Below are 72,089 nucleotides of genomic sequence, written 5' to 3' on the forward strand. Positions count from 1 at the left end.
TTTCGATACTTAGTTTGTCGTTCATCAACATGGAAAATAAAACCCACCTCTTACAACTTTATGGCCAGTATCACCGCGAGAAAAGCTCTTTGGAAACTGTAAAGCGTTGTATCTATAACCTCTGCAACAGGTATTAACACGCGAGCCCCTCGCTTTCCAGTCCTCGGGAGTCCCTCCAGTCTGCACAGCTCCGGGTAGGAAGTAGGATTAACCCCTGCGCGCCTGTCTGGGCGTTTCTCCAAGAGGACGGGGTGGAGTTCCGCCCCTCCGCCCCCGCCCCCGCCCCGCTGCCTCCTTTCCCCTGCGCCTGGACTCGCGCTTCGCAAGTCTCTCTCCCGCCCAGGCCCCAGCTGCGCTTCCCGGCCCGGCAGGCAAGGCACAGCAAGGCGGGCGGGCAGCCAGGATGCAGGCCCCGAATAAGGAGCACCTGTACAAGCTGCTGGTAATCGGCGACCTGGGCGTGGGCAAGACCAGCATCATTAAGCGCTACGTGCACCAGAATTTCTCCTCGCACTACCGGGCCACCATCGGCGTGGATTTCGCCCTCAAGGTGCTCCACTGGGACCCGGAGACAGTGGTGCGCCTGCAGCTCTGGGACATTGCAGGTGAGCATTGGGGGGGGGGGGTGGTCAAGGGCAGGAGCGCTTTGCGGCTGGTTTCGGGTCCCGCGGCAGCGTGCTGCGGCTAAGAGGAAAAGCCAGGTCTCCTGGGCGCTGCGCCGAATGAGACTTTTCCTGGTGGGTTGGAAACTTGGTTTCAAAGAAAACAAAAAAAGTTTCTCGCCCTCGCTGAAACTTCCAGCGCATACTCTGGCGCGTGGAGCTGTTGCTTTAACTCCCTCCCGCACCCTCCGGTGGGATCTTTCTGCTCAGCGCGGGCCTTCCCCAGGGACGCAGAGGGGGACATATCTAGAGTTGCATTCAGTTCTCATTTTCCGGGCGCGGGCAACCCTACTGGTGACGCGACCCTGAGTGTCAAGCCCGCCTTTCCGTGCCTGGGCCGACCTAGGGGAAGCCCTTAGACGGGCTCACCGCGGGAACTGGGAGAGTTCCAGACAAGAGGAATTTACCAATTCCTGTCTTCAACCGTCCACTTTATTCCAACTTTCTCCACTCCCAGTTCTACCCTCAGTTAAGCGAATTTGAGGTTCTGTTTTGAGGAAGCCCAAGACGTTTCTGCGTATATATGGGGGTCAAAGTATTCTTTCTCTTTCTCTCTCTGGCTCTCTATTAGAAGGAATTTGTGTATTTATTTTAGGTCCAGTTTTGTCTAAGGATCTACGACATTAACTGTGAAATTTCTTCATTTGGTTTTAAAATTTTCATTAAGAGGCCTGGAAAATGAGAAGCTTCTCCACAATGTTTGACATCAGAATTTGATTCTGAGAGTTTGTACCTGGAGTTAGGCACAGTCAAATGAGAGGATGCAAAGCATCCTCTCCGAGACTGAGTCCCTGGATTGAGGCTATTTGCAACCTGGGTACACCCGACCCCTCATTATAGATCCTGGCTCTGCCAATCGGTTTTGCTCACTGGCTTCAGACAAGTGCCTTCTGCTCAGTGCATCCCAGCTAAGTGGAGAGAGGTTCCACAATGACTACTCAGGAATCTTCCTGCTCAGAAGTTTTCAGGCTCTTTGGGATTCTGGGATGAACCACTTCAAACATTCTCACTTCACCTCTGTTTCATAGGCTGTGGCTTCAAGAACATTCTTAAGTGCTGGACCCAAACTAGCTGATTCTCTTTCAAAAAATAGGTACATTTTAGCCAGTGCAGTTGACCGAAAACATTTTATCATGGCTTGAAGCAAGAACAAATGTGGAAAATTTTTGAAAGGGCATTTCTGGTTCTAGGGACTCCAGTGCCTCTTTAATCATCAGCTGCCAGGTCTTATGATAAAACTCTTGGCATATGGACAGATTCATGCATTCAGAGGCATCTTCAGCAGTGCTGGTAGCACAGGGGTTATCAGAGGCCAGGAGATGTATGTCATCAGCCACTATCTGATTGGACTTTTCATTAAAAAAAAAAAAAAAGAAAAAAGAAAAACCACCATGAGTCTGAGCACTTTGTTGCTGGATTTTAGTGTCTGAAAACTCTTTTGGATGAGTTAGAAGTTTCCAGGACTCAGATTTAGAAGGAACTTACTGTTTGGAAGGGGTACAGCTATAATTTAGACTTTTGTGTCAGATGCAAGTAAGGATGTGACCTCAGGCATGTTATATAATGTCTATGGGTCTCAGTGCCTAAGATCCTAAATTCCAGAGTCAAACTGCCTCTCTGTCTGAGTCCCTGTTTTAGTCCATATGCCCTGGGTGATTTGGGGCAAGTTCTCTAACTTCTTGGTCTCAGTTATTTTATCTGTAAATAAGTGGAATGCTTTCTCCCAACCAATGAGAGATGAGTAACCAACAAGTGCCATCGAAAGGTGACATTTAGGAGAGCAGCCAGGATTATTGTTACACTAGCTACTATTTATTTTTTTGAACATGTAAAAATGCTAGGCAAGGAGGATATGATATAAATGTGTTGATTAAATCCTAATAAATGATGATTTCTATGTTACACATATAATCTGTTCTAAAACCACACCGTTTTTTAGCTATACTCATATTACAACACACTGTCATGAGCAATTTAACTCCTAAGCTTAGAAATGCCTCCTGAGCCATGGTTCTGGACTAAGGTTGACATAAAGGCTACAGTCACAGAAGCCTGTGTAGACAAGAAGTCTGAGCCTTGGAAAGTCAATTCTACAGATATGGCCATGTGCAGCATCTTAGTAGGGGAGCTTCTTTGTCTGAGAGCTCTGATGTTCTGTGGGAACCTCTCTCTGGCAGCCTCTAGCCTAAAGGCCCTGGAGGCTGAGTTAGAAGTTGGGTAGCAGGCAAAGCTGGTTGGGAGAAGCTGGGCCACTGTGGGATGTCTGGAGCATAGTACTAACATGTTTCAGGCTTCATAGGTACCCCATAAGGGTACCTATGAAATCCAGTCTCAGCTGTCCACCCATACTCCAGTCAGCTAAGTTTACTTTATTGTACCTTCAAATTGCAACTTGTCTCTTCAAACATAAGAATGCTTCTCTATTTCCTTTGTGTTCACCTATGGTGTATATCTGAAAGCAACAGTTAGTGAAGGCTATTGGGCCACACTTTGAGAGGGTTGGAAGTATAGATAAGATAGAGATCTGCGTATCCTGATGGAATATCAGGTCCGTTTTCTATAGAGGAAATCTTAGCTCAGTCTCGATATTCATTTGGTTTAATGCCAAGTAGGGCCCATTTGTCCAACAAATTCCTATGATATATATCATGTAGCCACTTAGACTCACCAGTCTGATCCTGAAAGACACCAGAAAGCATCTTTCAGGGCTTGTGACCTTGACCATAAACCCAGTGTGATGAATCCCACAAATCATATAGGAGACAGCCATCTCCCTGAGTTCCAATGATTCCACCCTAAAGGAGAAGCTCGAGCAGCTCTGGATTTAGAAGCTCTTGATAGAATGAGAAAAACTGAGTCTCTTTGCCCAAGGCCACACAGCGAATAAGTGGTAGAGCCAGAGCTGACCTAGTTCTGTCTGGCTTGGAATCAAGCTATGTTCTTTATGGCTGCAGTCTTGTGAGTGCCTGATGCACAGGCGACCTACAAGGGTTATGCCTTCTTACCCTTTAAAGGAGTTACTTTTTCAGTGGAAGGGCTATCTTCGCCTTCTTCCTATGGCTAATCAGTTTTTAGATAATATTCAGTACCACTGTGCAGACAGTGGAAGGAGTTGGAATGTAAATGCATTCCTGAAAATTTGATTCTTGGTTATAGGTTAATTCTTTTTATAGATTTATCAGAAAAAAGTAAACAAAAGTGCACACTTGAGACTTCTTTTCCTACTCCTCTCTGATCTCTGATACTATATACTTCATTAGTACTTTCAAAGAGAACAACTTTCTCTAGAATTCTTGATGTGCTTTGGCACCTAGCTGAAGGAATGGGAACAAAGTAATAGTAGCTAACATTTCTTAACCATTTATTACAATTGTCCACACATATTTAGTTTTGAATATCCCAGTACAATAGCTATTTAAGTGGTAGTACCGGAATTTAAAACTTGGCCATTGAATTCAGCACCCAGGTTCCTAACAGCTTTACTCTATTTCCCACAATTTAAAAATAGAATACTTTAGACATATTCTAAATTATAGATATTGTAAATATATAATACATGACATTGGGCAAGGCATAAAACCTGCTGGACCTCAGTTGTCCCATATATAAAATGGCAATTATTTGATTTTTCTTTGATATTATATGTTTATATTATTTATCTCTTGCCATCTCTATCAGTTTTAGTATATTCTCATTGTGCCCAGGTAGTATGTGGCAGTTTATTTCAACTTCTTATTCCAAGCAACTTGAACACATTATTTAACTTCCCTGTCATGGTTTCCTGTCTGTAAACGAGGGGCAATAGCAGAATCTGCATCTTAGAATTGTTAAAAGAATGAAACGAATTAATTTATGTCAAGCTGTTCCTCATATGTCATAAATGCTGAACATATGTAAGCTATTACTCTTGTTGTTTTAATTATTACTACAAACTACTTTTACATACATTTTCCTGCTTAATTTTCTCAGCATAACCAAGGGTATAGATAGAGCAGGTTGTGTTAACCCCATTTTATATTAGAGAAGATCAAGAGTCAGAGAAGTAAAAGACTTGCCCAAGATCACAAGATGTAGCAAGTGGCAGAGTTGAATAGGAGCAGCAGGTCTGCTTAATGCCAAAATTATATATATTCTGGCATGCATACATATGGGCGTAGAGTCAGGAGCGCTGGACACTGACTCCTCGCACCAGTGGCAGTGAGATTCATCTGGGTCACAGTTTTACAGGTTGGAAAATACTTCTACATTGTGAAATTCAACTGAGGGAAGAGTTTGGACTTGATCATCTCGTCAGTATCTATTTCAAAATACTGTACTTGTCCAAGGAGTTTTGGAAGAAGGGTCTTAAATATCAATGTAATAGATCTAGACATGCAGAAAGAGCTAAATTTGGTGACTACTATGTCAGGCAAAAGAAAGAACAGCAACCAAATAGTGGCCACTGTCTGTTGGGCAATGGGCAGTTTATTGCCTTGTTTCTTGCCTGGATAATTATAGATTTTCTAAATACCACATGGACTAACATGCTATGTGCTTATGGGTAAATAATGTATACACTGAGCAAAATAGTGAATTTTCAAAGTGGGGAGGTATGGGGAAACTCCTCAGGGCTTCTTGCAGGACAATCATTAGCATCTCTGTTTATCACAGATGCATGTGCCTTAGGCATGTGGGACATGTCCCCTCATCTAGGTTTAGAGGACTAGTTATGACAGGAGAGCACATAGTAGCCTGACCGAGGAAAGCTAAGTCATTTGAGAGAAGGAAGGCATTGGGAAAAAGCAGCACTTATGAGCTTCAAGGCTACAGTTCCGCCTTTGTGCGGGCATCTTCTTTACGATATCTCACTTATCTTGCAAAATCAATATGTCATAGCAGAGTTGCATAAAAAACAGGATTGTTGGGTTTTTTAATTAATAAAGTAATATATGCTCAATGTAGCAAAATTGGAAAGTACAAAAGAAAACAATGACAACAAAGGAATACAAATAGAGAATATCCACAGTCAACCTTCTTAATGAGTTAAGTAGTAAAGGATGCTATTTGTAAGTCTAAACTGGACATCTTTCCACACACACCGGACTTTATAGTTTGTGTTAACTGTACTACCTTTGCCTTAGTCACTTAGACTTGAAACCTCTGTCATCTTTTCTCTTTCTCCTTTGATTCTCCCACACCATCAATCTCCAAGTCAGATTGTGATTATGTCTCTCTTGCCACTCACTGCCCTTGACCAGGGACTATTATTATTTAACTGTTCTGCTGTCATAGCCAGCTGGCTGGTTCTGGTCTCCCCTTCCTCTAGTTCTTATGTGTACCAAGGTCAAGTTTATCTTCCCAGGACATTGTTTTGGTAGCTTCCAATTACCTATAGATTATATATATTATGATGAGAAGAATTGAAGTGGTGGGGTGAGGTAATAGGAGAGCTGATGATTAGGAGGAGGACAGATTCTAAGTTATGGAGCTATTGAGGGAAGAGTTTGTGGGCTCTGAGCTAGTAAAAAGTGACTGGAGTCCTTGAGGCTTGGCTGTGTCAAAAGGAAACCCAGGATCTGTCTCATTGTGGCCTTGTCGGAACACAGTTACTCTCATTGAGGGTCAGAGGGTCTCATTAAATAATGTTTTTGTTTTACTGCATTGTATTCAAATAGTTTCAAAACTTGATGATTTAAGAGGTATAAGATCTTACCTGGGAAACTATTTATTCACTCGATAAGCAGAGGGATTTAGGGGAAACGAAATGGAATAATTTTTGCTTTTGTGGAATCTGATAGTCTAGTGGGGTGTAAAGGTTTTTTAAAGAGATAATCATGGAGATAATTACTTAATACTGTTTTGAAAGCACTCTGAATGGGAAGTGTCAGGCATGAAAAGAAAGTAGAAAAAGAGGGCTTACCTCAACCATGGCATGAAGGTGAGAAGACACCGTGAGGACTGTGGGTGATCTGGCATAGCTAGAAATCACAGTGTGTGAGGAGAGAGCTGGTGAGATGAAGCAGCAAGTTAAGATAGAACATGTATGCTAAGCCAAAGAGTAAGAGTGATGATTCCTTCCATTTATCAGTTTGTCATGGCAATCTTTGAAGTTTAAACACTATAGTAATTCTGGGAACTAGGTCTTGCTATTTCTAGTTTTATAGATGAGGAAACTGAGCCAAGTGTAAGTAGATCATAGTGCCTGTTACATACTGGTTGCTCAATAAAAGTGGTTTGGTGTTCAACAGTCACTGAGGTTGACATTAGAATTATTGCACACCTGAAAAAGTTTTGAGAATAGCTGTCTCCTGCTAGGCTTAGAATTCTTTCTTTCCCCCTTCTCATGATTAACTTTGGGGAATCCTGCAAAGCCTTCAAACCACTGAGAGAACTCTTTTTATTTCTTTCACTCTCTTTGATTCTGAGATGAAAATTCCTAGAAGGATATGGTGGCCCTGCCACTTCTGGGGTAGAAATCAGTTTCATTCCATCAAGGGAAGATCCTCATCTTCTAGGTTGGTGTCTAGAGTAGTCTTCCTCTACTAGACAAGGTCATATCTGTAACTGTTGTTTGGGGTTCCAAATTATTGAGTTCCACTAATTTTTTTCAGCTGTTTGAGAATTTGGTTAAGAAATTATATGATCTTAAATTACCCTTTGAAAATAACTCAGGTTTTAACTTCCACTATTCCCCACTCCCTTGGGTGTTAATCAAATCCTATCTTGAAAAATAACTTCATTCCTCCTTTTAGTAGCCATGACTTCACCACTCACTTGAACTACTTTAGCAACTTCCTACTACCCATCCCTTCCTCAAGCTTTCTCACCCATCAGTTCGTAATCCACAGGGGTGAGACATCTCAGCATAGCGTCATTCTCCAATTAAGCATTTTCTAGTTTGGCATCCTTCAGTAGATCCCCATCACTTTCAGAATCTCACCTCCTTCAAGAAGTCTCCATTGAGCCCCCATGACTGAGGAAGACAATGTTTCTCTGTTCCCAAACATCCCATGCTTACCTCAGATTAGACGTTCTTCTACTGTATTGGAATGTCTTTTCCCTCCACAGTGTAACCTAGATCCTAGCATAGGTGCTAGTTGGTGCTCAATGAGTATTTGTTCAATAAAGTTTTTCAGTCAACTAGTTCATTATTGCTTTAATTCTAAGATATATTATTGTAAATTTTCTACAGTAAAACAAAATTTATAAGCTTTGTTCATGCATGAAAGATTTCATAATTTTATGAACATTGTCATATAAAAATGCATACATTTTAGAATCAGTAAATATGATTATCACTTAATGTGGCATTCTATTTTTTTTCACTAGAAAGTGACCTTAAAGACCATTCTTAAAAACTGTCCATGTTCATTTAATGAAGTTTTCAAAATTTGGAGTGAAATATCATTTGTTTGGAGGTCAAATGACCAAACTGTATCTTTAAGATTTTTGGATACAGTATATGAAGTAATTTCTTCTTGAAAGGTCATTTTCACAGAGTTAAAACTTAGAGGGCTCATCAAACCAAATCCTTTATTTTATAGATGAGGAGCTATGCTTTGAAAAGAGGCTTCACATTAGTTTCTCAGGCCCATCATCCTAGTTAATGGTAGAACTGAGATTATAATGCAGGATTTTTTGGTTTATTAATGATGAGATTTGAATAATAAACAACTGGGCACAAAAGTAATTGAATTTGGTACGCACGTAGCCCTATGGGCACCCAGATTCATCCAGAGTCTGGCTTCAAATAGCATTCCTAATATAATTGCTCCTCACCCTCCATTATGAGGCTTAAAATCTGGCCATTTGAACTCCTTGCTATTCCTACTCATGCCCCATGTTTATTGCCTCTGCCTTTGCTCCTGCTCTTCTTGCTGGTTCGCATGTCCTTCCCTTTACTTCCACACATCCAAATCCTACCTCATGTTTAAGACCATCTGAAAGGGCAACTCCTCTACATAGATTTCCCTAATTCTCTCATTCCAGTGGTAACTTCCTCCCTTGAATTTCATGCAAGTTTTCTCTATTCCTTTCTAGCACTCCTGCCTTTAGCAATACATTAATTATTTTGTACTTCTCCAAATATCCTTCGTGATTTTTAGCAGAACTTGCCACAAGTTATTCCTTTGTGATTTTTAGCGGAACTTGCCACGAGTTATTCCTTCATGATTTTTAGCAGAACTTGCCACAAGTTATTTGTTACATAATTTAATGAAATGACTGTGGAGTCAGCAAAGAAAAGGAAAAACACCATGTAGGAGGAGAACCAACCAAGGGCAGGTTTTGAAAGTAAAGGGGAAAAAGTTTAAAAGGAGGATAGTCAATCGTTTCAAATGTCTGAGGGAAACCAGAATTATTACTTTTTGCTCTGAGTCTACTTTGTGAAGTCTGTGTTATCCCGATTCATTATTTAACTTTTCTTTCTCATCAGCCTTGCATAAATCTGCTCTCTCAAGATGACCGATGAAAAACTTAGCTTCTTGTTTAATGTAGAAACTCATTTTCAGCTTCTAAAACTGACTGCATCTAGCTTTACCTTCTTGTTGAATATAGGTAAGATTTGCCTCTGAAAGATGGCTAGTGGTAAGATGAAATGAGAGCCATTGTTTATGGGGAACTAAAGAAATTGCACAAAGAGCTTGGGGGGTTCTGAATTGGGAACAGATTTTTTCAGAGTAAATCTTGAGAACGAGCAGAAGTTTAGTAGGCATAAAAAGTAAATGAGTTGAAATAGAGATCTTGCTTTATTCATTCCTCTCCTCTCCCTTCTGGGGTTCCCTCTCACAAATAATAAGTAAATATTAATTGTTACTTCATTATGTAAAGAGTACTTGTATTACCTATTACCAGTTCCATTCTATTTTGCAAGCTCCTTGTGAGCATAGACTAAGAACCTCTCAGAGTGTATGTACTGTGGAGATATAAGGGGACAGTAATTGAGTAATTCCATGTGGGTTTAAAAAGTCGCTGGTATAATTAGGGACACAGGCTGCAGAGGTTTGCAGCATATAAAAAACAGTACAAGGCAGGGCAAGCAAGCATTACAGTGTCAGTGCTCTGTGAGTACAGAGGGAGAAAGAGTTGAATGTGGAACCGAGTAGTCAGAAAAGGCTCCAAGAAGGTAAAGTTTGGTACAACCTTGAAGAGTAGGTAGAATTTAGGTAGAGAATAAGGGGGAGGGTATGTCCCAGTGAAGTTGCCATGTAGCGAGTGTGAATGAGAGTAAGAAACAGAATTTAGCAGAGCCTTGCAAGGCATAGTTTTGGGCAGGACTCTGATCTCTATCTAAGGGTTAGTCTTTAACCTGTAGATCACGGTATGCAACCTTGAAAATCCCATAGGAGTCCAGGGATAAAATAAATGAGCTTTGCCTGGCAAACACTTGTTCATCTTTCAAAAGCTTCTGAAAAATCTGTTCCCAGTACTGGACCACCCAAGCTACTGCTCCTGTTTCCCTAGGAAATGGAACCAAAGCTTTTCCATAATCCTGGTTCCTATTTTGTTTCTCGACACAACTTCACATATAGCTAGATGGATGCAGTACAACAAGGCCAAGTGCGTTTAAGAGTATTTTAATGCAGAGAAACAAACATGGGATTCTAGATAACCATTCATAAGAGCTTTACAATAAAAAGAACGGATCAATAGCAAGAAATTCTTTTAAAATAAAATTACAGAAATTTCACCAAATTCCAAATATTTCGTTAGACTTATTTTCATAAAACTAATATAAAAACACAAATTTAAGGCAGTGTTTTTGTGATATAAAACAATGCAAAAGGAATAGCATCTCAGCACTTTTTTTTCTTTATATTGTGTGTTTGCTACTGGTCAGGTCAAATGAACTAACCCCTAAACATTATTCATATAATGTGGACCCTGTATTTCTGAATGTTATGAGTTTTAAAGACATTCCAATATCTGTTTTATTAGAGATCTTCCAATTTATAACTGTTGGGAAGTAGGTCAAGTTACTTTAAATCTGGTATGGGTGGCATAACATGTTACCAGCATCTTCAGTTTTGTGTACCTGCTGTTGGTAGTAGTGGGTTCCTGAAAGTGTTTAATTATGAAAATGATAGGGTGAAAACAGATCTTTGAAAGGTGAAACTGGCAAAGGTGTACAGAATTTCAAGTAAAGTTAAATCTCAGCCATGACCACCCCCAGAACTTCAGTCTCATATATTCAACTATTTACCCAACATACCTGTCTAACGGACATCTCAAACTTGTCATAATCTGATCTACTTCCATGAAACCTTCACCTCGAAAAGTCTTCTCAATCTCAGCTAAGATCAACTTCATACTTTCAATAATTCAGGCCAAAAGTTTGGGAGTCATGCTTGAGTCATATCATAATCTATAACCCATCTATCATCTCATCTTCAAATATATCCAGAAAACAATCAATATTTACCACCTTCATCACTGTCACTTTGATTCAAATCATTATCTCTTGCCTGGATTATCATCTCCCCACTTCCAACCTTGACCCCTGTAAGTCATTTCTCAGTGCAGTAGCCGTAGTTAACTATTTACTCCTGTCATTTCATGCTTTTCATCTGCTCCCCATCTTTCGGTGCTTTCTTCTCTCCTGAAGAATAAAACGCATCTGCATAACAGCTCCAAACTGTCTACTGTCTGGACCCTGTGATCTGCCTGCCTCAGCATGCACTCCTCGTCCCCTGGCTCAGTCCTCTCCTTTGTGTTCTCCAAACACTTGCCAGGCACATTTGTGCCTCAGCATCTTTGTACTTGCAGTTCCCTCTGTCTAAAACCCTCTTCTCCTAAGTATCCATATGGCTTGCTCCTTTATCTCTTTTTTGACTCAAATGATACCCACATACCCTTTTCTCCTTTTCTGATTTATTTTTCTCCATGGCACTTTTCACCAGATAATGTATTATATGTACCCTTACTTACTTTTTTGGTTACTGTTTATCTCTTTTCACTAGAATATAAGCTTCCTGAGGGCAAGGATTTTCAATTGCTTTTTTTTTCTAGTTGCTAGAACAGTGCTTAGGAAATAATAAGTATTAAGATTTTTTGGTTGTTGTTGAATGAATGGATGAGATGAGACAGACCTAACTAAAGTGATTTCGGTGGGAGCGGAAAGAAAATGATGAATGCAAGAAACATGACAGAGAATGACTCTCAGAGGCTTGTTAAGTCTGCAGGTATCCACTGGGAGGGGATAAAGAATTACAGGTTATTCCTTCACTCAATAAGGAGACTTATTGACCCTTATTGTGTACAGAGTGCAGTGTTTGTCATGGAGCTGCAGAGACTTGGTTCAGGCTAGGGGGAGGTGAGTAATTTTATAGGGTAAGATTACACAAGGTAAATTTCAGGATATAAGCCTTAAGTGAGGGGTCCCCAACCCCTAGGCCATGCATCAGAGGCCTGTCAGGAACAGAGGAACACAGGAACACAGCAGGAGGTGAACAGTGGGCAAGCAAGCGAAGCTTCATCTGTATTTGCAGCTGCTCCCCAGCGCTAGCATCACCACCTCATTTCTACCTCAGATTATCAGGCATTAGATTCTCATAGGAGCACTGGTCCCTGGTGTCAAAAAGGTTGGGGACTGCTGCCTTAGGTGACTTGGCAGAATGATGATTGATTGACACTTTTCTGTCAGTGGTTTGATAGAGCAAAGAAGACAAGAAAGAAGGTGAAGGTGTTTCAAAACCATCGCAAAGGGTCAGATGGGCTCTTAAAAACTGGAGTGAATCTTGCTCACCAGGATGTCAGCCTGACTCTGATCCTAGAATATCAGTTTCCCTGAACCTTCAAAAACATTTTAAGCCATTATAAGTTCAGTGGCTATTTAATCATCTTGTCAATTGGATAATTTGTTTGTTTGTTTTTTCTTCAGGCCCTTGTACAAGGTCCATATTTATTTTTGGCTTTATCTTTCTGCTTTTCATACTATTACTCCTTAAAAGTAAAGAGCATATCTTGCTGGCACATTTAGCTCTACTGATTGTGCCATGACTCCCAATATATATATATATATATTTTGGAATAGAGTAATTTGGTTACAAGGGATTATTTCTTAAGATGATGAGAATGATTATGAAAAAACAAAAACAAAAACAAAAACGATATTCCAGTCTAAAACTTCTTGCAACAGATAGACACATAACTCTGTTAGAATATTAATTTATATCATTGAACACCTATTGATTATTTACTGGAAATGAAAGTAGAATGTAGGATAAGTGTATTCATATGCAGCACTAGTTCATGAAGACATGACGATGTTGTATGTTAGAAGAAATCTTAGTTTGGTTTTATTTCTACCACAGTATATTGAGCTCTTACTAGATCCAAAAGATGAGAAATAGGCCTCAGATTTACAACATTAAAACATGATCACTCTGTTCCCTAGGTTTTTACAATGCCATGTTGGAGTTAGAAGTATGAATACACAGCATGTAAGTGTGAATGGTGTAGGATAAAGAACATGCTTGGAATCATAAAAGGGAGTCACTGATTCCAGCTGGCAGGACAAGGGAGGTTACACAAATGGGTGACATTTCAGGGCACAATGAGAGGTGCCTAGGATTTCATTGAACAGGGTGAGAAGAGAGACGGGGAGGAAATTCAGGCTTTGAGAACAGAGATGCAAAAACAAACAAACAAACAAACAAACAAACAACAAAAAACTCCTAGAAATTCCAGGGAGTAATACAGGTTGTGTTTTCCAAAGAACAAGTTATCCAGTGTGGTTTGTCCATGAAGCACTTTGAAGGAAATGATAGGAGAAGAGTTTGGAAAGGTGTTTGGAGCCAAAGGATTCTTCATGTGTAGTGTTAATAAATATGTGTTTTTAAGCAGAGACATCGAAGGGCTAAAGCAACAAATCATAATGATAATATTTACATTTCAAAATTGGATTCTGATAGAAATAGAGTTTTAAGACTACCTAGGGAGTGCTTAAAATAAAAACAGATTCCTGGGCCCCCTACAAAGCCAACACAATAAGAATCTCTGAGGAGTGTAGCCCCAGAATGGGTATTTGATAAATACCTCAGATATTTTTTCCCAGGTTTATTGAGATATAAATGACATATAACCTTGTGTAAATTTAAGGTGTACAGTGTGATAGTTTGATACCTGTTGCAAAATAGTTAATGCCTTTATCACCGCATGTGATTACCTCTGTGTGTGTGTGTGGTGAGAACAATTAAAATCTATTCTCAACAACTTTCAAGAACATAATACGGTATTGTTAACTGTAGTCACTATGCTATATGTTAGGTTCCTAGAACTTATTATCTGTAACCAGAAGTCTGTGCGCTTTGACCAACATCTCCCCATTTACCCCATCTCCAGCCTCTGGCAACCAACATTGTACTTTCTGATTCTATGAGTTTGGCTTTTTTAGAGCCCACATATAAGAAATCATACAGTATTTTTCTTTCTTTGTCTGACTTATTTTCCTAACGTAGTGCTCTCATAACACTTGTCCACATCATCACAAAAGGCAAGATTGCCAGTGTGTGTATCACATTTTCTTTATTTATTCTTCTGTCTATGGACACTTAGGTTGCTTCCTTATCTTGACTATTGTCAATAATGTCCCAGTGAACATGTATGTGCAGATATCTCTTTAAGGGAGCAATTTCATTTTCTTTGGATATATACTCATCAGGTGATTTCTTGCGCTGCCCAAATGGCAAATGTCTGAAGACCTGAGTTTATATTTATTTTAAGGGAGAGTGGGAGTGATGAGAACTGAGATGCCGAGAGCCGCCATTAGGGAGCTGTCAGGGATCCAGGTGAGAAGCAATAAGGGCCTGAACTAGAGCAGTGGCAATGCTGTTGGAGTGCAGGGGACAGATCAAGAGCCACTTCTGAAATAGAAGTGTTGGTAGGATGTTGGAGACCCTTTGGGCACGGTATTGGGAAGGAATTGGAAGAAGACTTGAAGGTACCATTCTGGGTGGCAGTGTAGACAGCAATGCCACGAACCAGAGTAGGGAACATAGAAAGAAAAAGAGGTGCAGATTTGGACACCTGCATCTGATGATAGAAAGGTGTTGCCAGAGGCAATGATGCATTTACTTTAGGGTATCTGATCCAGTTTCCTTATTTTACCAATGAGAAAACCTAACATACTTCCCAACATACTTCTTGATTTTATGCCTGTCGAGAAGATTCACTGCTTGGTTGTGCACACTGAGAGCATCTATATAATACTAATTACCAAGTGAAAATATCATTAAATACACATTATGGCTGTGTTGCTTGTGTATATTTTTAACGGAGTCCCTGACACCAAATGGACCATTTCAGGCAATTGAGACAGAGGTACAAGTGTTGATTTAATGGTGAAATCATAGCTAGAAGGCATGTTAGCAGGAAGGGACTGTAGATATCAGTGAGAACAACTTCATTTCACAGATGAGAAACCTGGGTCTCAGGGAGGGAAATACAGTTGTCTAAGCCTGCACTGGTAACCAGTGATTAAAATTAAGACCCGTGTCTTCTGACCCTTTGAGTTAGTGCCTTTAGTAGTGAGCTTATCCACACTGTTACTACTTAGAACCATTGTATTTTTTTTTGTGATTTGGCTGATTGCTTTGTCATTTAATATCCCTTCAAGCCGGAAGCTGAATCATGAGCCACAACCACACAGCTGGCTATGGAGTGTGTGTTTGGAGACTAAGAGAAGCAGGGAATTAGATCATATGGTGAATTAGATCATTTTCAGTGCATGCTTTCAGATACTTCTTAGTTTCGAAGTTCCTCAAGGACAGAAAACTATATATTTCAAGCACAAAACACAGAGCCTGGACTGTATTCACTATTCAGTATATGTGCTTTGAATGAATGATCTAACTTCAAGAGAGATTATTCAACTATGGACTTTGTTTTTTAAGTAAATGACCTATGATAAATTTATCAGGTCTTCACTTTGCCCACATGTAGGTACTCACTAAAAGTCACATGGTTCTCATTCTTTTAATAAGAAACAGCAGAGAGGGCTGTCAGCTGACAGGATAGGAAGGATAGAATGTGAGTGTTAGCAATGCCCTGGTCTGAATGTGACCTCTTGCTGGAACGCCAAGAAAACAAACTTTCCAAGGCTGGTGGCCCAGTGACCTCAATAAACAAAGGTCTTTTCTTTCTAGAAAAACACTTTTTTCTTCTTATTTCTCATCTGACACACATACCTTCTCTCTCTCTCTCTCTCTCTCTCTCTCTCTCTCACACACACACACACACACACACTCTCTTTTCCTTTTTGAATTCCTATGAAAGTGTTAAATCTATATAATGACTTTTTTGCATAGTTTCAAAAATGGCCCTTCGCCATATATTCGAAATGTAAAATCTTTCCTCTTGAGGACTGCCTTATTCTGCTATGAAAACCTCTGGACAAGTAGATTATTGAATAACCCATGACTTTGTCCTTCATCTGATTAGCTCTCTGAAAGGGATCATAAGATATCCTTGCAAAGCCTAGAGGCCTTCAGAATCCTGAATGATCACAGAGGGCTTTTTTCCTCATCTTCCTGAAATGTTGTGGCAACCCTCAGTAGCATCAAAGGAGATCACTGTTTGCATCAGAAACTAAAAAAAAAAAAAAAAAAAAAAAGGAAAAGAAATGTAAAACTCATTTAGGGAGAAAGAAAGTTTACCTGTGGGTTGTATGTCATGTGATATATGTAATACTTCCTTCTTTCATTGACTGGATGACTGTGAACATTAAAGAAAAAAATGTGTAGTATAACCCATGCAAGAAATGTTTTAGGATCATCACTTGCTGGCCCTGACAAAATATTTTTTCATGATACATGCCTGAGCACACAGGCTTACACAGGATAACAGGAACCTTTGACTATACATTTTCATGGAGCAGTTATGGCTTATGGATGGATCATTTTCTCTTACAATCCACAATGCTAATGCCAATATGAACATAACAACTTACAAAAGAGCTTGGTAACTTGAATTAAAACTCATTGTCATAAAATCTTGAGTTCAAAGTTAAGTCTAAGTGCCCTTAGAGGTTTGTTGACCTGTATGTTCTCAAATACATGCCAGTTTCAGCATTTCATTCAAAGTTGGCTTATTGAATATATATCTAACTTTGTTTTAATTTAGTTAACTTTATAAGATTCTAAACATAAATTTCCAATTTAGAATAAAAGATCTTTGTCTGGTCATATACTTCTGGAGTTTTTTGGTTCAGAAAATATAAACCCAGTTTTCATTATCCCTTGTCTTCAGCAACTACCAGTAGACAGAGTGACAAGCGATAGGATTTTATTCATTTTTGTTTTTCAGCTGAAATATTTGTAATTTTTTTTGTAAAGTCTGTTCTGAAACTTTGATTTCACTCCCAATATCTTATTGTCTTTCATAATTTTTAACATACTGGAGGAGGGAGGAAAAACTCAAGTACTAGGTAGTTCTAAAGTACTGTCCTAGGTGCTTTGCATATGTTAATTCATTTCATTCTCATGACAACCCTTTGAGGTACCTCTATTATTGCCATTTTGCAAGTGAAGAAGGCTAAGCTTAGAGTGTTTAAGAAACTTGCCATTATGCACTTAAAAATGAAGAATCAGAGTAAAGCCGATTTTAGTGAATTTGTGTAAGACCAAACTTCTTTCTTCTTTTCTTTCTTCTTTCTTTCTTTCTTTCTTTCTTTCTTTCTCTTTCTTTCTTTCTTTCTTTCTTTCTTTCTTTCTTTCTTTCTTTCTTTCTTTCTCTCTTTCTTTCTCTCTCTCTCTCTCTCTCTCTCTCTCTCTCTCTTTATTATTTACTTATTTACCTATTTTTTCCCTTCATCCTTCTCTCCCTTCTCCTCTTTCTGTATCAGAGAGCTTTCTTTATTCAGTAGATTGTAGACTACTTAAGAGTAGAAGAGGTCACCTAGTTTACTGTTAAATTCTTGGCGTGTCACCCAGAGACTGGCATCGACATTTAAATATCTGTTATCTATTCGAGTGATTTGGACAGGACACTCCTAGCACATAAACCTGGAGAGGAGCTAGTATGACTATGGTTTAGTAGTTGAGAATATTCAGTGTTGATAAAGGACTCTGGATTCAAAAAGCTCTGATTTGAATTTTGACTTCCAAAGCTTATTAATCTATATAATGTGAACAAATTCCTTAGCCTTGTTAAATCTCAATTTTCTTACTTTAAAAATAGGGATAATAATTATACCTTCACGATCTCTTATGTAAATCACATTTCTAATAGTTAGTAAACATACAATAAATGTAGCTGTGATGACTACCTGTAATTAGAGTTGAATGTGGAGTCCTTTTTTTTTTTTAACTTACTACATAATTTATTTACTGTGTTTATCATTTATAATCTATCATCCCACTAAAATGTAAGCTCCATGACATGACAGCAAAAGTCTTCATGTTCTAATCATTGTACCCCAGTTATTAAGAACAGTGTTGTCCCATAGAACAAGGGACCCAGTACCGGTCTCTGACCTGTCAGGAACCGGGCCACACGGCAGGTGGTGAGCGGCAGGCCAGTGAGCGAAGCTTCATCTGTATTTGCAGCTGCTCCCCAGCGCTAGCATCCCTGCCTCATTTCCACCTCAGATGATCAGGCATTAGAGTCTCACAGGAGCACTGGTCCCTGGCACCAAAAATATTGGGGGCCCCTGTCATAGAATGCTCTGTGATAATGGAAATGTTCTATATTGAAATTGTGCAATACTGTAGCTACTAGCCATATGTAGTTACTGAACACTTGAAATGTGGCTAGCTAGAGAAACTGAATTTTAAATTTTAATGAGTCTTAATTAATTTAAACTTGCATTGCCATATGTGGCTAGTGGGATACTGTATTAGCACAGTTCTAGAACATTACATGGAATACAAAAGTTTCAATAAATACTTGTTAAATGAATGAATCCCCTCTGGACTCAAAGATCAAGAACAAAGCTGCATGATTGCGTATTTAGCTCTTTCTTTAAAGAGAAGCAAGGAAGCACTTTATTCAGTGATGAGCTAATACTGGAGGCTTCCTAAGGTTACACTATATGATTTGGTTTACAATCATAATAAGTTTTTGATTTCTATTTCTTTTTGGTGATAGGTCAAGAAAGATTTGGAAACATGACAAGAGTCTACTACCGGGAAGCCATGGGTGCATTTATTGTCTTCGATGTCACCAGACCAGCTACATTTGAAGCAGTGACAAAGTGGAAAAATGATTTGGACTCGAAGCTAAGTCTCCCTAATGGCAAACCAGTTTCAGTGGTTTTGTTGGCCAACAAATGTGACCAGGGGAAGGATATGCTCATGAACAATGGCCTCAAGATGGACCAGTTCTGCAAGGAGCACGGTTTTGTAGGATGGTTTGAAACATCAGCAAAGGTAATGTGACCTTACTGTAAACTTACTGTAGGCAAGACTCACAAGGAGAATGGCCCGTAATCATCCTCATCATTATAATGATAATAATCAATGTTTGTTTAGTGATTTATAGTTCCCAAACTGCTTTAAGCTCTTTCTCATTTCAGGAGGATGAATGTGGGCAGGGCAGGAATTGTTATCCACAATTTAAGATGATTGTAGCTAAGGGAGCAAAGTAACTGCTACATGATCACATCGATAATAGTTACTATGTTCGTTTATTGAGTGCTTATTATGTATCAGGCATGTTTTACATGCATTTTCTCATTTAGTCCTCACAACAACCATATTAGGTAAGTATGATTTTAGAATTAATTTACAACATCAACATATAATATGCTGTTCTTTACCAGGAATTGTGCTTTGCCCTAGAAATAAAAAGGTGGCGAGAACACAGACTACCATGCTGGGAATGCTAGATAGTATGGTGAGAGAGTAGATGGCAGATAGAAATGTGTAGAACTTGGTGTGACTTGTCACTGCTTACTCTTCCGGGGGACAGAGGAGTGGTAGGAAGTGAGGGCAGAGTCAGAGCAAGTAGACGAAGAGTCCAAGGTGGTATCATGAGGGCGTTGTACTTCCCCTTATGACCCACGCTGCTGCCTAATTTGTCAGGTGCACGGTTTTTGTTCCGTTCCCTTTGTTTAATTTTTGTTTATATTGTTGAATCTCAGGATAGAGAAGAAAAAACTTTCATGGTAAATTTTGAAAGTTAAAACAGAATGCAAAAGTAAAATAAAAATAAATGTTTTTCATATAAATCTATGTTTTATATTATTAGGATTGCATTCTGCATAGTTTATATCTTTATTTATTTGTGGAACATATATTAAATGCTGTGGTGCCCAGAAACTGTGTCAGTTGTTCAAGGTTGAGCTATAAATAAGATAGGCATTATCTTTTTACTTATGGAATTCACATTTAGGACTTATTGTGAATATTTCTGCACATCATTAGAGAATGGTTTGAAAATATAACTTTAGTGGAAATCATTCTAATAGGCTGGGGAGGAGCCTCTGGTTTTATGCTGAAGAGTAAAAATGAGCAGATTTTTTCTGAGGATTAGGGAAAGATAGGTGGGAGGCAGGTAAACCTGGAGACATAGTAACATTGCATTACTATTGGAAAATGACAAGGCTTTGAACTAAGGTAATGGCTTTTAGGATATGAAAGAAAAATCTGATTTGAGAATATTACTAAAGCATAAACACCAGCAGGATTAAGCAGTTGCTTGGATTGGATATGATGGAGAAGAAGAAGAAGATGGTGATGCCACTTTTTCTGTCATAGTAGGAATTTTGTTTGTTTATTTCTGCCATTTCATGGAGAGTCTCAGTGCCTGCCTTGCCTCTGTTGCGTCCTCTAAGCTGGGCTTATGTTTTGAAGTCATTACTTCTTAGTTCCTTGTCTTTCTTCTTCTTTTGATTTAGGACAGTATCATTTTCTACTTTCTGCTGTCACTGAACCTTTTTAGTTTATTTGAAGAATTTATTGTTAAGAGAGATGGTAGAGGAAAACTTACAAGTTTGATTAAGTTACAAAAACTTAAGAAATATTACATTTTTAATGATCTGTTTCTTGAACATTAGTCTAGCTTTTGAAAAAATTCCTAAACATGGGTAAATTTACCTATTCTCCTATTCCTTAGCCCCACACTCGATTTTACTCTACAGCTCTTGCGTATTCCTTCAGATTCCTTTCTTTTGAGTCATTCTCCAGCCTGGAAGCTTCTAGGCACAAGAGTAAAAGAGTAGGATATTGGGGAACCACTTTCCTCAAATGATTACTTGAGCAAACTAGATTGAATGACTCATTTACATGGGGAGGGGACTCTTCCATTGTTTATTCATTCAGTAAATATTATTGAACACTTGTTAGTTACCAGGGACTAGGAGTAGAGGTATTTATAAAACAGATAGAACCCTGATTTTGTGTATAACAATAACAAAACATAAGTAAAATATATAGGGTGTTGGATAGTGAATAAGTGCTAACAAGAAAAGAAAGGAAGAAGCATATGAATATGTGGGGAGAGTTGAATTGCTTGTGGGACAAAAGACCTTCTAGACCTCTTTCAGTTCACTCTAACTTTCCCTGGTCAACTGTTGCAGTGTCAAGACTCTGCTTATGGGCATGATGTTCATTAACTTAAGGCCTGGCTGACCCACCGTACTTACATACTGGATTTCTAATCCTGTAAATCCCTGCAAATGTAAACTTTGAAGAGAAGCTTTGTACAGAGAAGAGGGTGGAGGGACTTTCACAGGCCTAAAGTGCACTCAACTATTAATATCACCGGAGGGTACGAGGCCTCATGGTAAAGGGTAGAACCCACATTCAATGTCTCTTTTCCCTGCAAATACACTGCTATTGAAATTGCCCTTCTGAATGTCTTAGTAATAAAAATGGTTTCTTGGTGCCAGGTTAGCATTCAAAGTCATCACGTAAGGGCTCAGGAATAATACTGCAGCACTGAAAAGCGAGAGTGTTAAACTATTCAAAAAGTCTTTTTTAAAGCATCTGATAAAACTGCTTACTTTCCGAAGATAGTATTACCACACTTACAAAACAGAGGCCCAGATCAAACTGTCAGCCTGAAGCTAAGATGGCAGCATTTGGAGACAACTACTGATTCATTCTTTGATTACATTTGGGACCAGGGAACATTTCCCTTAGAGATCTTTCTTTTGGAAAGTGAACCTACTAACAATCAGAGCCGTCTTGAGTGACTTCATAATCAGTCCAGTGATAAACATCTGATTTTCTTTTTCTTTTCTTTTCTTTTTTATCTTCTAAATTTCTAATGAGCCAAAGGCAGAAATTCTGTGGGTATCACCATCAGTTTGACCATCTCTGAAGCTGAAACTATCAGGGTATTGGAGACGTTTGTCATTGAGACTAGCCTCCATATTTCTGCTGACCCCACAACCCAGCCATATATACCCTCTTGCTCTTTAATATCATGGATAACTTTCCATGATAGTTTTCATGATTACTGCTGTTACTGGAACAATCATGGTAGCTTCTGGTTTTGAATTAAGATATAAAAAATTAAACATATGCTGGCACTTCCAGTTTTTCATATCATCTCTTTAAATATTAAAACCAAAGGAAATAAAATAAATACAGTTTCTCCTACGTCAGGTTTCCTGTGGTTTGTAACCGCTGCATTCATTATCATTTTCAGCTGTGTTTACTTGAATTCTACCTGTGGATTCACTAGAGCCAGAAGGTATTTAATTGAGATGATCATATGTTCCATTTTCCTAGAACATTCCTGACATATGCCTGCTGCCCTGGCATAATTATTAAGAAGACTCCTATTCCTGGTTTGTAGTTTAAATTTGTATGGTCACCCTATAGATCAGGAGTCCCAATACATCACACTGTCTACATCACACCTGAGCTTGACTAATGACTATTTGATGTATTCCTGTGCCCAACCCAATCTTTATAATATTCTTTCATATATTTATTCCTAAAATGAAGGCCTTGGTCTGATCCTGTTAGTGCATCCCCAAAGTTGGAAGTCCTGTCTTCTGGGTCCATCTCTGTGGCTGATGGGGCCCTGCTACCTGCTGACCCATTTACCTGCCTCATTCTTGATGCCTATTGCTTGAATCTCAACTAGTTGTTCCTTTTAGATTCACTCTCTGACCATAGCCACCCACTTTCTAGGGTGGCTGTGAGCAAGAAGTGACTTAATGTATATGGATGCGGTCCCTGGATGTGCTACATCTGATCACATACACACACAGAAACAGATCGTCATCTTGTCATCGTTGTTGTCATCGTCATCTTCTTCTTCATCATCATCATCATCATCATCATCATCATCATCTCTATTATCTATTCTCACAGCCCATCTGCTGGTCTGGGTGTCATCATTTATACTTGGCTCTGATGCACACAAAAGCTATTTTCTATTTCTCAGCCCTTTCCATCCTGCTCTAATGGTACAATGATTCATGTGTGGCTGCGTTCAGAAACAGGACACCAGGAAAACGTCAGTGTAGATGGGAAATAATGGAGCAAGTGTTAACTATCCACTAGTGCTGATAGGAACGAAAGTCACAGAAAGAACTGCAGTGCCCTTTCTCCTGCTCTCTCCACCTCACGCCCTGCTCCTGGCAGATTTCCTTGACTGTGTCTGTCCTACTTAAAGTGACTTTTTAGGCCTGTCCTCTTCTCAGGGTGTTCCAAGATCAATGGGCACCCTAGGAAGAAGCTTTCTGACATTTAACTTCACTCAATTTCAGTCTCTTCCATGAAACTACAATGAAAAATGATGTGTGTCCCACAGAGAGAAGGAATATACAATAGTGTTCTGTGTAGGAAGTCATTAGCTTTTTAGGGGGAGGACTAGGTGTTTCACAGTGTAATAGATATGTGTCATGTGTTTTAGCTTTCCAGCAACTATTTAACATATTTGCTATCTTTGGGGAACTTCTAGCCATGGGAGGCTCATCTCCCTAGGAAGAACCCATAAAACTTTCTTCTTTTTGCTTTCTTTTTAGCTAGGACACAGGCACATAGTCCAGATTTCACCAATCATACCGATTCAGAAGTAAGCAGCTAGAGAAAGAAGGTGCAATGCAGAATCCATTTTTTTCTGGGAGGGTGGTGGCTCAAAACAGGCCTCCATCCTTGATAGATGGCAGTTTACAGGGTCCTGTGTTTGACACAGAAACAGAATCTCTGCTAGCCCCAGAGATCCCCAGAGACTCTCAGGTTGTAGAATCTATTCATGCTCATTGGTGGCTGCAGCAATGTTCTCATGAGGCCTGTTCCATATAGGGTTTGAATTTCTGGATGCTTAGACTTGAGCCTGTTTCTCGAGATTACTGAATAATTCTGCAAGCTGCCCAACATTCTCGAATCAACTGTTTTATCAACAGATTCTGAATCTTACAACTGAGAAGGCAGATTAATATACATGGTCAAATATGTTTGAGAAAACCAACTTAAACCACTTCCCTTGTTGCAGGACTTGTCAGGACCTTTGATATCCTAATGTGCATTCTGAATCTCCAATAATAACATGCCTACATTTCTTGCTGTTTGCTGAATGTTAGCTTTGTGAAAATATTTATATGTTTATGAACTCATTCAGTCCTTAGCATGATCCTATAAAGTAAGCATTACTATTATTACTGATTTTTTAAAGTTGAAACTTAAGTGACTTTCCTTAAGCTGAATAGTTAGGACTTTATTCCTTTGATTCTAACATATACTTTTTGCTCCTTCATATAATATTTTAAAGTCACGATATGTCCTGTGTCAGTGTGGATTTCTAAAATGATGGTGTACCATACACATAATGAGTTTTTAATTGTCTCCTCCAAAGGGGAATACACAATGCAGCAGTTCATAAATATTTTGGCCCAACTAGAATACTTAACGAAAGAGTGGAACACATTTAGGAAATGCTGGCCTAGAATTTTCATGTAGAGGGAAAGTTTTCTGTGTGTTATTGAGTTTAGCGAGCGATTATTATTATTATTTAAGAAGCGGCTGGTTTTCTTGAAGCTGCTTGAAAAGTTCTGTCACACATCTTTTATATAGGCTTCTAGAAAATATGCACTTAGAAACAATGAATTTATACAAACTGAAAGTGCATAGATAATTATACTCGGGTATGGATAGATAGTTATTCTAATTCATTTTTTTAAGGATTGAATACAGACATCATTTTTTTTTTAAATCCCATTATTTTGAAGTTGGGTAGTAGACCATCTCTGATTATTCCCATTTTTCAAATGTCAAATCATAAAAAAATTCTTGACAGTCATGGTGTGTTCATTGATTTCACACAATTTTAGTGAATGACTTTCTAAGCCTGTCCATGAACAATGTGTATTAAGCCCTTTCTGAGTTCAGAGCATGGTATTGGGTGCCAGTTCTTATTCTTAAAATGTCTCATTCTTAAAATTCTCTTTGGCAAATAGGTAGTCCAGGTTTTAGTACTCATCTTCAAAGAATTTAGACGTGGCTATAGGATGTTCTCCACTGACTTAATTGTTTGAGCAGTTTAACCCTGTATTTTTTAGCTAATCTGATTGGAGCTGGTTATACTTAGGGACAGAAAAGGAAGAGCCCAATCTGAAATCGAAAATCAGCAAAATTAGGAAGCATCATTTAAAAGAAATGTTTAATAGTCATGATCATTTTATATAGTGACCAGTAGTCTGTAGTACAACTATTTGAATCATTTCTCTGACAGATTCTTTAATGTCCTACATAAAAAATAGAATCATTTCTTGAAGTTGAGAGTAGTTTAAGTAAAAGAGACTCAAAATCAAGTTACTCATCTTCTTAAGAATCAGTAAGAATTAATAATAACATTAAAATTCTTATCCTTAGTTAATTTGTTCTCCAGAGATTTTTTTACATCTATGCTTATAATTTACGAGGTAATCTGAAATCCAGCTGTGACTAAGATATTGTAGGGAAATGGAAATAGACCCTCAGAGGATATAACCATAGCTCTGTGTGCAAGAGGGAAGGTGTTGCATATGTCATTCTCTCTTAGCTCCCCATTATAATTACTTCTATAAAAATCTTTGAAGGAGAAGACCCATGTGCCTGTTTCTTTATATTTCAAGGAATGTGGATACTCCTGAGCCTCTGTCCTATCTTGAGCTTAATCTGAATCAGAAGTGAGCTATTTGGGAAAGTGTAGGTGATGGAAAATAGGAAAAGTAGCTAGTGCCTTTGGGGATGAACACATCATCGCCTAGATGCAGCTGGGTGCAGACCATGACTGAATATGGTCCCTAGTCTTTACTATTAGACCATGTCTTCTGTTCTCCATTACAGGAATGATTAAAAATAACCAGATTCTGCTTCCAGAGTTAGCTCTTCTTTTAGATTTCTATCTCCAGCCATGACTTCTTTTCTAAACTTCAGACTTCCATATCTCTCTGGATCATTATCTAGATATCACTCAAACAACTCTTCAAACCCAACATGTCTGAAACTGATTTCATAAGCTTTTCTTCAAATCAGATCATCTAATTTGGAGATTTCACATCCACCAAGACATCTAAGCCATACACCCATATGCATGGTTACCCATACTTCAAAAACCTTTTGTTCCTAATCATAGATAACCCCAAGTTGAAAGGCTCTTCTCTGCCTCTCTAGACCTATCTCTGGCTACTTCATCCATCCATTTATCCTCCAGAGATATTAAACTGCATCAGCTTCTCTGTTCACACTTGATATTCCCTCTGCCCGTAACATGCTTCCTTCAGTCACTTACTTGTATCTCATTCTTTATGACTTGGCTCAAGTATCATCTGTTAGTGGCTCTTAAGTAGTCTCTCTTATCTCTTACCATATTATGCTAACCTTCTTTCTTCATGGGCCTGGCCCCTGCGCTGCACTGTGAAATCCTCCTGGTCATCTACCAGCGCAGTGACATGCACATGGAGGGTGATCGCCTCCATGGTCGGTGCTCTTTTACTGTATTATTCTTTTCCTTGTCCTTTGTGGGAGCATTTCCATTGTTAAAACAACTGTGTAGAAGCAGAAAAATTAATTTACTGATGTATTTCCTAGGAGGACTCGACATTATGTAATTCCTTTCATCCAGAAAGCTATCCAGACACTTTTCACAGCAGGGAGGTTGTAGTACCACACAGTATTCAGGGAGATGCAAGGAAATAAAATGAAGGTGAGGGAAGTAGCCCCCTCTAATACCTTGGGCACTAGACTGGGAACTGCAGAATCCCTTGCTTGGTAATGCCACATAGAATCATATAAGAATCAGCCTGTGGATCTTATCTAGCTCATTTCTCCTTCATACCCCAGGACTAGAATTTAGCAATTTTACTCATAATCTTATTATCTTGTATCTCTCATTTGTTTCAGCTACTCTCATTTGATCTACATAAAATGGCTATCATATTTTTTTTTTTTTTTTTTTTTTTTACTAATAATGAAAGTTTCAGAGAGTCTTTTTACTGGCTTTCATTGGAGAAACCAGGACAAGATTGCACATCTGGTCCAGAGCTTTATTTAATGACAATGATTCTTGAACAGAGTTGTACATTAGGAGCACTTGAGGAGCTTGATTGATAAAATTACAGGTGCCTCAGCCCTGCTCTGAGGTGTATGGAGGGACATAAAATGTGTCTTTGGAAAATAGTTTTTTTGGTGATTTTGATATGCATCCTCATTAAGGTGCATTGTGTGACACTTTGCTCACTAATTCTCTCATTCATTCATTTATTCCTGAAGTATTCCTCAAATAGCTACTATGTATTCACATTGTCACTTTGCTAAGCGCAGGGACACTAATGAGAAAAGGGCATACTTTCTTTCCATTAAGAAGTTCCCAGTCTCCTGGAAGGAAACACAAGTAAATGAATACTTATAATACAGCATGAAGTTCTGTAAAAACTGGTGTCTCTATGAAAGCTGAGAGAGTGCTTGAATGAGAGGCTGTTACCTCTGCCTGAGAGTGAGGCAGCTTCCTTGATGTTTGGTCATCTCTTTATCCCCCATAATCTGAAATTCCACAATCCTATGCTCTATGTGAACCTTTGTTCATTTATTGTGCTGGGTCCTTTTGGTGAGCTCTTTCAACTTGTGTTCTGAGAAATATTATTTCTTTGATAGTTTTCTCCTGTTTATTTTCTTAACTGGAAGGTGTCCCTGCCCTTTGACCTTTTATTGATTGTCTACCTTATTTCAGACTCAAGCTTAGCGATTATATAATTTATTACAATTTCTTTTAAAACTGGGGATATTTTTTCTTCATTTTACAATGTGGAAACTAAAGGACAGCAGAATATAAGTAACTTACCCAAAATAACAACTCGTAAGTATTAGCTTTAAACTTAGATTTGATTAGTTCTGGATCTACCTGTTACTTTCTATTTCTCAGCTTCTCCTTTAAAAATAAATAAACAAACAAACAAAAAATAAGCCAAGACTCTGTCTCTTTCAGAACCATTGTCAGAACCTTCTGGGAAGGGTTGCATCCTTGTTTCAGGAGGAGTTTTGTTACTAACACATGTTGGACGTTTCCCTCTCTGTATTACTTCATATTTTTCAGTACTGATTTTGTTTGTCTCCTGTTTTGTGGTCCTTTACCTTTTTTGATGTGTCTTGTGTGCCATCTTTGAAGCACCCTTAGATTTCTGGGTGATAGCCCTGCTCTCCCAAGGTCTTCTGTTTAATCTCCATCTGCTTCACTGACTAGTGAGGTATCGATTCCTTGGGAGAGACTGTGGGGATTGGAGGAAAAATCAATATCTCGTTAGATTTAAGTGAGAAGCAGCAGCAGCAGCTCTGCAGCAACGTTCTTTGCTGATCTGACATGTTGGGACACTGTTCAAAAACTAGGTTAGCCTGACGTGTCCAGGGATTTACTGAGGTGATTGTCCTAGGAATATTGTAGAAAAGCCAATGACAGAAAAATTAAGAGTTATAAGTATATTTCCTTGAACTAAATGAAATGGAGTCATCTTTTAAGAATAATTTTTTCCTGTCAAAAGTTGCCCCAGAAGAAAGAAGTTCTGTGTGGAGAACTTGAATAACTCTTGGTCACTCTGAATCTTTTGGTGCAGGCACAGTCTTTGAGAACCATAAGGCAAGTCATGTAGCTTTTATGTTCCCCAAGGTTCTCACAATGAAAGAGACGGTGTCAGGCAACGGGGTGTGTAGCATTACCTGTATCATGTTTCTGAAACATTGTGTGTAAAACCCAATTTTCAACGCTGTCCAAAGGGCCCATTATGGACACCGTCCCTGGATGAGTCTCTTTGAAAAGGAAGAACTCCTTTGGAAAGAGATTTATCACTCTCTTGTTCATCTGGTTATAAGTTTAAATTTTTGTGTTTCCAATTTTTGTAAAGAAGGGAAAACATGAGGAGAAAAGTCAATATATCAAATTCTAAAGAGGGCTCGTGTTATCATAGGAGTAGTAACCCATACTTAACCCCTAAATGTTCCTGTCATTATGCCTTCTATCACTGTGTGGAAACAGGAAATTATATTTGGATAGTACTTCAAAATCATCTTATGGTCTAACTTCTTATTTTACAATTTCATTCATTCATTCATTTATTCATTCTTCAGATCATCATTGAGCACCTCTCCTCTATGTGGTGGGTGCTGTTTTAAGCACCAGCAGTATACAGTGGAACTAAACAGATAAAATCCCTGCTCCTTGGAGTTTGCCTTATAGTAGACGAGACAGGTAATAAAAAGAGAAATACGTGTACTACATAGTTTGTCAGTGGAGTTTAAGTGCTAAGGAGAAAATTAAAGCAGGGAAGGAGAATGGAGCTTGTGTGGCATATATGGGTGGGATGTAGAGAGCAGTTCGAAGAGAGGAAAGCAACCATAGACAGGTGGCCAGGGGGGGTTTCACCGTGAAGGTGTTTTTTTAAAGATTTGAAGGAGGGACAACATTAAGCCATAAGATTCTTTGGAGGAAATGGTCTAGGAAAAGGAAGTAGCAAGGGCAGAGGCACTGTAGCAGGAACTGACAGCTGTGCTTAAATAGAATGATAAAAATGATGTCAGAGTTTTCATTGAGTCAGGCTGAATCTTTAGAGCCTTGTAACAATGGTAGCTTTTGCCCTGAATGAGATGGGGAGGCAAAGGGTCTCATCAGTGATGTGGTATCATTTGATTTAAACAATCATACTGACAATTATGTTGAGGCTGGATTTTACTGGGAACGATTGGAAGAAGGAGATCAGCTAGACCTCTACTACAGTACCTAAGAAAGAAATTGTGGAAAGTAAAACCTCTACATGTATTTTTGAACATATAACAAAGAAGATTTCCTGACCATTTGGATGAAGATAATGAGAGAAAGATGGGATTTGAGGATGGCTCCACAGTTTTTGGCCTGAGCAAGTGAAAAAATAGAGTTGACATTTTCTGAGATAGGGGTACTGAGATGTGAAGGAATCAGTGGGGAGACATATCCAAGATTCAATTTTGTATACAGCAAGGGATATGTTTAAAGACCTCTACGGGATACTTGAAACTGCAGATCTTATGAACCCTACAAATACTGTTTTTTCCCCCATACCTACATACCTATGATAGTTGAATTTATAAATTAAGCACAGTAAGAAGTTAACAACAACAATAATAAAATAGAACAGTTATAACTATATAGTGTAATAAAAGTTATGTGAATGTGATTTTTCTTTCAAATGTCTTATTGTATTGTGCTCACCCTTCTTGTGATGATGCGAGATGACACAGTGCCTGTGTGATGAGTTGAAGTGAGGTGATGACGTAGGCATTGGGATGTAGCGTTAGGCCACACAAGTACTGCATTACTGGGGCAGTCATAACCACGGTAGCTACTAAGTGACTAACTGGTGGGTAGCGCATACACCATGGGTAAGCTGGACAAAGAGGTGAATCATGTCTTGGGCAGGGTGGAGTGGGACACTGCTAGATTTCATCACACCAGTCAGAATGGCACACAAATGAAAACATGAATTGTTTATTTCTGGAATTTTTAATTTAATGGTTTTGGACCATGGTTGACTGCAGGTCACTGAAACCAGGAAAGCAAAACTGTGGATAAAGGGGGAACCACTATTATGTTAAAATCTAGAAGACAATTAAGAGTACATGTTAAGCAGATAGTTGGTTGTGATTTTGGAGTTCAGGAGAACAGTCCAGGCTGCAGATAGTTGAGCTCTGCTCCACTACCTTAGAAATATTGTTCTTGTTTGATATAATCAAGTAATTAGTAGCCCTTTGGCATGAGTCAATTAAATTTACCCATTTTACTTTGCGTTTACGCCATAGCTACCTTGTCCACAGAGTGGTATGAGGGCCATTATACTAAAGATAAGATGCAAAAGAAAGTCTCCTGATTGTTCGATCTGAAATCTTCATTACGGAAAAAATAGTTATTTTGTTGTGTCAGCCCTGTCTTCTCTGTGTCATCTGTTCACCTTGCACCATTTTTTCAAGCATTAGTCTGCCCCTCCATTATAAAACTTGTGCTCTGCATAAACCCTCATTATGTCTTTCTCTGCTTGTAGCGTTTTCTGGGGGCATGTCCTTGTACTTGGCTTGAGCTTCCTGACCCTATTTGGATGAGTTAGGAACACCCTCGAATCTGTTCTGAGTTCACTTCCCTGCTTCTTCTCCTTCTACCTTTTGTATATGTTATTTTTAAACCCGATCTTATGTCCCCATAGTCCAACTGTATTTTCTCAGATCTCTTCTTTCTTTGTTGGGTTACTTGTGATCATACAGTTAGAATTTCTGTATCTGAGCTTCCTGTCCTTGTTTTTCTCCAGACTCAAAGTTATAAATTTTTTCCCATCTGTGAGAAAAACTTCCATAATTTTTCATTCATTCTTATATATTTCTATTTTATAGTTCATGAAATATTTATAGATATGCTATTTCCTTCCTGTTGTCTGGGCTTGAGGGATAATATAAAGATATTAGGACTTTCTAAACTAGTCATGGTTCAAAATTAATCACTCTTATTTTTTTTGTTCCGAATATTAACATAGTATATATGCCTTATGAATAACTTAGAAAATAACCAGAATTATAAAATAAGAGATTAACATCTGTAATCAAGCCACCAATTGATTTCACTGTTAACATTTTAATCTGTTGCCTTCTAGTCAGGAATTTGTATATATTAAAAAGAATTCCATCCTATCCATATTTATTCTTAAAGTGTCAACCCATAGAACTGGCTTATTAGCTATAGACCTACAGCTATATATGCATAATATCAGCAGAAGGAAGAAGAGAGAAAAAAAGTGAAAGGTATCCAGTGTAGGCAAGAAAAGTTGTCTCCTAAATATTTTATAATGCAAGGAAGCTTGTACTATATCTTAAGATTTTTGAAGTTTATGTTTGAATCAGAAATGTCCAAAGTTATTGCTCTTTTGAATCTATTTAATTAGGTGGAATTCTGTAAAAACAACCAAAAAATTAGAACTAAAGTTAAGTTTTAAGCTCCAAGAAGCCTCTTTTATTTTTTTTTTTCAGAAAAACTTGTTAAACAACTGCTTTATACCTTTCTGAAAAGGTGCTTTGTTTCAGATCATTTGTGTCTCAAGTCTACTTTCCTCTTTTTTTCATGTCCAATATAAGAAACTCAATTATTCACTAATTCTGTATATGTTAAAATTATCAGATACCACTAGATGTGTATCTGTTTGATAATGCACAACTGCCTGGAAATATGTTTTCCGATTTTAAAATCATATATTGCTTATGTCTATCCAAAATGTAAATACATACATCTACATTAGTATAGATGATTGCAAATGTCCATAAAGTGATATAGTAAACACAACTGAGGGTTTTCTGATTTTGCAGTGATTCCTCCATGGCCAGTTTTGTGCTCCGACCGCTAGCCTTTCCCTTTGAGCTCCCCCAGTTGTCCAAATGGAAGTTGCCATCTCCTATGTACTCTGTCTCTCTAGTCATAGTGATTGACCAGTAGTGTCCACATAATCTAAGTGGGGCCCCTACTGGACTAAGAATTGCTTTAGCCTTCATTATTAACATGTGATCAAAACCAGATTTATCAGAGTCCTTTCCCAGGATTTCTCCAAGGCTTTTTTGCTTGGGCGGCAAAGCTATGAGGATGTAAGCCCGGAGGCTGCTGGCAGCTCTCTCCCTCCTTATATGCAAAAAGCTACTGGACAGATAGAGAAAATGAAGCTGACCTGATGGTGTTTCAGAGTCTAATTTTATTCCCTAGGGCTCTTGAGATGGCCTGAATCTTTCAGCCATTCCATCACTCCTGGGAGCTACCCTCCAGATGACCTGGGCAATTCAATAGGTTTCTGATTTTCGCAACTGAAAACTTATGGCTAATTATATTGATAAAGTGCTCTTGCTCTAGTAAATGATTGCCTGGATTAACGTCTTATACTTAAACTCTCAATTTGAGAAATCTTTGCCATTAAGGGAGCATTACTCTTAGGGCTCCCACAAGTTTAACTACATCAGTCAAGGACTGAAGATAGTCTCAAGAGTCACCTTCAATCCTGTTTGGAAAAAAGCAGAGTATAAATTCTCTCCTTTCACAGCTGATGAGACTAATGTCAGAGAGAAGACTTGATCTGTTTATAGTGACTAAGCTAGCTTGTAGAAACATCAGGGCTAAGACCCATGTCTATTAATTCTGTCTAAAGCTGCCCTGAATTAAAAACAAAAAACAAGTAAACAAACAAACAAAAGAACTTCAGTATAAAAGATTTTAACATAGAAGTTCGCAATATTTTTTGGTGATTTTTAATTGGTATTAGTTTATTTTTCTTTCACAGGCCAGTTCATTCATAAATTACTTGAGTACATACATGACAACAGGTTCTGTATAAGAAGCTGATAACATTCCAAGTACATAAAAGTGCCACTTCTGCTCTCGAGAAGTTACTATCTAGTGAGAAGGTAAATTTCTATAAGTCATTGCAGTCGTGCATGATAAGAGTTACTGCAGGAGACTGCTGTGGAAGCACCTGAGAATTAATCCAACCCAAACTAGTTCTGGTTGGAGGTGGGGTGTTGGTCAGAGAAGGCTCACCAGAGCAGATTATGCCAGGACCTTGTCCTAACGAGTCAGGCCCATTGTTTTCAACTTTGTTATTAGCATTATCTCACTGTACTCTTTTAAAGTCCTTTTAAAAGAAACACATGAACTTCATTTTGAGCTAGGCTTGGAAAAATGGAGAAAGGCAAAATTGGGGGTAGCACTACTTAGGTAAAGGCAAAAAAAAAAAAAAACCCTACAAATATAATGCAAAATCAGTTAATAAATGTCTGTTCCATCCTGCCATCCACAACCACGTCCATATATAACACCACTATTCCTGATCAGTAGTTGCTGAAATGCGCAAAGAAGAACACGACCCCTGCAAGACAGAGCGTGAGATAAGAGTTCTGTGATCAGAGAAGTTCATGAAACTCATTCTGTACTTGGAGATGAAAGGGGGAAAGAGGAACTGCTTGCTTCTCTCCAACCCTCCCATCCCAACTTGAATGAGCCTTTTCTTGATTTGTTTCATTGTGGTGGACCTTTGCCCTCAGCTCCAAGTTCTACTATGTTGCTTTTGTTCGCCCAATGTCTACCCACCCAGAATGCTAAACCTCTTCTCCATTTAATGCAAGAGGTTCAATCACATGCCACATTCTGTGAGCTTTTAGAACTCTGAGGAATCCTGTGAAAAGAAATATTTAAAAATTATTTTTAACTTAACCTTTCATAAAATTATTTAACCATAAGATGCTTTTTTTTCTCTCTGTACCATCTAATGAAACTTCAGAACCAACTTTGAGATATCTTATTCTAACGAAAAAGTACGTTTGTCCCTTCAAACATTCTTCTATATAACTTCATAATAATATTCATGCAATGTTGTATTATTCCCCAAGTGTTATATTTTCTTTTGGGGGCCTGTTGTGTACCGACACTATTGCTGAGTTCTTTCACATATTTCATCTCATTTTATACACATCCTCAATGACTTCGGGACATTGGCATTATTTTTACCACAGATTGTAGGTCAAAAAACTGAGGATTGGAGAGAGGTTACAGTGACTTCCTTGAGGTTATACAGCTAGCAACTGGCAGAGCTAGGATAGTTCTGAGCCTTTCTACTAGCCTTTCCTCTTAAATCAACGTTACGCAAATAATAAAAGTTCAAGACGACCAGAAGATTCTGAAACTGGCCAAAGTACCTGAATTTCATCTAAAAATTCAAAGCAGAATGAAATGAAATCCTCGTGAATTAGTTAGATGTCAGCAGCTGAATACATCGAAATGAGTTATATTTACTCTGTATGGGAAGGGCATCTACAGATAGAGCTGCAGTAAGAACAACTCAAGCAAAGCACATCGAGGGAATGGCCTGTGGTTTAGTTCAGTTGGAGACCAGCCAAGTAATGAGAGCCAGTGAAAACGAGACAAGAGAGGCAAGTTGTGGCCATGTTGGTTGGCCCTTCATTTAGTGGTCTAAACTGATTATGAGTAGGCGATATGAGCCAACAAATTTTTTGAAGTGGGAATTGGGAATGAGGTAAGACTGTAACTACACTTTAATTAGAGTAGTCAGGAGACAGTCTGGAAGGAATATGTAAGATGATTGCCATGGGAAGAAAATGGATGCATGTGACCACAGGGGAGACTGACCTAGAATGAATGTCACAGTGACTGAGAGAAGGGAGCACATTATCATTGTCTCTAAGCAGGGGTGGAAGTGGCCTAGACTAATACGATCATCATGTATGTGCTGACTCCATACTCTATGAAAGCAAAGAGTGTGAAGACTTCGGTGAATAGTGGCTAGTCCGTGAAAAGTGCTCAATGATTGTTTTCTGAATAATAAATTATTTCATTTAGTTACATGATATTTCAATATTATGTAATTGGAACTTCAAATTGCTATATCTCCTCTTTTTTTAGCTATTACAAGTTTGTAGAATGAAGAAAAGGATAGTGTTATTCCATATCAGGAAGAATAAAATTATACAGTACATGCTAAGTGCTGCCTGAGGGGGGTTGTTATCGGACTGTGGAATTTAGGGGTTGGACAGCAAGGGATTTGGTAGGGAGAGGAAGACTTAAGGTGTAAGTTTAATGCCAGAGTTCTTATTGTTAGCTACTATCATGATATTCCAAATATTAGAGGATAGATTATAGGATAGATTCATTTAGTTTTATCAGCAAACTGCTTTTACACATAGTTCTTGTTCCTATACTTTTTCACTCCAGCAGCATTTTTCTAACAATAATGGCAGAAAGAGTTACATTTATGCTATTTGGAAAAGCAAGGGTTTCAAACTCTGTACTAAAGAGTTAGTTAAGTGATGGACAAAAGGGTTGTAAATAAAGAAAAGATAAAATAGAGTCTTGGAAAGAAATTGTTAAGCTAGAATTGACCATTCAGTTTCATAAAAGTTCTTAAGAGGAGAAAGTGATATTAAAATAATTGTATAAAATATATAGTCATAAAAATATATAATGTTGCCCAACCGCTACTTTTGCCCCCAGTATAATATTTCTAATGCTCATTATTCTGTCAGGTGGGTGCTATTATCTTTATATTATAGATGAGTTCCAAGAAAAGTGAGTATTTTGCCTAAATTCATCTATTTGTTAAATAGTAGAAGTCATCTGGAACAGTTTTGGAATAACAGGGTATAAAAAATTATTTCTGAAAGAGCAAAATTAATACTCCAGTGTAGGTTTGCTCAACTGAAAAGTCTTTTTGGTAGTTCAGTTCTTCCTTTTAGTGGTCAGTCTCTTTTGTACTTCACCTGAAATCATAACTGGAAAACAAGAACGAGCAGTTTGACTTGTTAAGTAAACTTCGTTATGAATATTTTTTTTCATTCCCTGCAGTAATCACCCATATCTAAAATTATTGTCAGGTCGAAACCTTAACTGTTGCTCTTCTGAGGGCCTTATTCATTTTTTCATTCATTTATTCATTAATTTGTTCATACATCCATTTATCTAATATCTTCCAACTGCCTCCTATTTGCAGGCAATTTGCTAAACACTAAGATGCAGCAATGAAGCCCCAAGAGCCTCTGACGCAGTGGAGGACACAAGAAAACAAAACAAGCCATTACATATTGACCAGTGATAGGTGCCAGAATTGAGGGATGCTTGTCCCAGCCTGGGGGAGTCAGAGGCAACTACTTACAAGAGGCAATCATTGAAGGGAGACGATGAAGAGAAGTAGACACTAGAAGGGAACTTGCATTTATCTAAGAACCTATATATAAAGTCTACATGCTTCATCAATGTGTATCATCTAATTCTAAAGTTCTAACAAGAATCCTATAAAGTGTAGTTATTATTAGCTTCAATTTACAGATTAAACAGAGGAGGCTCAGAATTTGGACTTGCCATTGGCCCCATAGTAAGTAGCAAAACCAAGTTCTATAGCTTGATTCCAAAGCTCATTATCTTTCCACTACATCCTTCTCCTTCCTGGGACAAAAGTCTTCTAGTCTCACTTCTCAGATTTGGCACACGGAGGTGTCAGAATGAAAACATTTAATCATGATAGAAATAAATTATAAAACAGATAATTCCTGCTTAGCTAGCACTCAATAAATTGACTTTAAATTGAATTGTGTCAGTCCAGCAAATAGTGTGGTTAAGAGGTTTATCCTACATATGTCTTAGTCTTCTAGTCTATAGAATAGGTTAGTAGTGTATTCACCTCCAGGGTGTACTAAGGGTTAAATGATATTATATGTGAAGTGTATGTGGCATAGTACCTGAGTGATTGTTCAAAGTAAGTGTTTAATAAATGTTAGCAGGTATTACTATTAATGTTTTGTGTCTAGTGGACTATTTTTCTTCTTAAACTGATGAATGATAAAGTATTTTAACCAAAGGCTGCTATGTCTTCATTAATGGAGTTTATTAAGTTTGGCTAAATGATCGTTTTTATGCTTATATTTATTCTTTATTCTCTAATCAAGACCCATTACTAGTACTGTTTCAGTATAAGGCTCGATGAAGGAAATATAAAAAACAGTATATAGAAAACCAAATGTTAATAGATGTGAAATCCATGAATGTTCTGATTCTTTATAGTCATTAGTCATAAGTCCTAGATTATATATTAGATTTGACAATGAATTGCAGAAATAGTAAACTCTAAAAAAAAAGATCTTGTGTCTGCCTAATATTAGTGTTGTCAGGCCAGGTGTGGGGACAGAGACGGGAATGGTGAATTTAAATTTCTACAGGAGCCAGAAATTTAACAGAAATGAGTAAATAAAGTGCATGGCAAACTAGAGAGTGCTTGTGCCATTTAGATATTTAAAATTAAAAATAAACAACTGTGGGCCAAACATAACATGTTGTGGACTGTTTGTTCATACTTTGTAAGATTTAGAAACAAAGTACTGGCCATCAAGTTAGGAGACTTGACCCTTCATTCCTTCAGTGAACGCTTATGGAGGAGATGGCACAGTAGGTTCAGAGCAGAGACTGAAGTCAGGGGTCACATGAGTAGGGCTGAGCATGGACTGGAGAACCAGTTACCAAAGGTCTGGCTGGCTGGCTGTGTGGTCCTGGGAAAAATTTTAATCTCTCTATACCTCAGTATCCTCATGTGAGTTTTTGTAAGGATTCACTTAGTTAATACAGGTAAAGTACTTAAGTGATACCTGGAATATAATCAATCATCAACAGGCATCAGCTTATTTTGGTTAGCACTAGGCACTGTGCTGAAAGCCAGGAACCCAAATACAATATGATACAATCTTTGTCTTTAAGGATGCAGATGATAGGCAGTTATGAGTCAGTGGTAAGTGCCAGGTGAGTAGAAAGTGCCAAGGAGCAGTGTAGATACATTTCATAGTGCTAAAAGAAGCCTACTCAGGAGAGATAATATTTCTAGAAGTGAAGAGATGTACAAGCAGCAAGAATGATGAGGTAAGTAAGTCACTTTCTTGCCTTAATTTCCCAATGTGTCAAAGAAAGCAGGTCGAATTAGTGATACCTAATTTTCCTCTGTCTTTAATGCTGATTGGCTTCTGTCAGTTGAGGGATGTTTCATGGCTGAAACAGGTTTCTAGATGCTGCTGGTGTGATGGGAGGGAGGTAAGGGAAGAGAGCTCTAGGGTATGAGGCCCTGAGGCTGTAGAAAAGAGGGGAGAAACCGGGTTTGAAATGGACTTCGACATTTTGTGCATAAAAGACAGGTTGAGGTAGGGCTATAGTGGGGATGGGAAAAGTGTTGTTTGAGGACATGGTCTTTGTAGCTGATTTTATTTACTAACTTTCCTCTTCTTTCCTTTTATCTCCATGTTGATGATATGACTCTGTCCTTTGTTGAAATCAGTGACAATATGGCTCAGTCTGTCCTTCCTAGTGCCTGTTAGATAAACCAAAGTCTGGGAGATTTCAGACAGTGGGGCATCCTTAGGACTTGGTTGGTCTGAATCACATTTTCCACTTAACACTTTCTTTTGACAGAGAGTATGGAAAATGCCAAACCATGAGCCTTGGGTTCAGGCAAACCTTTGTTTGGGCACTAACACATTGTTGCCCATAGATTCTAAAAAGTCAGCAAGGAGGAGGAAAAGAAAAAATATAGAAACTCCAAGAATTGGAGTTGGAAGCCAGATTCTACACCTCAGTGAGACCTCGCGAATGCCATTTAACCTCTCTGAACCTCGCTTTCCTCATCTGTAAAATGAGGGCAATGCCTTACACCTCAGCTTTATTGCAAAGACTAAATGAAATGCCATCTTATGAGAACAAGGAGATATAGATGGGGCTCAGTTTGGTGGAGCCCCAATAAAAGCTCATGATTGTAGTGGGAAGAAGCAGTTATCCAAAGGAAATGGGGAGTAGTGATATTAGGGATAAGAGAGGAAAGAAGTGCTAAGCAGACAAAAATACAGGTGTCTGCTGTGCACACCCCATATTAGATTTGAACTAAAGTAAATGAAAGCTAGCAAAATGTTTGGCACTTAGGTGCTCAATAAACAAGTGCTGAATCTTAGAGAAAGGATTTTAAAACCCCCGTTCTGTGTAAGACTTCTTACAGTGGTGTTATTATCCAGTGGGCCATCTCCTCTAATTAAAATTTCACGGGACTGAGGAATTTATTACCCTAACCTTGGAGTCTCTGGTACACTTGGTGTTTTGTTTGAGATTGATGTATTTGGAAAGATTAGGGGAGAACAAATTCTTTGCCAGCTTCTAACTAGGCAAATGTGAAGATTTTCTGCTAGAATATTTTGCTCTGTGGCACTGGGGTCAGAGATTAAATAATTTGCCACCAGACAGATGTTCTGAAGAGCTAATTAAAAAACTGACAAGTACCCAAGACCTCAGAAAATTAGATTTATATGCTTTCCTGTATAGGAAGATCAGAATCACTGCAGCTCAAAATCACTATATTAAGTGATATTTCTAGCATGTTTACTATCAAAATAAAAAGGAGAGCCTTTAAAGACATTTTAAATTATACAAGTGTGTTTCAAACCTGAATGCACATTTTAAGAAGTGGAGAATCTTTTTAAAAATACCCATGCTGGGCCCCGTCCCAATTATATCCATTGGGAGGAGGTCTCCGGGAACAGAATTGTTTTCTCTCTAAAGTTATTTGAATATGCAGCCAGGATTGAGAATTACTGATTCATAAATAAAACTTATTTTAATATCTCTTTTAATCCTGAGAGACACTGTAAGGTAATGTATGGAAGCAGGATAGGAAATGGAGTTAGGCCAGTCTTGATGGGAATAACAGAATGACCCAGATCTTGTTCTGCTCTGGATAAGTTATCTAACTTTGTTAAAGGTTAAAGTTTCCTTACCTTTAGTATATGGCTATTAGCTCTTTAACAGATTTTTGTGAGGGTTAAATATAAAAGAAACTGCGGTCATGCCACACTGAATAAGCCCAATCCTGTCTGATCTCAGAAGCTAAGCAGGGTTGGGCCTGGTTAGTACTTAGATGGGAGACCACTTAGGAAGACCAGGTGCTGTAGGCATAAAAAAAAATTAAAAATAAGGGACTGTAAGCTGACAAGCTCCTTGCAATCTGTCAGGTCAACGAGGTTTTGCTGCGCAAATAAATAAATAATAAATGAATGAATGAATGAATGAATGAATATAAAAGTAATTTTATAAGTAAAGCACCTGCTATATTCCCAGCATAGACACTCAGTAATAACTCTGAAAGTTACCCCCATTTGTTTTTAGTAAAATGCTTCAAGTCTGTTTGTCAGCCATGCTTATTGATATGAATGTAAAGATTCTGAGCAGAGGCACAAAGATGAGCACACATCAGCCTAAAGCAGTCAGCACAATAGACCATCTTGTCATATTGCAAATATGTAAATAAATCACAGTCAGATTCAGTCTAAGTGTATGTATCTTAGAAGTCATAGAATGTATAAATTTCCTTTATAACAAAAGACACTCATGCAGATGTTGTTACCACTCTCTAGAATAAATGTGAATAAAAATTCCCAGGTAATAGTTTGCACTTAAGCCGGCAGCTCTGTTTCTTCACAATCACCTAGAAAATGTGGCCTTGGCTATGTCTACTTGGATGCCAAGTAGCTCAATCAATTGTATTGCAATGTAATTATTCAAAAGGTCTGAATGTGTAGTTCTATCATGCAGGATTTGATGATCCATGCTGCCTTTGGACTGAAAGGGAGTGGGAAGTTTGCTCTGTGTTGCTTGTTATTCTGTCTCTTAATCTGCCTGGGCTGTGACTTCAGTGGTGTAGAGAAGGACCAGCAATGCAAGTCAGCTTTGCCTGTGGCCCTGACTGCATTCTCCTACCCTGTTTATGCTGGAAACATATACCCTGCCCATGCTGTTCCTTTACTTATTTGAGAAATATTTTCTTGGGGGAGCTGAGATAGCGTCTGGTTCAAAGCCTGTGTTCTAAACAGTATACACCTTGTTTTTTGTACTAAGCGTAGGTAAGTATTAGTGTTTACTCTTCTCGCTGGGCTCACACTGGGCCCTACCACTTTGTGTTGTGTGTATTGGGGCTAACCACTTACCCTTTCTCAGTCTCAGTGTCTTCAGCTGCAAAATTAAGGAAAAGAATACACACATTGTTGTATTCTGATAATTAAATGAGAGGAATATATAGATAACATTTAGTGATTGTATACTCTATGCCCTTATCTAAGTATTTGTGCAATATTTCACATATCCTAAATATTAACATGTCCTAAATATTAACTTACAATCACCTATAAAGTAGATCTCTTAGTTTCCTTTTTTCAGATGAGGAAACTGAAACAGGAAGTGGTTAAGGTAATTTGTCCAAGGTCACACCACCAGAAAGTGGGAGAGCGGAGATAAGAGTTTGGCTTGAGGCCTGTGCTCTAAACACTGTATACCATGCCCTTTTGTACTTCGTATGTGGTAACCATAGTGGTAAATGATAGTGTTTTCTCTTCTTCTTGGCTTCCTCTTGGAATTCTAATCAGAAATATATATGCTGTCGCGATCAGCACTATGGTACACATGACAGATATTTTAAAATAATTACTGATAGATTAATCGATAAAATAGTACTAAGGTTTGTATAGTTTTGCTACTATTAGATTTGTATTATGTTTATTGACACTTCACCTGCAAAACAACCTCAGTGACTACCTGCCAATTTAGCATTCATGCCTCTACAGTGACCTGGATCAAGATGCCCTTTTCAACGTTATTATTCCCTTGCTGTTTACATAAACCTTGCCAGTGTGTAAGCTCAGTCAAGAAAAGGACTTATTTTATTGTCTTTATCTTTATATGTCTAGAACTTAGTGGGAATCTGAATAATATTAATCGAATGAATGAATACGGCTCATTTTCATTTTGTTCCTATATGCCATCTAGAAGCAGGAACTGCCACTCCTTGGCTCCGATGGGACTAACCATCGTTCCATGTCCTAGTCCTGACACCAATGAGCCTTTACTCAGCGTGTTAAACTTCACAATTTCACCAGCATTATGTTATCTTTTACTAAAATGGTTTGACTAGGCTGCCACTAATTGGGCTTACGTTTTAGTTGTTTTTCTCATAGTAATGATGGATTTTCACTGATTTATCTACACTAGCATTTCACTCACTTCATTAGTAGGTTTCATCAATTTGCATATTAATGAAAGAAAATCCTATTTAACTGCTAAATTAATATATGAGTGGAGGTTTAAAAAGTACTACTGCCAAATCTAACATTGTATGTGAAGGAGGGCCCTTTTTAATGCTTAAAACTAGATTTTCCTGTCATATCAACATGTTTTTCTTCTAATGTAAGAAGGGAAAAGGAACTAAGATTTATTTAGCATCCGTTGGGCCTAATGCTTTGGTAAAAACTTTTGTTATTGCAGTTGATCTTCAAAACAATCTTGAAAAGGAATATAGCTTAGTATGACCCAGGCCTTGATGTCAAAAAGCCTGAGTGTGATTTCTGGCCCTCCACCCTACCTGCTGCATGATTCTGGGGAAGTCTCTTAATCTCAACAAACTTCAATTTTCTTTTCTGCAAATGGATATGATGATATTCCATGTTTGGCATTTGGGGTAGGATTTTGTTGCCTCCTCCCCAAAACACACAAGAATATCCAAATGGGAGTCAAAGTATTGGTTTTGTACTGACTGGGGAGCTACTCTGCAACCACTCAAATGTAGGGCTTATTTAGTGAGGTATGCTGGCCCAGGAGGCCAACATGTGAGGCTAAGTGAGGTTACTCATCCTCACTTTCTTTGAATCTGAGACATTAGAGGACCTGGACCTGGCTTTCATTTGTTCACCTAAGCAAGTTGCTGGACTCAAGAGCAAAGCATTGGGCTGGGTGTGTCTCTGCCTAGGTCAGAGGACCACAGGTAGTTCAAGGTTGACCTCCCTCTAGGCACAACATCATAAAGAGGAATTGTGGCAGAAGGTACGCCATGCATGAGCAGTGAATTGAAGGCATAGTAACCTGCACAGCAGAGAAAAGATTAGAAGTAAGCTATTCTCTGAGGACTAGCTTCCATGACATGAGGTGGTACTTGAGCTGAAGGTAGACAGACCACTCCCACCCACCCCAACAATAACAATAAAATCAATGAGAACAAAAAGCGAATCCTGAGATTAAATAAGATTATGAACACAAAGTACCCAGCACATTCATACTGTGAAAGCACCAATGATCATTACACCTGGCAAAGAGAAGCAATTTTTTATTAGATAAATATTATCATCAAGCTGATTGTATACATGAAGAATCATATAGTTTCATCCTTGAAACTATTCTCATATTTCTGATTTTATATTTTCTCTTTAAAGATTATATCCATCTGGATTGTCTAGGCAATGTCATAGTAATAAACACCCCAAAATCTCAGTGACCTAAAACAACAAGGTCATAATTCTCATTTATGCTACATGCTACATGTGCCATCCTGGGACACTTGGCTCTTCTTGATCCTCATTCACGGACCTAAACCAAGAGAGAATGTTCGTCTCTGTGTTTCCATGATTGCACAAGCAGGATCAAAAGAACACGGTGATTTGAGCACTGGCTCCTATTACCCCTATACTAAAGTAAGACACATCATTTCTCCTCACATTTCATTGTCCAATGAAAGTAACATGCCTAACTTCAAAGAGGTCAGGATAGTATACTCCTAAACTTTTTACCTGAAGGCAGAGAACCAGAAATCCTTGGGAAACTACTAATGACCTCTATAAGAAGTATCTTATTATTCTTATTTCATACCAAGGTCACAAGGGTAGTATGTGGCCTAAGTCAAATTGAAGACTTGAGTGTCTTCTTACAACATTATGGTATAGTGTAAAAGTATGTGAAAATAAGAAAATTGCCCTCTAACTTAAATTCAACCTACTAAGTGAGCCCACAAAACACTATTCCTCCTATGTGACAAAACAAAATAAATATTTTTGCCTTTGTGGGGGACTAAAAAATAAAGCTTTTTGAAGGAGTAAATGAGAGTGAGAGGAATAGAGGACTCATGAATAGGGTATAGGAAAAGATATTTAAATGAATTGCCAAAAATACTGCCATCCTGTCACATACAGGTCTCAGCTTCAGCATTATTTTAGAATATTGAATAAGAAAAGCTGTTTTGTCTTTTTTACCCCCTTAGGAAAATATAAACATTGACGAAGCCTCCAGATGCCTGGTGAAACATATACTTGCAAACGAGTGTGACCTAATGGAGTCCATTGAACCGGATGTCGTGAAGCCTCATCTCACATCACCCAAGGTTGTCAGCTGCTCCAGCTGTGCCAAATCTTAGTAGGCTTCTTTGCTGGCATATGATGGAAATAATCCCATCATCTCATGAATTGTGTCTCAGTTTTTACCATTTTGAGTAAATGTCACGATAGGGACATACATGTGGCAAGCCAAAGATCTATGCCTGTATCATTCCTATAAGAGAGAGAAATAGCAATGTCCTTTTTATGTTTGTTGTTTTTTTTCCAGCATCAGCACAGTGTTTACAAGCTTTTAAAATATTTAGTCTGTTACAAAAAATCTGTGTTGTAGCTGACCACAATTCTGCAGGACCAGAGTGGGCCCTATTATTTGCTCCTTTGAATCAGGCAATGCCTCAGGTCTTAAAGAGAAAGGGGAGAAGAGCAGACTGGCTGGTACGTTAAGCACTGGATTCCTCTTTGCCCCTAGTATCTTTGTCCAGATTTCAGTACATTTTCTGCTGCTCTGACAGGCCTCTTAAGTAGATACAATATTTTCTCCAGAGATAACCTCCATTCTCAACAGACATAAGAGTTATCTCCGATTTAGCTCTTCAGAGGCATTTGCACAGGCTTCCTGTGCTTTTGTTGTTTTTATTGTCACTTGCCGTGCCCTGAATGTTGGTTTAACTGAAAGCTGTATGAAAAGATCTGCCCCCTGTATATGCTTTTTGCTTAGCTTTTTCTGACTCAAGCTGTGGGACTCTTCCGTACATGTAATATATGTTATATATATTTTCACAAGTGAAAAATAAAACAATAACAGATGCTGCTTCCTTATTTCTGTAAGTGCTTTAAGTTTCTTAGTATTGTGCACTTTTTTTGACTCTGTAACCAAGATTCTCAAGACCCATTTCTAAAATTTATTTCAAACAGGATATGGAAAATGTGCATTTAAAGGAACTGCTGGGCACTCTTAAAACTAAGATGACTCTATTCCATCTCTGTCTATTGTTCATATTGACATTTAGGCCAAGAAAGTAGTGTATACAAAGTTGGTTGAGCAGAGAAATATATCCTCATATATTCTAATCAATAAAGGTTCCAGATCAATCAACATACTAAAAACAAATGAAAACAAACAAACAAACAAAACCGGAAATATGCATGGTTATATCTTGCCTTACACAATGGCTATGGTGCTGATATTCTGCAGGTAGCTACTATTTTTTTTGTAATAGTTTTTAATGGCATTATTTTCCATTAATATTCATGATAAACTAACAGGATCTTTATTTTTTTCTAACATGTTTTCATGTGTCCTATCCATCTGATTTTGGAGTTCACTGTTTCCATAAGCACCAAGCACAAAACTTCATATTCTATGCAAGTGTTCGATACTGTCCCCGAGGGCACTCTCTGGTCACTGGAGCATTTGGCTATGTGAGGCTGGCAGGTGGAAGCACCAGGGAGTTAATGTCCCCAGGAGCAGCCCTCCACCAATGACAGGAGGGATTGGAGAGTAAATGCCCTAGGTTCTCTGTTACTCAGGGAGGACAGTGCTGAGGATGCACTATTAGGGCTCTCAGAACCTCCTAGAGATTAAACTCCTGGTTCCCATAGGGGAAACCTTCCATAAGATTCATCTTTTATTGACTTCCTTTCTGTTATTCTTCACTTCCTCACTCCTTTACTTGTTTCAAGGTCTTATGGGGGAACGGAAGCCCAGCCTGAGTTAGTTGGGACAGAGGTGACCTAAGAAGCAGTTCCTCAATACCAGCTTCTTGAAGTGAATCATTAACTACCCAGGTGGTAGCAAGGACCCCCTCGCTAATGCATAATGTGGTGAGACTAATCCCTAGCAAGACGTAGCATCATAATCCTAAGACTCCTATCTGTTTGATTTGGATAGAATATAGGTAGAAGGAAATTCTGTTGCTTTTGTGTTTAAAAGATATGGAATTGTAGAGTTAATTAACTTTCATAAAAATACTGTAAGAAAAAAAATTACAGACTTGGGTCAGCCAACATTCAACACAGGCTTTGGTGCGAAAGCTTGAAAATCTACAAGCAACAATCAAAATGATCTTTCTTTCCTTTTGTTCTGGATAGACCATGATGAAATCATGCCTAAGATTTGATTTTAGGAGAAGCAAAGTTGTAAAGGAGGCCAAATTCATAGAGCCAGCAAGTCTCTTCCACTAATGTTAGGACCTGTATAGGGAAGGAATCAGACTCTGAAATACAGGAGGAGATATTTGGGTAGATGCTCTTCAGAGTCTCAAACCTAGAGATTCTTCTGAAACTCTGGCCCTTACTCTTTCCAGTGGGAGAACAGCCAATTGCCTGATAAAAGCCACACCTCAGTAGGATGTTTTATAAGGTTTTATGAATTCTGCGTCCATCGCCCCTCTTTGCTTCCGGACAAAGAACTAGGGTCAAGTCCAAGTATGACCTGAGCACAAAGGTATGACCTATGTTGTTGTATGAAATGGATTATTAAACAGATTAACTACAGGACCTGGCTAGTTAATACTAGTAGGACTGAGAATATTCTGGGGAATTGGTCCTGAGATGCTAGATCAGGGAGGACAGAATATAAGACCAGATAATAGATAATCTATTTCTATGAGAACGTTCTTTCATGAGTTAATTTTTAACATTCTGGCAAATACACCTGGAGCTAATTCCAACATCCTACTGGAATAGCTATTTGAAGCTTGGAAACAATGTTGACTTAAAATAAATGATGCAGAGATGCCAGAATTACCTTGGCAAAGCATTGGAGAAGGGCTCCAAGGTCTTAGAGACATGGCCATATTATAACATATTTATTCTGTGATGCCAGAGAAACTACCAGATAATTATGTTCCCTAGCAGAGCCCAGAAGACACCGCCTTCTCTGCTACAATAAGGAGTGTTCCCAAAAGAGGGAAACCAGCACTAATGAGAAGCTCAGTGGTGCCTGATCTCTGTAGACAAGGTTTGAGATTATAAATATATTGCTGTGTTTCACTGGGAATGATACCATACATGGCTAAGGTTTAAATTGTCCTTAACCATAGCTACTATTTGATGCTGGTAGTATATTTAATCTTGTGACATGATTAAGTAGGTTCAAAAGGTGGAAGTAGAATTAAAGCCTTCCAATATCACTTTCAATGACCCACTTAAGAAAGTGAGCTTCCTCTTTTTAAAACTTTAAGATCTACAGAGTTAGAGGTTTTGATACTTCTACCAGAGGACACAGTAAGGGTTCCACTAAATCTACAGCTTCAGCTGCTGCTTGATTAATTTTGACTCCTCATACCCGCAGCAGGAGTTGGAGAAGGTAGTTACACTGTAGGCAAAGGTAAGTCATCCTGTTTACGAAGAGGACATAGGGTTGTTGCAAAATAATGGAGCAGGTAGGAATATGGGACTCAGTGGGGTACCTCTTGATGCTTCCATGCCTGCTGAGAACTGAAAGGGCAATTGCAGCAAAATCTGTGAGGTTTAGTCACTGGGTTGTGAAGACACGTAATCTGACACTCATTCTCAGGGATAAATGTGTGCATTATTGCACCATGCAATGAACCTAGGCTAGAAGCAGGTTGGTCAAAGGAATGGAAGTGGGAAAGGAGGGAAATGAGGAATATCAATTGTGATCTCAAGATTAAGTATAACCATGGAGACTGTAGCTTTGTAGCTTTTCCCACCAAACCTCCTCTTGTAACTTTTTCTCTCTCTGAATTATGACCAATGACTTCCTTAAAAAATCAGTGAAAGCTCGGAATGAACTAGTCCAAGGTATGAACTAGACAATAGCAAAGGGAACATTCTTGGCATACGGCCTTCTATTGCAATCCCCTGCAACTCTGCCTTAAAGCTTTCTCTGGATGCATAGAGCAAATCTTGCATGCTGGATAGGCCAAAGAGCTACAGAGTTAACACTTCCAGGAGCAGTCTCATTTAACATTGACATAAATTGGTAGATAAATATTCCAGCTTCTTTCCCCTCAGGCAGGGTAAATCCGAGGTTTACTCTAGACCCTCTTTCAGAGGTCCCCAATGAGACGGAGGCAAATTTCACACAGTGGTAATGCTCACTAGCACAACCTTTTTGGTTTCCTTTTTTTACCCCTCACTTTTCTATTCTTGTACCAGTGCTTCCAAGGATTACCTCCTACTTAAGAGATTTTCATTTTTGACTGACCTTCAACCCTAATACTTCTTAAAGCACCAAGGCAGCTGGACAGTAACTATCATTATGATGGAATCTCTAATCCAATATTTCTTTTTCTAAACAGTACTGAAATGTGGTATCTAAGATATGTTTGGTAAATCAGAACTATGTGTCTTCAACTCATCTACCACAAGAAATTGTTATTTATAGTCTTTAAATAATTAGTATTCATTGATTAATTGGTCCCTTCACTTAAACAAATACTTGTTGAATAATTACTACATTCCCAACACTTGGCTAGCCACTGTTGTGGAGATACAAATAACCAAGTCATGATCTCAGCTCTTAAGGTGTTATGATCAGGTAGGAGACTCAAACATGTAAACGATTCACTATGTCTCGAAAGAGAAGTCAAATGTCTAAACCAAGAGGTCTTTTCTGAAAACAATTTGTTTCTAATTGCAGGGATCGCAGCTTCAATCATGTTTAAGGAAATAGAATACATGTTCCTACCACTCTCTTCCTACCATCCCAAAACTGGGATCTAGCCACACTGGACTGGTTTGTTCAACTAGCTCTTCCTGCTGTTTGCAATATCCTTTTCCTTTTTTTTTTTTTTTGTGGGAGGGGGGAAGTAGGGGGGCTGGAATTTCTACCCATTCTTCAACAATCAGTATAATGGCCCAGTCTTGTAGCTTTTCAATATGTGTAGATAATTCAAATGGCTTTCCACATTTGCACAGCTCCTGATTGATTCCATCATCAAGCATTCACATTCTGCATCCTAGTGATGTATCAACTGTTATTTATAGAACACATACTATGGGACAGTCATTGATATGTAACTTTACCTTTATTATATCAATTAATCCTCACAAGTCTACATGAAAGTACTCATCTCCTTATTTTATGTATGAAGAAATTGAATTACAGAGATAGAGAGCCACTTGCCAAAGCTCACACAGCTTCCAACTGGTAAAGCAAGGATTCAAACCCAGGCAGCCTAATTCTCATGTCCATGCTCCTAACCATTGTGCTGAACTATCTCCTCTTAGATGTCAAGAGGAAGCATTTTCTGAATGCAGAGCACAATAGTCAGCCCAGAAAATAGCGTTTACCATATGCCATCTACTGCTAAGCATTTCTCTTAACTACTGTGAGAAATGGTGCTGCCATGAGATAATAGCATAAAACACTTAGCATAGTGCCTAAAACAGAGCAAGTAATTAATAAATGTGGTTATTATGATACTATTCTGTCTGTTTAATTGTTAAAATATTAGATTGAAGTAATGCAAACAAAACTATCAGATAAAAATGGTAGGTATTTTTGGAGGTGTCAGATAATGGACCAAGACCAATCTATTGAGACAGAAGGTAATTAGTGATTGCCTAGGTTTGAGGGGTTTGGGAGTGACTGCTAACGGGTATGAGTTTCTTTGAGGGGATGACGAAAATGTGGTGATTGTAGTGATGCTTGTATAACACTGTAAATACACTACAATTCACTGACTTGTACATTTTAAATGGGTGAAATGTATACAATAAATAATAAAGCTGCAACAAGAAAAAAGTGATGCCACACGAGAAATCAGTATGAGTTTTTGTTTTCCTAATGCGTTATTTTAGCCTCACAATGGAGTATAGTCCTGGTGTTATTTCCACAGGAACTTTAGCAGGTATCTTGTTACCACCACTGTCACCTGCCTAGTTAGCCATACTCCTGAATTCTTTACTTGCTCTCAGATATTGGAACTAGCGTAATGCGTGTGTTTAAATTCAGCCACATCTGTGATGTTTTTGTATGAAAATATCCCTGGATTTCTGGGTTCCCCAAGCACCAGAAAATTTCCCAATTTGGGCAGAGAAAAGAGCCCAAGACATCCTAATAAAAAAGACAGAATCACTGATGGACTAAGCCTAGGTAACTCTCAAAATTGAGGGCAAATGCCTATGGGAAGTGTGTATACACTATTTCACTGTATCAATGAGTCCGGAATTTTCCCTTTCAATGAACCAACTTATTTTGTTCAATGTGATTGGTTTTCTGAATCTGTATTAATATTACTGATATTAATAACTAGGCAGAGGCCCTAGTAATTCGTACGTGCATGTACTCACTTAATGGTAAACATGAGCCTAAAATTCAAAATACCAGCTGACCCAGATTATCCTTTCTATTAGAACAAAATGTTCTTTCAAAAGAACTTAAAGTGTTTTCCAAATATAAATATATCAAAGAATTGCTGTTACCTGTAATACAATGCAATGTTTTCTATTCTGAATTGAACTTTTAAGGAGTTACCTTATGCCAAATCTGTAACATCAATCAATTTGTATTCACTGAACTTCTTAATCAAACAGCTATCAACTCTGAACAAGTTGCTATGTTTGGTGCATTAAATAGATCACATGTCAAGTTTTCTACTAAAATGCACAATGCTTAATATATGTTAGTTTCTTTCGCCATGATAGCCGTTGTCATGGAAACATGAGGAATAAAAGTTATGGGTCCCCACTCTTTAAGTTTGCTATTTCCTTGGGGAAATAGGAGTGGGTTAATAACACAAGCAAAAGATACAGTTATGGATCAAAGAAAAAGGTTGTTCTTGTTTCTACTGTATAACATTCTTCATTTTTATTTTATTGTAATAAATGTTAATAGTTATTTTTTTTCAGATTCTATATTGTATCTTTCTCAAATATAATGTCATTTCATCATCACTACCACCTTTTGTGGGGGTGATTTCACATTTTATGGATAAGAAAACAGGATGATAGAAAGCAGTGTCAATCCAAATGTGTCATGTAATTCTACAGGACTCCTAAACAATGTATCTGCTCTTCCTGCCACAGCGGGCTAATCAGGGACCTCACTCCTCATGGCTAAGGTGACATCTAGGCTTGTGCTTGTGATTCAACTGAATCATTCAGAATTCTCTCCTTTGCCTCTCTCACCCAAGCTTTAAGAAAGGATGCCATAGGAAATGACCATCATTTTCTCACCCCATGTGACATCTGGCAGTTAGGGGAGCATATACCAATATGAAGAATCAAGCAGTGAGAAAAAGGAAGGAAGGGAGAAATAAAAACTCCCTCTGAGTCCCTTGGTCTAGCTGTGTATGAATCCTGATTTAATCTTTAACTTTTGTTACATGAGTCAATAAATTCTTCTTTGGGTTCTTTGTTCATATATTCAGGGCATATCAAGTTGATTTTCTGCTGCTTGTTACTTAGACTCTTCTGACTAATATGTTCACACTGCCATTAAGCATGCAGTTAGACTTGCATCCACCAAACCTTATGCACGATCCTCAAAGTCCATGCTCTTGACCGTAATGTTTATTTACAACTCTAGCTTCCACTTAAATGATAGATTTTTATAGGCACTGGAGGCTTTAATTCAAATATTCTACTAGTAGGAAAATATGTGAAGACATGGTTAATGGAAGAACAAGTGCTTTGTGCTAATAACTAAACAATCAATATCCCAAAACATAAATAGGCAAGGTTAGCAATATCGGATGTTGATGTAGCATTTAGTCTGTGCCAGGCACAGATCTGAGTGTTCTATTTGTAGAAAACATGTCTAGCACATAGTAAGCACAGATGTTTGTTAGTGTTATTTTCCCCATGATCTCCAGGATAACTATTTAAATTTATATTTCACTTTATTTTCTCTGTTTGAATCTCATGGGAATTATAATTAATATTCAAAGTTTCTAATTATTTCTATATAGGCAACAATATAAACATATAAATAGCATATAAATACAACGATATAATTATAACTATGAACATAAACCATATAACTAAACATAATTATTTATGTATGCTATTAAATTTCTTTGTTGGTCAGCTGAAAGCTGGCTATTGAAGATATTGGCAAACGTGTCAATGGGAGTCAGAAGAATATTTTTTTTTGTGTGGTATGAAAGGACACCAATGTCTTTAATAAATATTAATAAATATATTAAATATTATATATAATAAATAGTATATATTTATTATATTATATTATATATTTATAATAAATATATAATATTTATATAATATATAAATATTATATATTATATATTATATATAATAAATAGTATATATTTAAATAAATATTATATATTTCATAGACAATAAATAAAACTAATATAAAATTCATACGTGATTCCACTATACATGGTAACCAGGTATTTTTCTCTGCTGCAATGGAATTGTTTAGAATTGTGTTTTGAAATCTAATTTTTTCTATTAATAATTGATCATAAAATACCTGTCTAATTTATTAAACAATTTTATATGACATAAATTTTGAAAGTGAATAGAAATTCTATTGTATTGCTATATACTGTGTTTTTTTTAACCAAACCATGAATGCTAGACATTTAAGTTATTGCCAATAGTTTGCCTTTAACATAGTGCTATAAAGATCAATTTTCATGCACATTCATGATTAATTCTTTAGAATAAATTCCTAGTAGTGAAGTTTTTGAATCAAAGATCATTCAAAATTTTAAGGCAATCTGAAAATTACTTTTGGAAAGCTTCTACTTATTTCTGTTCTGATCGGTGATGTCCGAAAATATCCGAAGAGCACAACATTTATGTTTATCTCTCCTACATATACTAATAAAAATGCAGATCCCCTGCAGAGGTCTTCAAATGTGTGTGTTTGGAGGGAAGTGGGTGGTAAATATATGAAAAAAAGAGAAAATTTTGCAGATACCAAAAAGGGGATGTCAGATTATAGCAATGTCACTTTCAGTTGGAGATCAGATTAAATTCAAATTTTAGTCTCTTCTCTTGCCCTCTTCTGCAATACCCTTGGGAAAGATCAGTTTGCTCTCTAATGGGTGGGGACAAGTACTATGGCAGTAAATAAATAAAAAAGTTTAAGAGAACAGAGTTTCCTAAGCATTTAGTCTACTTAAAAGATGAAACCTGCAGGCTCTTGCAAAACCCGCTTGCTCATATTACTAAAATTAATAAGTCAAGTCCTTGCGTTTTATAGTTAGTGTTATAGTACATCTATTCTACTCAAATGTCATTATAATGTTACTACTAATAGAATTATCTTAGTTTGTTTTAAACCCATGGCAATAAAATGTACTTCCCAAAATACTACTGAGATTGTTTACACCTTAACTTTGTATAAACTAGAAAAAATGCAGACATGACATCTTTCCCAGAAATATTTAGTTTTCTATTTTTAATTAAAAAGAGAACCAGGTTTTTTGATTTATTGGATTGGTAGAATATAAAATATCAAAGACTATTGGACTATGGGTTATAATTTTAACATGCTATTATAAAGTACTTTCTTATACTATTTCTGTGTTGTTTTAAGGTTATATACCATTTCACCATTGCCTTCCATTTTTGCTTCTTCAGAAGAATAATTGGCTCTCATAAAAGGAACATTTCATAAATGCTTTTTAATTTATCTGAACTGACTAAATCAGTGTTTTCGACATCTGTCATATTGTACTATCCTCATTCTTGGGGATTGGGTTAGAGGATAGGGTGGGTGTTTTTACTTTTTACTTTGTGTTGTGTGTATTTTATTGTTAAAAGAAACCATCAGAAGTTGCCCATGATTAAATGCTTTCTGATAAAACTTTAAGAATAAAATTTCTAATAATGGAAGTATTGGATTAAATTAGATAATCAATTTGAAGCATCTTGAATTGAGGAAATGCTAACTTATTTTTTTGATGTGAATTAAAATTTTAATTATCACAAGGCAAAAGTCCCCTATGTGCCAAGGATTTGTTCTATAGCAACCAGATATCTAGATTTAAAGAGATTAGAACCAACACTTTTGTCCTAAGAGAATATCAAGCACTGTAAGTGTTGAAGGAGGCTCATCTGGCATATTTTAACATATGGTCCCAACATCTTGTACATGATATCTCTAGCAATTATTTATATTATAACTAGAAGTTTGTACCTTTTGACCACTTTTCTTCAATTCCCCTTCCCCCTAATTCCCTCCCTAGGTTTGGTAACCACAAAGCTAATTTCTTTTTTCTATGAGTTGGGTGCAACATTTTGTTCATTTGTTTCTTTGTTTAGATTCCACATATGAGTTAAATCATATGGTATTTGTCTTTCTCTGCCTGCTTATTTCACTTAGCATAATACACTTAGGGTCATCTACATTGTTGCATGGTAGGATTCTCTCGTTTTTATGGCTGGCAAATATTCCAGTTTCATGTCTATACTGAAATGGGAGAGAATAATGGCATATTAGAAAAGCACTAAGTCTGGCTTCATTTACTCACTCATTCACTCAATCTTAATTGAGTATCAGTGAGTGGAGATGTCAATGTGTAAGAAGTGCAGATGGTACTTCCCCAGGGCTTTTGGCTAGTGGAAGAGATGGAAAACAGATCACCAAAGCTGTGTTTTATGTGATCCACTAGCCATGGAAGCAATAATATGAGTGGCTTGTATTTGGGAGTTGGAGAAACTTTATTAGGTATGTTGGCAAGGAGCCTTTTGAAGGGTAAGTATATTTTTCAAGATAGAAGTAAGGGTAGGACATCTGGCAGAGACAAAGAATATCTAAAAATGAAGTGAAGGTGAAGGAAAAGTTAATTGGCAGTTACGGCAGAATGCTTCCTGTGTAAGTACAGTAGTCCCCACTTAACACAGTTTCCCTTTCCAGGAGTTAAGTTACTCCCGATAGCAGTCCAAAAATATTAAATGGAAAAATTCCAGACATAAACATTTCACAAGCTTTGAGTTGCACGCCGTTCTGAGTAGCATGATGAAATCTTCCGACATCCTGTTCTGTCCAGCCTGGACATGAATCATCCCCTTTTTCAGCATGATGAAATCTCGCGACATCTGCTATGTCTGGCCTGGACGTGAATCATCCCCCTTTTCAGCGTCTTCACGCAATATACACAGTAAATGCTCCCCACCTGTTAGTCTGTAGCCATCTTGGTTAGCAGGTCGGCTATTTCTTGTGTTCGAGTAACCTTTATTTTACTTAATAATGGCCCCAAAGTGCAAGAGTAGTGATGCCAGCAATTCAGATATGCCAAGGAGAAGCTGTAAAGTGCTTTCTTTAAGTGAAAAGGTAAACGTTATCGACTTAATAAGGAAAGAAAAACAACCTATACCGAGGTCACTAAGAGTGATAGTAGGAACGAATCTTCTACCTGTGAAACTGTGAAGAAGAAAAAAGAAATTCGTGCTAGTTTTGCTGTCAAGTTGCAGAAGTTGCAAACTGTGTGATAAGTGCTTAAGATGGAAAAGGCATTAATTTTGTGGGTGGAAGACATGTCAACCTCATGACTCGACAATCCTCTTTCTGACAAATCGTCGGGTCATTTGTCACATAACGCTCTGCCGCCATGCCTATGTCTTTCACCTAACTTCATCTCACATAGGCATTATATCGTCTAACATCATCACAAGATGGGTGAGTACAGTACAATAAGATATTTTGAATTATCGACTTAATTTTGTGGGTGGAAAACATGACATCCTCATGACTTGACGATCCTCTTTCTGATGAGTCAGGAGGTCGGTAGTCACCTAACACTCTGCCACCATAAATTCCCATAAAGTTATTAAAGTATATTGGTATAATTCTATTTTTTCCTTAGTTATTGTTGTTAATCTCTTACTGTGCCTAATTTGTAAATTAAACTTTATCATGGGTAGGTATGTGTAGGAAAAACATGACATTTATAAGGTTTATTACTATGTGCAGTTTCAGTCATCCGCTGGGGATCTTGGAACATAGCCCATGTGGAAAGGGGGACTAATGTAGTGTAGAAATTGTCTAGCTGGGACTAAAACACAGGTTGAAACCATGGTAAGGGTGTCCTGTATTGTAAGCAGTTACACCTGCCATCGGTTTTAAACAGGACTGATCATCAGATGTAGATTTAGAAAGCTTCTCTGGCTGTGGTATAAAAGATGGATTGAAAGCAGCACTGGGAGTGGAACAAGTTAGGATGTTGTTATAATAATCCAAGTAAGAATTGCTGAGAGCCTTAATAAGAGGAATAGATTTGAGAGTGTAAAGCTGCAGCAGTTATTTTTTAAAAGTGCAACTAAATGTTTTTTACTATATTTACAAAATTGTCTGACAATGACTACAATCAGTTTCAGAACATTGACATTACCTTTGAGAGAAACTTTATAACCATTCGTCAATCCCAATTGCCACCCCACCCCCATGCCCTGGTAATCACTAATCTACTTTCTACCTTTAAGGATTTGCCTATTCAGGACTTTTTATATAAACTGAATGACACAATATATTGTCTTTTGTGACTGACTTTCCTTAGCATTTGTGTACATTTTTGTGCATATATGTTTTCAGTTCTCTTGGATATATGCCTCGGAGTGGAATTTCTGGAATTTATTTGAAGTACTGACAAATCCCTTTTCAACATGGCTGTATTTCATTTGTCCATTATAAATTAGGTCCCTTGTCTTTTTATTATTGAATTGTAAAAAATTTTTAAATATAATTCTACATAAAAATCCCTTGTCAGATATGTTTTGTAAATCTCTTTTTCCCATTTTATGGGTTGTCTATTCACTTTCTTGATGGCATACCTTGAGGCATAGAAAGTTTATTCTAATGGCATCTATTGTTTCATTTGTATCTTGTATAGTTGATGTTATATCTTATAAGGCATTGCCTAACCCAGGGTCTTTGTTCCTATTTTTTTTCTAAGGATTTTATACTTTAAACTCTTATTTTTAGATCTATGATCCCTTATAAGTTAATTTTTTATAGTAATAAAAATAAATCTATTGAATACTTCAGATATATGGAGCAAGCTTTGTGAATACCAATTTTAATGTTAGCTCAAAAAGAAACACTTGCTATGCCTTTGTTCGGTTGGTATTCAAACAAATTGTGATGAATATTCATGTTTGATTCAATAGCGATTTTTGAACAATTTTTGTATTCTTATATAAAAGTCTTAGCTTCATATAATTATAATATTTAAGATTGGTCACCAAATACATAAATATTGAATGTAGCTGTAGAATTTAATAAAACCAAAAGTTTGAGTTAACAAATGAAAAAGTATATATTATTGGAAACTTGTGCTCAAAGTTGAAACTTGAAGGCCATAAGTTAATTTTTGACTATGATATAAGGAAAAGGTCCAACTTCATTCTTTTGATTGTGGATATCCACGTATCCAAGCAGAAATTGTTGAAAAGACTATGTCTGCCCCTGATTTTGCCTGAGAGAATAAGCTCCCATTGAGGCCTGACTCCTAGAGCTGGGACCCCTTGTTTAAGCAACCTCCATTCCCTCAGCGGCCACTCTCCTTTCATAGCCCAAAGAGATGCTGCTGCTTCAGGGAAATGTTGGGAGAATAGAAAATGGGGAGTTGTGGCATAGAAAAGAGAACGTGTTTAGGAGTAACCTTCTCCATACTTCCCACTTCCCTCTGGATTGGGGGTGGGGCACAGAGCACTAACCTAGGAGACAGATGAATATGGGAGAAAATGGGCACCAATATGACCTTAGATACTCCAGCTGGACACATCAGTGGAGCTAATGGAGCAAAACCCAAGCCCCAGTGATCACCTGTCCCTTCCAAGAAGGCGTTTCCTCTAAGTAGGAGAGGATAGCATTGAGCCCATGAGGTAAAAGAGACTTTCTGGATTAGATTCTTGCTGTAACTGTGTCCCTTTTTCCTGTTCCATTTGCTTGCCTTTGATTTGGCCCAGTTTTTCATTGTTGTTTGTATTCTGACTTTGAAGTTGTAAAATGCTTTAAATATTGTGAACACAAGTCCTTTATCAGTTTTGTGGATTGCAGTTATTTTCTCCTAATACGTGGCTTGCCTTTTCACAATGTTTTTTAGTGTTTTTGGAAGAGCAAAAGTTTTAAATTTAGTTGAAGTCCAATTTATTATTTTTTCTTTTGTTTCGTGTGTTTTGTGTCCTAAGAGATGTTTGGATAACTCAAGTTTACAAAGACTTTCTTTTATGTTTACTTAGAGTTTTAGTTTTTATTTTTAGACTTGCAATCTATTGCAAGATAATTTTTGCAAAGAATGTGAGGCAAAAGTGTAGAGGAAGCAAAGCAAGTTTGTAACAAAAAGTCTTTGCTACAATAGACACTTAAAATAACACACTATAACATATAGTACTGTACATAATGATAGAAACTTTGCTGATTATGTCTGAAGAAGTGGATGGGGTTTCACCAGACTGGGCCACCCAATGTGTCTTGGTTGGTGGGAAAGGAATGCCGTAGAATATCTCTACCAATGTCCCTACATACACGAGTGTTCATTGTAGTCTTATTTGTAATAGCCCCAAACTGAAATCAACCTGGATGCCCTTTAGGCAAGTGTTTAACCAATTTATGGTATACCCATTCAGGAATAAAAAGGAACAACCTATTAAAACCTATTAAAACATACGACTTGAATGAATTTTGAAGAAGTAGGCTGAGTGAAAAAATCCAATCACAAAAGGTTACATACTGTATGATTTCAATTATATAACTTTTTGAAATGATAACATTTTAGGAATGGAGGACAGATTAGTGGTTGCCAGAGGTTAGGAATGGGCATGGGGGAGGGGGAGATGGGAGAGGTAGGAGTGATTGTTTAAAGGGCAGCAGGAGGATCCTTGTGGTGTTGGAACTGTTCAGTACCTTAATGGGGGTGGTGGAAACACAAACCTTCACAGAAAATGAAATTGTAGAGCATTAACACACACACACACACACACACACACACACACAAATAAAACAGGAAATCTGAATTAGATGGTGAACTTTATCAATGTCAATATGCTGGTTGTGATATACTACAGTTTTGCAGGCCATTACCATTTCAGAAACAGCAAATTTTACAAGGTTCACTATATAGTATTTCTTACAACTGTATGTGAATCTGTAATTACCTCAGTAAAAATTTTAATTAAAAAAATGAGAAAATTGGGCCAAGAATTTTAACAGACATTTATTTCACTAAAGATATACATATGGCATAAAAGTAAATGGAAAGGTAGTTTTATTAGTTGTTAAAAAGTTAATTAAAACCATACAAATGTGTTAAGGAGGATTTGGAGCAACCCGAACTCTCATACATTGCTGGTACAGATGCAAGATGGTACAGCTACTTTGAAAATCAGTTTGGTATATTTTTTAGAAGTTAAACATACAGCTGTCATATGAATCAAATATCTTCTAGGTATTTCCACCATATTAATGAAAACATGTCCAGACAGAAATTTGTACATGAATGTTCATAGACACGTTATGCATAATAGCTCCAAATGGGAAACAATCTAATTATTCATCTACTGAGGAATTGATAAGCTAAGTATGTTTTATTTAGAAAATGGAATACTGCTTAGCAATATACAAAATGAATGAACTATTGATAAATGTATCAGCATGATTTGAAAATCTTTATGTTAAATGAAGAAAGCCAGACACAAAAGACTACACGCTGTAGTGATTCTATTTATATGATTTTTTTAGAACATACAAGGCTATATTGACATGAGTCGGATCGGTGTTTACCATAGGCTGGGATTAACTGCAAAGAGACATGGGGACTTTGGAAGCTGCTGGAGGTGTTATTCTATAGCTTGATTGTCGTAGAGGTTACATAACTGCATATTTTTCAGAAAGTATTAAACTAAACCCTTAAAACTATTGAAATGTATTTTATGCAAATTATACCTCAACAAAGCTGATTTTAAAATATTTTAGGAAACTATGAGTTGGTTCTCTTATAATTATATGGGGGATTTCTGAACTATGTCTTACTGTCTCAGTTTGCTTTAAACCCCAGAATTGGAAGGAATCTTAGACATAGATATCTGGGTCACCCTCTTGTCTTACACAGGATAAAATTATGGTTTAGAGAAAAAAGCCTTTCCCAAGGTCTCACAGCTAGTTAACAAGAATCCTGGCCTAGAAGCCACTCTCCTGAATTTTGAATATGCATTCTGAGGCTCTTCATTATAGTGAGGGTGCTGACCATGCCTTATCAATCTTTTCTCTTGAACTCTCAGCTACTCTTTCCACCTTCAGTCATTCATCTTGGGCCTTTTGTATATGGCACTCAGTGCTGGAAATATTATTGAATTAATATTGGAGCCTGAGAGAGCTGGGAGAAAGGGCACTAAAAGGAGAAAAGAATAATGCATCATTGTTCATTGTGCATCTAGTACCCTACTATCACGATTTCATTGCATTCAAATAAAAGAAGTTAGTATCAGTTATATGTTTTTTAAATTCCAATTTAATCCAATTAATTTCAGATATTACATATTTCAACTCTAGAAATTTTCTTTTATAAAATCAACTTTTAGCTATATTTTTAATCTTTTTGTCATTCCTTATCTCTGTCCTTCACCTAAATCAAATTAATCATAGTTACTGTAAAGTCCCCAATATCTAACCATAGCAGGTGGTGTTGTCTTTTACCTTTTATTTCTATGCAGTTAGAGTGGGGAGACTTAATCCAACCATGGGCAGTTCTGAGTAAAGATTGAGTTGTAACATTCACTTTATCCCTGGTTCTCCCTACTCCCCTAGGGTATTCAATTGGGAGACTGATATCTTCCTTACTCCTCTTAGTGAGAGGAAAAAAAAATCTCATCTATGTTTTTGAGATTACAGAAATCCTCTGCTTATCTCTTTGGAGACTTTTCACTATGTAAACCTCAGAATTGGAAGGATTCTTAGACATAGATATCTGGGTCACCTTCTTGTCTTACACAGGATAAAATCATTGTTTAGAGAAAAAAGCCTTTCCCAAGGTCTCACTGCTAGTTAATAAGAACTATGGGGTTTACATAGCCTCCTGCCCTATGCAGCCTAGTATTCGTACGGGTCCTGAGGAGAAAGCTGGCATTGGGTTTGAAGCTCCTCAAGTCTCTTCCAAATACTCTGCCCATTTTTCTGAGTCCTCCGCAAATTCAGTGCCTAAATTGTCAGCCTCCCATCCATGCCCAGATCAACAAATATCCCCCAAGGTAAAGGAAGTAACTGAAGGTCAGTGCCTGTGCCTGAGGCACTTTCTTTCCAGAATTTCATTTCTTTTATTCCTCGTTGCATCAGAAACTTTCTGCTACTTTCTAACAGATATTTTCTATGTAGTTTTGTTTTTTAGTTTTCTAGTGCTCTCTTGTCAGAAGCACTTCCTCACCATTAGCTAATTCATTGTACCCCCAAACGCAAGTCTAATCCCATGAAGTAAAAAATTCAACAAAAAAAAATGTGTACAATTAAAGTACTTAAAATAAACTTGTAGATAACTGAGTTTGGGAGACAGGATTTAGAAGATAAATCTAGTGACTTTTTCTTTTTCACAAATCAATATTTTGTTTTTATCTATATTAACAATAATATTTACCATTTTTGTTGACATTTATTATATACCTGGCAGTGTTCCAAGAACTCTGTAAACATAATCTCTTTTAATTCTTTCATCAATATGTGGGCCAACTACTATAATTTTTCAAAGAGGTTATTGAGACATAGAAAGGTCACACAGCTAATGAGAGGGAAAGCAGAGATTCAAGACTGAATTTTCATTCAACCACCAAGCCAAACTACCTCACATGTGATCCACTTTTACAATGAACTGTCTGTTGTGTGATTCACAATTACTCTCCCAATGACGGTAAATTTCCTAGGACTCATTCGTATGTTATAACATAAAATCAACTCTTGAATCAGAAGAAAGGAAAAGAGTCTCAGAAGTTATAGTCCTCGGGTCATTTGCATTTATTGGTCACATTGGCTAAAAGCTTCATTATAAAACTCAACATGCAGGCCTCTAATGAGGAGTTGTTGATCCTATTTTCCTGGAATTCAGTTATCAAAGACAAGCAATTCCAGGAAGAAAGTCTCTGAACATTGATTGCCTAATGGATGGTTCTAGTTCACAGGGCCTTGTGTTTATATAACAAAGTACTGTGAGTGAATTCTTAGGCTTCCTTGAACCTCTTGTGTGGGTGCAGTAGAGCAGAAACAGTTGTGGAACAATCTAGGCAGAGGGGCCATAGACAGCCTCTCGGAACTGAGAGGAGCTAAATGTTTTACCACTTGGTTCAGAATGACCATCAGGTTTGAGAATAAAGACATGTTTCAGATTACCTCATGGTAGATGCCTATATCAGGCTCCAGAAAAACCCTCTGCCCTCTACATACACACATACCACTTGGTCAGCCTCACACATACACACACACAATGGTGACATTAGACTAGACAAACTCCAAGAGGATGGTGGGTGACAAATGCTGATTCTACTGAAGACTCTGAGAGATTAGGGTTGTGTATGAAAATGGAATAGGTATTTGATAGGGAAAGTACATTGAATATAGAAAAATAAGTAACTTTTTTTTTTTAACATGAATATTCAGCCCATGAAAATCATATCACTAAACTTCTAGGCTAGGTAGACTTAAGCATAGGGTACGCCTAGAATCCCAAAAAGATTTCTCTGGTGGGAAACTTAAGGTTACAAAAGAGAGGAGTTAGTCCTATGAATAAGAAGAAACAGGACATTCTAGGGAAAGAGATAAGCATTCTACAGAAATCTGTGAAATAAGTATGGCTCCATTTTATGAGAGAGTAACTAGACTCTCAAATAAATTAAGTAATTTGCCCAGGTCTCAGTGCTAGTGAGTGTTGGAACCAATAATCAATTCTGGGTATATGTAAATTGAAAAATGTTCCCTTCCTACTACACCACACTCCTCTCTAGCCATGAAAAACAAATGGGTAGACCTCACTGAGCTGCAGTTGTAGAAAAGGAAATATTATGTTTATTTCCTGTGGCTATCTTCAAGATTTACTTTTTATTGGTCAAAAGATTGATATAATGGGTCTACGTATGTTTATTTGATGGATTATTATTAGAGTTTAGTCAATCTTCTTAGGGTGCTCAAAGGTTCCTGGAACTTTGGCTTGTTATAACTAATTTTGGAAATTCTTAGCCATTAAATTTTAAATATTTATTGTTGTGACTCAATTTCTCATTTCTGATTCTGGCACTTGAATTACATGTATGTAAGATCGATCATTGGCACTGTTTCATAGCTCTGTGATGCTTTATTCTCTTTTTTGTTTGTTTTGTTTATTCAGAGTATAACTATTGACCTATCTTTAAGTATATTGATTGTTTCCTCAGCTGTGTCCAGTCTACTGAGATGAACACAGTGAAGAATTCTTCATCTCTGATACTGTATATGTTATTACTAGCAATTCTATTTCACTCTTTTTTAAAAGTTTTGTCTTTCTTCTAAAATTCCCCCATAGCTCCTTTGTAATTTCTCAAATTATTTTAAAGTTTCTGTCTAATAGTTCCAACATATAAGTCATCTGTGATTCTCATAATGTAGATTGTTTATCTCTTAGGCAATGGGATATTTTCCCTTGTGTTTATGTGTGCTCTATAATTTTTCATTGAATTTTGGACATCGTATGTATATGGAAAGTAAAAATATAGGGAAATTATATTTGCGCCTTGCAATGAACATGTCTCTCCTCTCAGATTGTAATATTAGAGGTTGAGTGATTTTAATCAGAAATTGAGTTGGTTTGGGTGTTGTTGTTGCTACCTTTAGTTGTGTGCATCAAAAATTTCTAATCCATCCACTCGTGTGTTTAGTGTGGGGTCTGGAGTATCATAGAGCTTTTTCCTAGTGTTCCTGACCTGTCTTCAGCTTTCAGTAGTTCTTGTGTTTGCACAGCACCAAGGGGTCATTTCTCCATGCTCTGGTTTCTCTCAGCAGTAGACTGCTGTTGCTTGTTACTTGTAGCACAATTGAAGGGAGAGTCTCAAATCTCCTTGTCCAATCTCAGTTTTAGGTAATCCTGTGAACCTGGAATTGGGGGTGTGGGTCTTAATATTTCTGCTTTCTCAATATGGCAAACACTGCCTTTAATTGTGATGTGTCTTATGTGGCAAAGGTTTTTCTGCTGCTCCTGCAGTAGTAGCAGAGCTCTGCTTTGTATTGGTGAGGATCCTAAGCCTTAGAGAATTCCCTGGTCCTTTACCAAGGTTAGACGGCTTTTGCTTCTGCCACTCTCCTAGAAACAACAAATCTTGCTAGACCTTGTCCATATGAGGGTTTCCACCATAGGCAGATGGGTTTTCTTTTTATCCCTGCACCAAAAGTAGTATATCTCTGCCTGAGCCCAGGTGAGTGTTTTTCTTTGTGCGAAAAGTTTCCCTGCACCTCTCCCAATGGATTAAAGTTTTTTCCTTATGAGAGAAGTGTCCTGGAAGGCAGGAAAGATTTTGTGCTTATTCTCCAGTGTCAGCAATCATGAACTGCATGCGTGCACCACCTAACAGGGCCGTTTCTACTCTCCTGTCCTCCCACCAATCTTTCGAATGAATATGTATAGTCAAGGCTCATGAAAAAGAGCTTTTGACTGTGTACTTGTGAATTCTACATGAGTCTTTCTGGCTCCAGCTATTTTAAACTTTTATGCTAGCCAACATTTGGCCTTTAAGAATCCATTAAAATTTTACCTGATATTTTCTTAACAATTTCATGGAAGTTTCTCTTTTCTCTCATGTTCTATAAACAGTGACATATTTTAAGTGTTCTGTCTCTCCTTGAAAGAACTTATCACTCTTTGAAATTCAATACAGATTTTACTGTCTTCAAATCTCAGCTATCTGATGGGCTCAAGAGAGGTTATAATTTTGTAGATTGCCCTCCCGCCCCACCTTGTTATTGGGTGGGAACATTATCTTTCAGTTTTTCTCCAACTAAAGTGATGACATCATATTCTGATGTCTGGTAACCAGACATAACTAATATATCATTCTTGACCTCAATCTTTAGGTTCGTTAGCTCTCTGTCTCTTTCTCTGTCTCTCTATGTCCCCTAGATGATATTAAAACTTAGAAAACCATCAAGTGTCATATAGAAACATTCATATTTCTAATATCTGGGGAAGTTCTTAAAATAGGTCAGGCCCATGTTGCTTTCTAGTGCCCTACTCAAGATTGCACTATGTTAACTGAGAAAATTGCCTCGGTGTATTTATTTACACCAGAATGGATTGATGCCAGGGTTGAAGGGCCTTTAATTTCAATCAGTCTCCCAAATTTCTTGATTTTATAATTTCTTGATATAGATAACAATGTGTTGTTTAGCACAGCCTGATTGAAAGGTTACCTTTCCATTTTAGGGAAAGTATGAGCTTGTGATAATATAAAATGCTGATTCGGGTCAATATATTTCTGTAATAGCGTTCCAAAAATATTGACTTTTAATATGAAAAGTGTCACCATATTTGGTTTTGATCAAACATTAATTGAGTGTAAAGGGAAAAAGTTATGGTTGAAATAAAATAACATCTCATGGGGTCTGGAAATTCCAAATTTTCTGTTTCAATCCCAGCTTGCATCTTAGTCTTAAAATTTACTTTTTGAAAATGAAGTTATTTAAAGTTATATAAGTTATTGAATTATTGTTCACTTTATTTCTAAACCCCAAGATCAGACAATGCCTCCATATGTAATAGAAAGAAAACAGAATTTTTAAAATAGTTCCAAATATTTAGAGTATAAATGACAAATCATCCAAATTAAATATAACTTGATTAGCAATTTTCAGATATTTTATGCAAACCCACCCATGATTTAAAATGTGTATGTAATGAGTAAGGAAGTATCTGCCTAGATCTGACATCATTACCATATTTCCAGCTTTAGTCTTTGGTATATACTTTAATCCTAAATTTAAATATTGAGATTCAATTGGCCCTTTTCTGGAGTATTTTGTGAAATTTGTGTCTTTGGGGCTTGATTTAACCTTGATTTGTCTTTTGATGGACAATGGAAAGTTATTGTTATTTGAAGTTAGACTTAAAATTTTAAAGTATGATTAAAATTTTAAATATGATTCCTCAAAACTAAAGTGGGGAGAAAAAGTAACCTCTCTGAGGTCAGATAAGATAATGTGTGAAAAATGCCAAGCTTGACATGTTGTTATTTTAATTTTAATTAATGTCATTTTCCTTTCCTTCTCCTTAAATATTTTTTAATATAGGCATCATGGCAATCTATTAAAATGAGTGTGCCTGTAGTGTCAGACAGAGGCTTGAATCCCAGCCCTATTACTTTCTAGTGTTTTTTGATATTTGGAACCTACGTAGCTTTCCTGAGCTTCTATTTCCCCATTTGTTAATGGGAGAGAGAATCATACCTATCTTAGAGTATTGTGAAGATTAAATGACATAAACTCTTGACATAGTGCTGGCATCTAGATTCAGACTTCTTTTGCTATCCTGTATCTCTTGCTGCCAAATATTCTTTCCCTCCCTGCTAAAATTAGAAAAACACGTTGATGTAGCATACTGTTCATATATGTTTTTAGGGACACATGAACCCAGGTCAACTAGGTTTGGAATTAGATGTAACCATTTTTCCTGTCCCTTTCAGCATTCTTTCATTCCTAAACAACCCTTCAAAGCTCATAGTCTCAGGGACTGCAGACTGAAGCAAGTGCATTGAAATCTGGGTCTAAGGCAGAAAGAATTTTAGCAATATTAGATGTCAAGACATGTGGCCTATCTTGTGATCTATAGATGTTTGATCTATACAAAGATCAGAGAATTATAAATAAAATCTTAGTTTTTGCTAAAGTTATAGAACTCACTGTTGTGGGCATTGATTAGAGAGTCAATACTTGTAAAGCAAGCCTGACTATTACACACAGACCTGGGAGATAAACACAAAAATTAGCCTTCCTATCTGGATCTGAGAAGGAAATGCCTTATGCCTGTTAGGTGCTGACCTTGACAGAGCTCTGCCCATTTAAAGGTCACTAAAGAGATGGCAACAAGACAAGGCAAGAATCATAGGACCCAGGAACAGATGCTATAGTATAAGGCAGGAAATCTTTTCCTAGAGATGTCAACAAATCTCTAAAAATGATTATTTATAAGCATCAGAAGACTTCTCCGCCATGCTGGGTGGGAACAACTTGTTTGTTCCCCAAGGAATTTCCAGCACCATGGACATTGTTTGGCAAATAATGGAAACTTAAAATATGCTTGTTGAATGTCTGCTGAACAATAACTTGAGAAAAAAGCAAAGGATGGTGACCAAAGAATTTCCCAAATTTTCTAGGCAATAACCTAGAGTTCCATCTAGTGACTGTACTATATTTATCTCAAAGTTTAGAATATCCGTCGATTAGTTCCTTCTTTGCATACCTGATATGGATCCTTATAGTTATCCATCACCCAAGATAGCCATTTACAATAATGAAACATGTCCAGGAAAACCAAAATAAATAGTCTCATTTCAAAAGGAACACTGCAGTCACTGATCCATATCAGTTGTGAAATCTCACTAGGCACATGTTGAGAAGATTCCCTACCCTAAGTATATGGGGAGATCTTTCATGAGGCCCTGATTTTGCTTTCTCAAGGGAGTTGTCTTGCCCTCTTGTCCATCATTTTCTGTGGCTCTACTGAGACAGTAGATCTCCTTTGTACATTATTCTCCTTGGCCATTTTCAAGTGGGTGTAAGGCAGGTGCCCTCCTTGAGAACTATAGAATCTTCAAATTCTGTCTTCTACTTGTGGAAAACTGGAAACCTAAGGGTAATTTCAACACTTAAACAATGTTGTGGGAATTTTTGCGTACATGTCAGGGAGGCGTATTTCAGGGGAGAGATACTTTTGTTTGTAATTCAGCCTTAAAAACTTAATAGGTTTTAATCTGTTAGTTTCCAAGCTGTTTCATTTGCTTTTAACTACAATTGACTCTTGAACAACACAGATTTGAACTGTACAGGTACATTTATTCATGGATATTTATCAATAAATATGTACAGTACTGTACATGTATTTTTCTTACACTTTTCTTAGCAATATTTTCTTATCTCTAGCTTACTTTATTATAAGAATACAGTGCATAATACATATACAAAATATGTGTTAATCAACTGTTAATATCATTAAGGCTTTTGATCAACAGTAAGCTATAGATAGTTAACTTTTTGGGAAGTCAGAAGGTATACACAGATTTTGACTGTACAGGGTTCAGCACCTCTCACACCCTCATTGGTCAAGAGTCAACTGTACAAAGTTCTATGATAGATTTAGTTCTTAAATATGCTTTATAATTTTTTTTGCCACTCCTAGCATGTCTCTGTCTCGATATAAGTGGGGCTACCTTTAAATAAGTCATAAATGGATCTATTACTTGAGAGAATTTATTTGACTGAGAAATTTTGCTGGATATTTTTTTCTCAAAGTCTTAAAAATATTTAATCCTAATCCTATCATTCACATTTGACAATCTTCAACACATGAACAATCTTTTTTTTTCTGTACTCTCATCACTAACCACAATCCATACACTGTCGTGAATTGTGGAGGTCAGTAGGTGAGGGTACAGAATCAAAGCTTAGAAAGCAGGTCATTTTTCATAAATATTTCAATATTCATTATAAAAAATAATTTAAAAATAACCATAATGTTCATATTTTTAAAAAGCAATAACTTCTTAATATCAAATATCTAACAAGTTGGGTATTTTTTTCTATTTGTTTGATTCAGGATTCAAATGAAGTCTATTTATTGCAATTGATTAATATGACTTCAGTTTCTTCTTTCCTAATTACTTTTTCTCCTCATAATTTAATTGGTAAAGAGATCATTGGAAAGTTTTTTATAGCTTAGGTTTCACTGTTCATAACTTTATGGTGATATTTAATTGTTTCCTTGCCACCTCCATGCCTCAAAATTTGTAGTAAGATATAGATGCTCGATCAGATTTCAGTTCATTTTTTTGGAAGAACTATATGGTGCACAAATCCTAGTGTGATCCACAATAATTGTCACTTCATGGTGCTCATACCTTTGTGTAATCTCTCCTTCTTGAGTATGTATAGAATTTATGGCTTGCTTCTAACCAAGAGAATATAGCAAAAGGGATGAGATGTCACTCTTGTAATTTGGTGACATTACTTAAGACTGTCACAGCAGATGAGCCAGAGATCTTCCTTGTTGCTTTCATGAAGTAAGCAGCCATGTTGAGAGAGCCCATTGTGGCAAGGAGCCCAACGTGGCTTCTTTAGGACCTAAAAGCAGCCTTTAGCCAACAGCCAGAAAAAAAGCTAGCCACTCAATCGTACCTCCACAAGGAGATAAATTCTGTTAACAACCTGAACGATCTTGAAAGTAGGTTCTTCCACAGTCAATACTTCGGATGAAAACACAGCTGAACCAACATCTTGATGGCAACTTTGTGAAAGACCCCTAAGCATGGGACCCACCTAAGACATACCCAAGTCCTGATCCACAGAAACTAAGAATAATAAAATATGTGTTGTTTTAAGATCTGCATTTGTAGTATTTTGTTATACAGCACAGAAAACTAATACAGAGTATTTCACAGATGATGATATTTACTGTCATCGGGAATACAAACTGGAGGTCTCTCTGTGATGTTAGTAGCCAAAAACATTTTTGCATAGTAAAGTGTATTTTAAATGTATTTCAAAGGATCTAACTGAATATCTGTTTATGTAAAAATATGTCCTCAAAACTAAAATTATTGATATTAAGAAAAATAGTAGATGTATATCACACTCCAAAGCTTTCTTTTTTAGTAGAAGAATTTTCAACAACTGATTGAAATTATGATATGATCTTAGTGTCTTCCTCCATTCCCTTCGCTCCCCTCACCAGAGGAAACAACTGGGACATTAATGAAGTTCTAATAAATAATTCATGTTGAACTTTCTACCCAAGAGACTCCACTAACAGTTTAGTTTTTACCGGAATGCTAAACTTCAGTTTTGAAACTAATGCAAACAAACTATTTCATGAAGCTTAGAAAATAAATGTATTCAGATTCTGTAGGGGCCTAATGTATATGGTATTCAAGACTAACTACATAAAAGTACTAGATTAAAATATTGTCAACTACAAGCATACCTATATACAGTATAAAGTTTTCAAAGTTTTTCAAAAATATTTTAAGGATATCATTTAATATAACTTTTTTTTTGTCTTCTTCAATTTTATGGAAGATTTCTAATGCTACAGTTCCCCAAAACATGTTCATGAGTCCTTATTCTATTAAAGATTTTTTGTAAAAATATGACTTTGTAGTTAAGTAATTTTGGAAAGCAGTGTACCCTATAGGTTTCCTGTGAAAACTAATATTGTACGTCAGTAAATCAAAGCTCTGATAAATACTTCAGTAAAGGGATCAGTTTGTTTAACCACAGTTTCTTCAACTTATTTGAACAGTTTTCTTTTTCAGGCAACATTTATTGAAACTACATAAACATCTGCTCTAAATGTTTAAAATGTACAGTATTTTGAAAATTTTGAATTACCACCAGCGGTCCTATCATTTCAGTGGGACCTCCTTGAGACTCTATATTTCAGACCTTTTTTGTTTCCTTCATGGCTTGGCAATTCTAACTCCTTTCATTTTTGTTCTCTATCTCTTCAATGTTTACAACATGAAGTCAGAAAACACATCTCTCTTTTTTGTTATAGTGTCTCAGTGCCTAGAACAGTGCTAAATACATAGTAAGTGTTTAATAAACGTATGTTTAATTATGTTATTGCCAAATCCCAATATCTGAAGACAAAAACCTATTTGAAGTTCTCTTCATGAAATGTGATAGAAAGAAGCTGCTGGAGTGCCAGTATGGGTTAATGTCCACCCATTTGTCAGGAATAATGTACCATGGAAATGGTAATCTCTCTTTCTTGCTTTTGCACCTGTCCTCATGTGATCTTGTATTTAGGCAGGAGGGGAAATATTAAAAAGTGATAGGGATCAAGTTTGCCACTTATATTAAAAGCTTTCAATAGTATTAGCACTACTACTGCTACTATGAGCTTACATTTATTGCTCATGCTGTTTGTGACATTCTTTAAGTCACACTCTGAGTCTCTGGATTCTTAGTCTAGTTCTTTCATGTTGCACCTTTGCGTTGCTCAGGTTAAGAGCAATTAAATTAAGCTGTTACTGTATGTTTATCACTTTTTAAGGAAAACAAGTGCTACCTTCCGTAAGGTGCTTAGAGATGCTTCTGGAGAGAAGAGATTTACAAAATAAAAATAAAATAAAATAGACACAATCAATCAATCAATCATCAGTCATAGCACTGTAAAGTTAGTATATAACTGCTGAATATATTTCTTTAAGTAGTTTTACTTTAATTTCCTTTATCGAACTTTTTAAAAATTAT

General features: G+C 37.3%; 1 protein-coding gene and 1 pseudogene across 1 annotated transcript; both read left to right on the forward strand.

Annotated features, from left to right (window-relative positions):
* The first annotated feature begins 312 nt into the window (after positions 1-312).
* On the forward strand, positions 313-45,545 carry RAB38 (RAB38, member RAS oncogene family). The gene is made up of 3 exons (XM_016153161.2): positions 313-605; positions 18,726-19,006; positions 44,662-45,545. Exons 1-3 carry the CDS (start codon positions 404-406, stop codon positions 44,812-44,814), a joined length of 636 nt encoding a protein of 211 aa, XP_016008647.1. The 5' UTR covers positions 313-403; the 3' UTR covers positions 44,815-45,545.
* On the forward strand, positions 40,422-40,540 carry LOC118603617 (annotated as a pseudogene).
* Positions 45,546-72,089: the final 26,544 nt, after the last annotated feature.

The sequence above is a fragment of the Rousettus aegyptiacus genome, unplaced genomic scaffold (assembly GCF_014176215.1).
Source record: "Rousettus aegyptiacus isolate mRouAeg1 unplaced genomic scaffold, mRouAeg1.p scaffold_m13_p_5, whole genome shotgun sequence".
Taxonomy (NCBI): domain Eukaryota; kingdom Metazoa; phylum Chordata; class Mammalia; order Chiroptera; family Pteropodidae; genus Rousettus; species Rousettus aegyptiacus.

Coding starts and splice junctions, on each gene's coding strand:
- RAB38 (XM_016153161.2), top strand. CDS start 404: ATGCAGGCCCCGAATAAGGAGCACCTGTACAAGCTGCTGGTAATCGGC. Junction 606..18,725: donor GCAGCTCTGGGACATTGCAG/GTGAGCATTGGG, acceptor TTTTGGTGATAG/GTCAAGAAAGATTTGGAAAC. Junction 19,007..44,661: donor GGTTTGAAACATCAGCAAAG/GTAATGTGACCT, acceptor TTACCCCCTTAG/GAAAATATAAACATTGACGA.